A 60,948-nucleotide genomic window follows, 5' to 3' on the forward strand; every position below is an offset into this window, starting at 1 on the left:
AAATACATAGACCGCCGCCTGAAGTTCTCACATTTTTTTTTCATTTAGATACCTTAACTGTAGATATTACCTATTAGACGCCTAATGTATATTCAAAATGTGTCAATTCAGCACCTTAATACTTACTCGCGCCAGCTGTTTACACTAAGTCAATGCAACATGCCATAGTTAAACAACTTAATAAAGTAAAGATATACATTAACTAGTTAATTTACCCGCGCGAGTCATGAGAAATCTCTTCAAATATTGAAAAATCAATAGTAATATTTTAGCCTTCAAATACAGATAGATTAAATCTCAAATTTTAATCCATTTTATTATGAACACTTATTGTTATATTTTTCTCTTAAACTCATCAACTAAAGGTTTAATCTTCTAGAGATGCTTAATTTTTGTATAATCTTATATGGTTGAAATTATATATATATTTTCATAAATTAACTTTAAGGAAAGAAAGAAGTTTAAGAAAATGTTGTATGCGTGTACATGTGTAATAATTTTACATGATTTTTTCATTTTTTTCCAATTCAGAATTATTGCAACGGATTGATACCCTATTATAATTGATCTCTCTTCATAAATTCTCTTCCATCACAAACGTATCTCTCTCCCTTCAAGATATGAGTCATACCAAGGCAACTGCCTTACTGCACCACCTCACCCGACATTAACAAATTACTGATACAGCCAAGTTAACAGCAGGAGAAAATTTCATCCAATTCTATCTCTTTTATGCCTCTGTCTTTGTCTCCCTCTAAATAGTTGCTCCAAAAAGATCTTCAATTGAGAATATTTTATCTAGTAACTGCAGTAGATCAATAGCATTTGTTTTTAACCCTTTATAAATATGATACAAATTTGAGGAACAACTATAGAAATAAAGTAAAATTTAATTAGTATAGAAACACTCAAATTAACACCCTTGCATTTGTTATAATCATCATTTCGTTATTGTATGCTGACAAAAGAACTCTACTTAACGCTCTCATTTAGTCTACATGAATGATTATATATGGAGTTAAAAAAGTGACATTGAGATATCACATTCTTCAAAGTTCATTCAAACCTCGTATTCGATTTTTAAATTATTTGCAGGGGCGGATGTAGCCCTAAAGTATGGGTTCAGAGGAATCCAATGATTTTAGTTCATATATCCTGCATTTGTATCAAGGAATTCACACAATATCTACAAATAGTCGATTGTGAATCTAATTATTATTTTACTTTAATTTGAGATCATTCTAGGAACACATAAACCGTAAAACCTAAATCCGTTTCTGATTAGTTGCTTGCCCTACTGCTCCAAGTTTCAACTCAAAGGTTGCTGTATGAATTGGGGAAGGAAAGATCAAATTAGTAAAATCACTCAAAATCACGATTTTACAACTTTGTTGATCTTCAGGGGTAGAGATTTCCATAATTTAAATTATAAATATATTACGTAATTTAGAACGCCATTAATTATATGATCATCTTCACTAATATGGCTACCCATATTTAAAGGAAAAAACAGTATAATTAATTCAATCATATGATTATATGTAAAGCTTACCCATATTTCTGAAAAACTTAAAGGATGCAATGATCTTGTTCTCTCTTTGATGCATACGTCCACAATATTACCAGATTTCTTGTACAGAACAAATACCCTCTCCGTCTCTCTTTCGGCAATTGAAGAATCTTTAGATGGTTTTTTTTGTTTAAAAATTGGCTTCGCCATTGTCAGAATGGAGGGAGAAGGTGTGCCTTTTCAATCAAATGTTTGGTTTTGGTTAGTTAGTAAATACTAATTAATGTGGTTAATGATTAAAATAAATGCAGTTTAAACGGAAGTTTTATTTTTGTGAAAAGACGTGACTATAAATGAAGTAAAGCCGATAGTTTTTTTTTTTCTTAAATGAGGTGACTTTTAGATTATTTTTTTCCAGTCTATAACATAAATTTAAAATTAGAGAAAATTTCAAAAAAATTAGGAAAAAGATAATTACAAATGTAGGCCTTTGAGACATGCCACGTAAGCGGGCCTATGTCCCAGCTTTATTTTTATATATATATATATATATATATATATATATATATATATAGAGAGAGAGAGAGAGAGAGAGAGAGAGAGAGAGAGGGGTTAATCATGATTAGTGTTTAAATAAAGATTGGTAATTTCATGTAGAAATTCATTAAGGTTGGAAATCAATCAAAAGTACAAATCACGTAAGGGATCTGCTACATTCAATATATTAGATTAGTTTGTCCTCATTATTGACCAAGTCTTTTTCCACAAATTTGTCTCAATTAATGATAATTAAAAAAAAGTATGTAGAATTGTTTTTTATCGTCTTTTCCGTTTATAATTAATCAACATTTTTTTTTTTTTTACTTCTTTGGACATTACATGAAAACGACTTTCTTGTCTAGTTAACCATTATAATACTGGAATAGATTTAATGTTGTGTTTACTGAAATTGAATACAGTCATGTTAAATTCGTGAGTGTTAACAAAGGAAAACCAGTTTAGGGACTTAGAGTTAAATAAAACTTATTACTTTAAAAGTTAGAATATGAGAGGTTTTTATGATAATACTTAGAATAATTTCATAGGCTGCCTGTCAGGTTTGACTTCATTACACTAACTTCCTTGTGGCCAACGATATTACACTTATCTCACTATTGACTTTTTGTAATAATTATCTTAACTCATTTTTCATTAATATAAATAAAACATAAAATTTTGATAAATGGCAAAATACGAGAAACATTTATAAGGTAATTAAAAATAAGTATAGCCGGTTAACCAAGGAAATTTAGTCAATTGATGTTATGTTAAGAAAGGAAAATCAGTTTAAGTTAATATTACAATAATAATTGAGTTTATAGTCAAATATGAGTTCATGTGAACCCGGAAGACCCTCTAGATCCGCCTCTCTGCCTACAAAAAGGTCTCAGCATTTAGAGTTCCAAAGAAAAAGAAGCACTATGTAAAAAAGGATTATACATATCTGAAAATAAGAGTAGTTATAGGATTATCATTTCTACAAATAGATAGTAAATCAACAATGTTTTAATTAACCAACATAAAATCAACCTTTATCTTGTTAAACAAGTACATATGAAATATATAAAAATCTAAAATGACAAATATTAATACTTCAAATCTAACGCCAAGAAGGAAGCTTCCATTCTTGATACTCATAAGGGAAAAAGTTTGGTGGATATTTGACGTTTGCCAAAATCACACACTAATTTTGTAGAACAATCGACCATATCATATAGCAGATCAGAAACTTACCACTTGCTTTTATATTCTTATATATAAACAACAAATATGTGTGGCTCAGCAGGGTGAAATACCATATTCGGGTCGACATGAAAAGGTCCAGGATGTACGAGTCTTGAGGTAAGTGTTAACAGCTTTAAGGACATCTAGTTAAGTGTACTTCCCATCCCATAATGTTGTCATGTCGCGTATATTGCTCTTCATGTGCCAAACGTTGAACAAACTGGAGTCTAAAAGACTCCAATTTTGAGTAATAGAGGATTCCTCTGTATACACCTAGAGCCTATTTGGATGGGTTTATAACTTTTGGCTTATAAGTCATAAGTTCGGAATCCTAACGTATGGATTTTAGCTATTTTTGTAATTTGGCTTTAAAATAAGTACTTAAAAGTACTTTTCAATCTTATTCAAACACTATAAAAGTGGTTAAAAACACCTAAAATAAGTCAATCCAAATAGGCTCGTAGAGATCTCATTTCTCTATGATCAAACACATCGGATTGGGTAAATCCAAAGACCGAATACACTATCGTACACGTTGATTCGATGCCAATCGTCAAGCCAGTAGAACATCCCATGGATAACACCTGATGATGATTTCCACTTAGAAGGGTGGTTAAAATAGGGGTAATGATTGATACGATTGAAAGGTTTTTCGAGGTCAAAGGTGAATTTAGTCCATGATTTAGTCTCAGAAGAGAAACTTTCGATTGTTAAAGTTGATTTTGCTGGAACCTCATGACGGCCCTGAGTATAACACTAAACAATCATTATATCCATTTCAAATATAGAATTCAAATACATCAGGCTAATTTATTTTTCCTGAAACCTGTCCACAAACAGATCATAGGAAAGGCTGTTGCTAGAGAATCATTTGAGAGATAGGAGCTTTATTTGGAAGGCCCCAACCATATGAAATTTCTCAAACATTATGTCGGAGCAGGAAAACGTTATTGAGCATTCTTCGAGACAATTCAGAAGATGAACGGATTATAATGAGAAATGTTGTATGTATATGAATCTAGGCATTACTATTTAAGTTTTTTTTTTTTTTTTTTTTTTTTTTTTGTCAATGCTTGGCCTTTTTTCATAATTAAAATGATGAAAAAAGTGTTTATTAAAGGAAATAATTAGGTATTCAATAGTCATCTCTTTTCCCTAAAAATTAACCGTTGATTCTTTTAATCCTCTTGATTCCAGTCTCTTCCTCCTTTTGGCGTATGTCCTCATTTCGTATAACGTCTTCTTCTTTCCTTCTTCTTCCTCCCCTCACCATAGGTACTCGCCAAGTAAATATCTTCTTTCTCGCTTTTGAGGTTTGTTTGGTTAGTATTTCATGTTTCTTTATATCCATTACTCTTAATTTTTGCCGGAATTTATGTTTGTCGTGTAGCACTTATGATAGTTTGGTCTGTCATTTCTCTTTTAACTGTAATAATTTCTTAAGGAAAATTTAGTTGAAGAAATCTAATGCTCTGGACTTACGACTCTATGTTCTCATTTTTAATCGAGTGCCTATGATACAACATTAAGGACCGAAGTTATTCCTCAAGCACCCCAGTACATATCCTACAATAAGCCTTGCTTCTCATTCAACAAATAACTTATTATTATCCACTACTAATGCGTCTAGGCCCGTGCTAAGCCCGGGCCCAAATTTAACTTTAATTTGTTATATAAAAAAACTTATTATAAAAAAATTCCTTTGCCCTTAATAAAATAATTTGTAATCATACAAATATTTTAGACATCAAAATTTAAAACTCTTAATTTTTTCTAAACTTTATCCATAGTCAAACAGTGTTATACATAAATTGAGACGAAGTGAATATTAAATGATTGGTGTACATGTACCCATTAGCCAAATTGGCAAGATCACTTGCACAAAATGGCCGTAAACGTCACTCCCGACTCAATATATCAATAGTTCATTATATTTGTAGTAAACTTCATTTAGACATCCGAATTATAACTTGTTCCAATTGAGCACATCACCTTTTAAAGTGATCCTATTAGACACGTTCGATTCAAATTTTTAAAAAACTTTTGCGAGTGCTAGCATCTGTTATGTAATTAACTACATAAAATTTGACATCTCCTTTATTAAACACAACATTTTGATTTGCTGAGGCTAATGTGTATACTTAAAGGAGGAGACATATTAACATTTGAAAACGCGCACAAAAATATTTTTCAAAATTTGACGTTATCACATATTCAGATGTTCAATTGGAATAACTCTTAGTTCAAATGTTTAAATGAAATTTAGCAACAACTTTAAAAGGCTATCGATGTATTAAATTAAAAAAATAGTAAAGTAAGGTAACACCATTAAAATAAAATGAGAAGTTACGTATGTGATTTTTCTAATGGCTTTCAAGCCATTTTTTTTAGGCATTGGGTTTTTAAGGGAAAAAAAAGGCTATTGGGACCCACTTCTTTGCTTGGAGGTGGTATGCTTTAAAAGACTTCACCGTGAAAGAAGAAAGAGAACAAACAAATTGGTTATTGGGACCCACTGCCATATGTCTAGAAAAGACAACTTCAGCAGCCATGTGTAGCCACTTCATTGCATCAAAAATCCAACAAAATTACTATTCTACCCCTGTGAGGATGACTAAAAACCCAAGATCTGCGTTTATATATAATAGTAATATTTATCCTATTTCCTGAATTTTTGTGGATTTTTTGCTTGATTTTCTCCTAATTTTTATGTTTAATTGACTTTTAGTTTGCAATTGTCACTGATCATCTCCTTAATTAGATAAAACTTAAATAAGCTTTGATAAAATATAACTTACTATACATTACGCAGAAGTTTGCAAAGGGCAAATTAATCAACTATATGTTATTTATAAGTATTTCTTTCTCATAAAAACGAGGAATAGTATATGAATCCATTATTAGCTCGATGATTATTTTATGAATTTACTAAAGCTTATAAATTTACTAGTATATTATAAAGCTAGCATAGATAAGGTGATGTGACACCTCTCTATAGCCTCCATTGCTATTTATCTTTTATCTCATTTTTTTGGCATTTTCCCCTCTATTTCTCTATATAATCTACTACTTAATTAATTAGATTAACAAAAACAAAAACTTAGTTAATTAAATATTCCTTTGGCAAAAATCCGGCCACGTACAAAGCAATCCTCTAATTCAGCCCACGACAACATATTTATTACTACATTATTTTACCCAATACCAAATTACCACAGAAATAATTTTCAGGATTTAGCTTTGTGAGATGTAGATACGGAGACTGATAATGGTGAAGAAAAAAAAGATTTCAATGTGATGATTTATAGATATAATGATTAGAATTTGTAACTGATGTGGAGTTGAAGTGGCAAAATAATAGTAGCAATAAGGATTTTAATGTGCCAATAAACTTATTTTATGATTTCCGTTACATTACTGAGCCTTATGTTTTCCTCCTAATTAACAAACCTTTATTGCGATACTTTTTTTCTGCTTATACTACCTTCTTCATTTCCCTCTTTCTCCTCCCCTTGCCACAGGCAAAAATCATTCCTTTTGGTCTTCAATATTTTTTATATTTTGCTTGATTTTCTGTTCCATTCTTTTTTTTTTTTTTAATACTTGTGCCTATGGCTTTATAATCTTTTTTTGTATATAACATTCACATCCTTCATTAAATTTCTGGAGTTCTACTTCTTCTTCATCATCTTCAATTTCAGGTACATAATAGAGCAAAACATTCAGGTGGTTTTATAATCTTTTTATAGCAAATAATTCACATCCTTCATTAACTTTATGGAGTTCTACTTCTTCTGCATCATCTTCAATTTCAGGTACATAATAGAGCAAAACATTCGGTAGTTTATTTTCCCATTTTTATCTATTTTGGTTGCTATACTAACATTTTTCATATACGGTATTATATTTTCCTTTTTATGCTTTGTAATTTCCTCAAAAAAATAATTGTGTGTCTTTTCTATCCCGATAAACGCACTTCAATTGGGTTTATTTTTCCCCCTTTTTATGTGTTCTCGAAGGCCACTTCGTGGCATTATTGCAGTCGATGTCCCACGAACTCCAGCCTAATTTTATTAATTAGTTGCTTATATATATATGATAATGTGTACCAAAAAATTTCGGTGTGTGTGTGTGTGTATGACCAGTGAATAAATAAACATTGAAGCATGCCATTAGAACAAGCAAAAACTTGAGAAAAAATTGCATTTTCTTCTTGGCTACACAATTAGTTGTCAATTACAATTTCTTTGTGTGCCGTTTCTATCCCAGGCAAATCCTCTTCAATTAGTTTTTTCTTTTTCACTTGAGCATTGCCCTAAATGATTCAAGTGGATGATTGTATTTCACAATCATGGCATGTTGGAGTTGTGCATCCTAAAAGATTCATGGAAATTCATGACAGATGGATAGAAGTAACTATACATTGAAGAGTCATGAAGAATCATCATTCTACAAACATCAAACTATCAATATTGAAGTAGTCGTGATGGAAACAATAATACTTATTTAGTGAAGATTTTGGTTTTCTTAATTATGTTTTTTCTGATAGTTATATAAAAGGCTGAAGTGAAGACAACTTAAGAAGGAAAAGGAGAAGTAATCAAAATTATATTGTTGGATAATTTATGAGAGAAATCCCTAATGCAATAATGGCTATTGTTTGAATATTGCATACAAGTTGAATTTATGAACATCTGTTGTGAGTAGAAGAAAATGTATTGTTTTTACCCCATTATTATTCATATAAGAATTATTGATATATCTTTAGCTTGTATATCAATACTTCAAGCTTTAATTCTCATGGTCGAAATGTGGTGGTAAGAATTATGGACCACCATAGTAGTATATTTATTTAAGTCCTTTTTTTTCCAGAAAAGTTGGTCATTAATTAGTGTTGCCCAAAAAAGAAACATAAATTTGATCATATTTTACTTAAGTAAAAATTATCGTATTGTCTCTACTATTTTGTTATGTCTTAAAAGAAATTGTGGTGAAAATAAATGAGTAGCTTGTGAGAATGGAAAACTACCTTAGAAAAGTATGTTTTTCCTTAATTCTAAAAAAAAATTAAAAGCATTGCATGTTAATGAAATACTTAAGAATCTAATTAATAAAAACACTAAGAAATTCAGTAGAGAGTCAAAAAAATATGATGGACTAGAGGTGGCGTGGTATGTTACTTAGAATAACAAATTTATTTATGTTTTACTAAAATTTTATTCCGCACTTTGATCGAGTGCCGATTTATTTATCTAGAGTAACAGGGATAAAGTTCAATTTCTCACAAGAATGACTTTTCACACCTAAGTTTCTGCCTAAGGTTCACTCACTGTGCGGTAGTCAAGTCCCATGCTTGACTCAACCTTCAACAACACTTAAACTTTTACGGACTTAAAATATATTATCTCAATAAAGTAAAGAACATAATTTCACTTACTTTATTTTAAAGATTTCCCCAAAGTATAAGTACTAATTGTTATTATTTATTATCTATGAAATGAAATTACCTAAGAATACCAAAAGCCTAAATTATGATAACATTTATTTCTATTTACAGCCACTAACAAATACTACCATAATTTTCAATAACTAATATATTATTTATGAACAACACTAAATTAGGAAGGGACATTACCAAAAAAAAAAAAAAAAAAATCATTCAATTAAAAGAATTGTTACGGAAAAAAAAAGTTAAAAGAATTGTTCATTACCCTTTTTTTTTGTTTTTGTTTTTTGTGTATTTTTATCCTTAGACATTTGATTTATAATTTTAGTTTGTATTTTCTCTCGATTTGCCGGGACCAAAACATAGGTATCGGTATATGATTTATAATTTATTTTTATTTTTTATTATAAATTTTTAGAAGTAAATTTATAAAAAGAAACGTCTCATCGCGCGAAGCGTGGGTCTGTTAACTAGTTTTATTATAATGTGCTCATTTAACAAACTAGACGGCATTATACGTAACATTCAAGATAAAATTAATAAAATAGTGCCACCATATCTAATGTCAAAGGCAATATTATAAAAGAATTGGAAAACTTCAGTGTTTTTTCTGTTGAACTAAACTTGAAATGAAATCTAAGAATAAATGTTGACTTGAAACTTAATTAACTAGCTAAAACTTTATCCTATGATACTTTTCTTATAGTTAATGTCATTATTTTATTCTATGATACCTAAAGCTTTATTTATTCTATGATACGTTTTTTTTTTGGGTAAGTTACTCTGATACTTTTCTTGAAGTGACATTATTTCATGTTAGTAATATAGGCAGGCTTGCTATCACACAAAAGAAAATCTATATATAGTACTAAGGTCTTTTTAGCTTCAACATTGTTTTCTTCTTTGCCTTCATACACTTTTGGATTTTCCATCTCTCATCCTTCAAAATAGTCAAGCAGAGAATAACCTAAGAAGAAACTCAAGTGCACTCCAATTAGTCCAGTTTTGAATTTACGGATAGCCAAACCAAAGAGGTAATTAGCTTTAAATGTTTTACACAACATCCCACATTAATTATAGAAACAGTTTGTGTTGTTGTTCTTTTTTTCCAGTAATTTTAAGGGAATAAAAATAAAATATAAGGATGTTAAATATTGTTGCATTTGTTTTAATTTATGTGGCACTGTTCGGATTTCGAGAGTCAAACCGTTTAAAACTTAAAATATGACCATGAATTTGGACATGGAATCTTTCAATTTTTTCAAAATATTATTATATTTGAAAACTACGTAAAAAGTACTATAAGTCAATAAGTGACAGTTCAAATATTTAAAGGACATATTAAAAAGTCACGAAAAAAATAGTTTATTTGACTCTCGAAATCCGAATGATGCCACATAAATTTGAATGGAGGGAGTATCACCCTATAGGCTATAACATACTTAAGGCAGTTTTTATTACTCCCACTTGTTTCCATTTTCTTAAAGAGTAGTATCTCCTTTTCTAGCAAAAAAAAATGTTTATGTTGGGGAAGATATAAAATGAAGTATTTGATTGTTACTGCAAATCTTTTCAAAGAAATTGAGACAGAGAGAGTACTTTAATTTGTAAAATGATGTCATGTTTGATTTGGTTTAAGTTTTATATATTGATGATGTAAACAAAATTATACATAACTTTTAAGATAAACAATAAGGGCTTGTTTGGTTTAAATGTAATAGCATTGGTCCAGCTGTTAAGGTATTGTCTGCTTTGAGTTTGGGCACGCAAGAATTTGTTTCTTGGGTTTTAACCCAAATGGCATCTCAATAGTTGATTCTGAACTTATTCGTACAAGATCCCTAACTTTCTTATCTCATTCTGATGTGGATTAGCCTAAGGTGTAATGTGTACTCCTGAGGCTTGCTCTGCATTATAGTTGTCACATACCCCTCCCCCCCCCCCCCCCTCCCCCCTCGGGGACTTATGGTCCATGCCGAGGTTTTCCCCACCATGTACTAATTAGGGAGAGTCCTGACTGTCCTGGTCCAACTGTTAAGGTATGTGCGCTTTGGCCCCAGGCCCAGATGGATTTGTCTCTTGGGTTTTAACTCAAAAGATGCATCAATAGTTGATTCTGAACTTACTTTTATAAGCTCTAACTTTCTTCTCCCATTCTGAAATGGGATTCGCCTAATAAGGTGTACAATGTGCATCCATTCTTCAGAGACTTGCCCTCTGCCATGGGTTCATATTAAAATCAGAATATCTCAAGATTATAATACTGAGATTAAAATCAAGATTAAAACTTGGATACCTTGTCTCAACTTCTATATTAGATAAGTTATTCAAATTAAAGTCCTATTTAATACAGATTTTTGCTAATATCTCCAATCAAACATAGGGTAAATTTAATCCTAAAATATAAATCGAGATAATCCGCCTAATTCCTTGAACCAAACAATCACTAATTGATAAACTACACAGATTGTGTAAACAAATATTTTATTGCCAGTGCATATAACTTAAATTCTGTTTCTATATAATTTTGATAATCAGGCTATAGCAGGTGTCAAGATCAAATTTAAGCTAGTTTAGAACTCTACCAACTCGGAAGGAGAAAAAACCTAAGTAAGTCACATTAAGTACGTATATATGCATGCATGCTTAATTTGCTACCTAGTGTACATTATGTATATATATATATATATATGTTGCGTGTTATGTGTTGTTACTTGTTAGTACATCGAGTGACTTTAGTAAAGGCGAAAAAAGGTAAAGGATAAAATGTAGGAAAAATGACATTTTTCGTCCCTGTATTATTGGCTAATAACACTTTTGATCCATGTGATATTTGACTCTATACATTTAACCTTTAATTTATTGAACTAAGAGATTTTAGTCTAATTACTCACGGAGGTTGACTGTGTAAACAAACCGTCTATTATCCTGAAGGGCATGCAATTCTGCCATTAAAATATTACTTTTAGCTTAGCATGCCATTAAACACTTCCGCCGTATGATTCAATTACAGATACATCCTTTATATTCTAACCCATTAAATATTGTCTTTGGTTGAAATTATAGATCAAGAGAGTTTTGTAAGAAGGATGACACATTCTACTGAGATTACCCCAATAGATGATAATCAGACTCCACAAATTCGTCAAATTACATTATATATATGCACACACACCCAAAAGAGATACATTTATATATGTAGAAATAATTTAGCTTAAATCTTTCGCTTTTACCCTTAGGGGTCATTTGGTTTAAGGTATAAGCTGGGTTATCTCAGTACTAATTTCTATACCATGTTTGGTATAAGGTATAAATTAGTGCTGGGATAAATTTATAACTTGTACCAAACATGGTATAAAAATTAGTGCTGGAATAACCCAGCTTATACCTTCTTAACCCACTTATACTGGGATTATTTTATACCATCTTTTAGATGGTATAAAATAATCCCAATAGATGGGATAAATTAGTCCCGGAATTATAATCCCGGGACTAATGAGTCCTTAAACCAAACAACCCCTTAATGAAATGATTTGCAGCCACACAGATATCTATGGCTTGTTTTAGACCACAAGTTTCAAAAATCTTCTTTCTTTCTTAAACTTTGGGCTTAGTCAAATTAAGACACTTAAATTGGGACAGTGGAAGTACTTCTTTTTCGTTTTTTAATCTTTTTTTTTTTTTTTGAGAAAAGATTATATGCTTATTTTGTTGCAAAAAGAGAAGTAGGCCAGTGAAATTGAAGATTGACTATAGAAGAAATAAAGTACAAAATTAAAGAAAAAGGTACCTTTTTTGAATATGTATATCATTTGAAGTTGCCATTTTAAAACTCAGAGCCCATAAATCATCTCATTAAGTATAAAATGAGAAATTTAAAGTTAAATTGTGAGTACTAAATGTGGAAAGATATCATTCTTTTTAAGACCGACTAAAAAGAAAAGAGTGTCACATAAATTAGGATAGAAGAAGTATTATTATTTTTTTTTGGAAAATTATCTGTCTTTAGATTTTATTTTGTTTTATCTGATCATTGTTTGGTAACAATTTATGTGAGAAAAAAGAAAGTGGCCAGGAAAACCTGAAAAAGAGAAAAAACTATTAACTCTTTCCACTAATTACAGATAGAAGAACGGAGGAGAGTGGATCATTTAATCGAGACAGAGCAAATAAATGGTGAAGATCGATCAAGGTCACAAACCAATATGAAATCTACAAATCAAATCTTTGATGAAATGTTTGAGCATTTGGACAATTTGTCTATCAAATCGTGTACCATATTCAAAGTAAATGTAGGGCTACGTGAATCAAATCCAGATGCTTATACACCAAAGATGGTCTCTATTGGTCCTTACCATGAAGAAAATCATCAACTTCGTCCAATGGAAAAGTACAAATTATTGTTCCTACGACGGTTTCTCCAACGAAAAAGGGGGCTTGACGTGGAAAGTTGCATGAGTGAATTGGGGAAAAGGAAGGAGGAAGCACTAAAGTGTTATGACAATATAGTAGACCTCTATAATGACACTACTCGCACTGATCAATTTTTGCGAATGTTGTTGCTTGATGGTTGTTTTGTGGTTGAGTTTATTCGAGAAAGAGCTAAAAAAGTTACTACAGGGGTTCCAGAAGGAGAACACTATATTATCAATGTTGATTGCATGGTTAATCAAATACTTCGAGACTTGCTGTTACTAGAAAACCAACTTCCTTTCTTTGTCCTCACCATGCTTGATGACTTGACAAAGCAAGTTAATGAATTTCCATTGAGACAACTGGTGCGGTTTGCCTTTGTTGATACTTTGCCAAAAGTAACCCCTGCATCCATAACAGAATTACACCAGGCAGAAAATTTCAAACATTTACTTCATATAGTACACACGTTATGTCACCCTTTAGAAAAGAAAAGTACTAGCAGGCTAACTGGGAAAAGTTCTAGTAAAAGCAGATGGTTCAATTGTTCGCCAGCAAATAGGTCGAAAGAAAAGTCAAAAGCTAAGGAAGCTCGAGATAGCTTCATAACGTGGCATAAGGTCATGCCAAATGCAACAGAGCTTTCCGAAGCTGGAGTTAGCTTCGAAAAAGTCGGACATATTTATAGAGCGATGGACGAAGACAGTGCTGAGGATAGCACAAGTTTATTTGATATAAAGTTCGAGGATGGAGTGATGAAAATCCCTAGTTTTCATGTCAATGATTTTACGGAAACCCTCCTGCGAAATCTCATTGCTTATGAGCAACAAACGTCTGATGTACGTTCAAGATATTTCACTGATTTTGCAATTTTCATGGATTATCTTATTGACACGGACAAAGATGTGAGTTTGCTTCGCCTGAATGAAATCATTAGGAGCAGGATAGGAGAGGACAAAGAAGTGGCTAGCCTCTTCAACAAACTTGCAAAAGGGGTCGTCAATCTTGACGAAGTCTTTTATTACGAAGAAGAAACCAAAAAAGCAAATCAATATTGTCAAAAACCATGGAATAGAATGAAGGCAAGTTTGCTGCGCAATTATTTTGATAGTCCTTGGACAGGAGCTTCAACTGTGGCAGCCATCATACTCCTCATACTCACAGCTATGCAGACCGTTCTAGCTTTCACAGGTTGTGTTAAGAAGTAGTCATTCTAATATATACTGGTTGTTTGAATGTCTCCAACCTATTGTTTCCTCACAACTCCATGCATGCAGTTTTCAGGTGTATTAATGAGCTTACTCTGTCAAAGCTTTTGCATTATTAATTGATTAAAGGTGTGACAATTATAATGAGAGTTTTTCTTTCCTCCAATCGTGGCTTCGTGGAAGAAAGCAAGTCCTCATTTATCAACCTCTTCTTTGTCTATATATATATATATATATATATATAACACTATTATTACGCGGCAATCCAAAGCTAATTGGTAGTATGAATCATGACCATCTATTTTCAGTCCATTTTTACCCGTTAGTTCCATTATTCAATAGTACTCACTACTATAGAAAATTGTGATTTAGTGAGGGACAATCCCTCGCTAATTTAAAATTAGCGTGCAACGAACAAGAGCCTCACTAATTTTGTCGCTAATATGATGACTCAAAAATGACTCATTTCCAGCCTCACTCTTGGACAAAGAAGGATTGCTAGAATGATTTATGAGTATGCATCTGTTCAGTTCAAATCTTAGGATTTACTTATTGGATGCATTTAACGTGAGATAATGCACAAATTTTCTGGACAAGTAGTCAGGGTTCAATTATTGAAATACATGCCAATTAATTCCCAAACAAAACTTAATGGTACAGTCTACCATTAATTCCCAGCTACATTTGAGGAACTAAATTGCCTAAATAATATGCAGCTCCATTTCAATGCACGTCAAATCATGCTCAAGAAAAGAAAAAGAAAATGGTGAAGTGGAATTGAATGATCAAATGTAAAAGCTTCATGACATGACAGAGGAAGTTGAACAAATGTACCATTCATAAGATGGCGAAGTTGACCTTTCTTCCTTCTTTACCAAAGAAATCAAATATTTACTTCAATTTGTACCCGTGTTTTGTCAGTACCCTTCTTTTTCCGGTTTCCCACTCAGTGTCCGGTATCTGCATTTTGCCCGACTAAACTCTGGTTCACGCCAGAAGTCCCACGATGGGGGTAAAAGCTCTCCCTAACAAAGGCGACTCCATACCCAGGGCTAGAATCCTAGACCGCTATTTAAGGATGAAGGAGTACTTAGCACTCCCCCACAATCCGTGTTGGTTTGTTGTCACACTTTAGAGATGAAAACTAACCTCACTGGGAATACTAGCATGAAAGCAGAATATTCCACGAAAAGCTTATGCTGGAATCCTTTGAAAATAGATTGGTTGAAAGAAATTAAATGCCAAGAAACGGGGATCTGCTAACGTGATGTAAGATCGTTCCAACTGCAACAGAGCTTTCCGAAGCTGGAAAATTAACTTTGCAAAAGTAGGAGAAATATATAAACCGTCGCACATGAAAGACTACCTTTGGGATAGAACGAGTTTATTTGATAAAGTTCGAAAATTAAATGGACTGATGAAAGTTCCATGTTTTGAGGTTGTTGATGGTATAGAGACCTTCCTGAAAAATCTCATAATACAGGAGCAACAATCACCTGAAATACATCCAAGATATTTCACGGATTATCTTATTGAATCAGATAAAGATGTAAATTTGCTTCGCCAGAAAGGAATCATCAATAACAGGATAGGTGTGGACAAAGAAGTGGCTAGTCTCTTTAACAAAATTGAGAAAGGGATCGCGGTTTCAAATGACTTCTATTATAAAGAAGAATGCAGAAAAGCAGTTCAACATCCTAAAAATCATGGAATAGAATGAAGGCAAATTTGAGGCACAGTTACTTTAATATTTCAACTGTAACAGCCATCATTCTCCTCATACTCACACTTACACAGACAAATTATCTTTCATAAGCACTCTTAAGAAGTCACCTTAATTTTATGACATTGTTGATTAGTTTTGTTAATCCTTCTACTCTGGATTCGTCACTACTGCTCTATTCATGTGATTTGTGCATGTGTTTGATGGGCTTAATATTGTATTCAAGTTCCATTAATGGATTTAGCATTTCTAGGCAGATTCATATTACATATTTACAAACGAAGGGATTTGTAAATATGTTAAAAATCTTAAAGATACAAATTAAAATCTTGATGGCCAGTTTGTAAGTTGATGTTTCGTCACGCCCCAACGAGGGGAAACGTGCGGGTAGCTACCACTTTCCACCTTGGTAGGCGAATCCGCCCCTTATTCACAACCAAATAATAAATAATATAAATCCAATCACCCATAATTACATAATAAGTCTAACAAAAATAGATCATATGATACTAAAAATGGGAAGAGTTTAAGAGTAAATTTGAATTATCAAAATGCCTATCTAAAGTTAAAAGAATATTTTACCCTTCGTTTAACACTATTCTTTACTTTCCAATATTTGATTGAAAATGTGTAATTTATGTCCACGTAAATGACATAGTTATAGTACAATGAATCATTATTAATTCCTGTAAAGACTCTGAATTGCTATCCAATTCTTTCTTATCAAAAAACAGATAATTTGAAGAGTTAGTGATCTGAGAGGTTTCTAGAAGACCAAGAGCCAATTAGAATTCCTAAATTTTGTGTTATATAAGATCATTAGCTTATCTTATTTGTTCAAGTGACTCTAGGAATTTGCTTGGACTAAAGTTTCTTCTTCGATTACTAATCTCCTCCACCCCATGCTTTAGCTCTCCATATAGTTTCATATTACATTCCACCGAACCCCATTTTTTCTTTTTAAAATCAAATTTTATCCAATTAATGTATTAGTTATTTTATGCTCTTCTTGACAATAATTAATTACTATATACTATTCATTTAATAGCTAAATTTTCTTGCAGTGTAGCCTGAAGCATAATTCATTGGAGGAAGATGAATTTTGCGATGATAAATTATCAAATCAAGTACGGTAATATTGTATTATATATGATCATTGAACTAGGTATTACTTGAGTTATGTTTGCTAACTAATTGGGAATTTTGCAATGATATATGGGCATTTTCTTGAGTCATGTTTGCTAACTAATTCATATTTGTTTCTCATAATATTTGCAGTTATACACTCGATCTTCACTTCTCAAGCACATCAACAGGTAAAGAATAGATATGATGTTTACAACTCTTTTTGTTGACTATTTGACAAAAATATAAAGTAGTTTGAGAAGTATTAAAGATATAGACTTTAGATAAATACACGATTGTTAGTCCTTTGGGAAAGTGTTCGGATACTTTTTAGGATATTTACGACCAACATTCTTTAACAAGATATTTTACAGATCTCACCCGTTGATATCAAGTCTTGTGTTCGTGAATAGAGATTGAGTTTTGTTATATTTCGTAATGCGAATATATTTAAATAGTTCAATTAATATTCTTCTATCCTTCATAATCTTGAATCAAATAAAGGATATGTTTACATACAATTGTGATTTATATCTATTACGATTAAATTTTATGATGGCACTAATTGTCTTTTTTACTATCTCTGTCACAAATAATCACTATCTATATCCTTTTAAAGTTTGTACTAATTGATATGTAATTCTATAAAGATGATGGCGCTGAAGCTAATGGTAAAGACCCTCGGGATATTATCAGTTTGCAATTCATTTGCATGGTCTATTGAAAATATAATTAAGCAAAGAAAAATATATTTTCTCTAACAATTTTAGATTTTAGATGAGACGGTCACACACTTTTACATGGTATTTGTTGATAGAGGTCGTGGATTCGGGTCTTACCACCACCATTATCAAATCGAATCAGAGCCGCACGCGAAAAGGCGTGTTGATAATATAATCAAATAAATTAACGTGTGTCATCTCTAACAACTAAAAATTTTAGATGGATCGCATACTTCTACATCGTCCTAGTCGCCGTGGTTCTGGTATGATTAGTCCCTTTTCATCGATCTCCTACCTTCAACACTTATATGTCACGATTCAATTATCGGGAACTGTTACTGGCCTTGATACTTAATTATAACTGATAGCATAACAAACAGCAATATGTGGGCAAACTATTTTCGTTTGTTATACGAAATCATTCTGTTTTCTTGTTTTAATATGTATGTTTTCTTAAAAGGAAACAAACCTTTCAAAATACAGAATCAACAACTTATGGATAGAAACTCTGTAAAATTATTTTAACTTTTAAATTCATGTTAGTTAGTCCAACCGACACTTAGACATTTTCATTAATCTTTAGCACTCAAAATTTTCTTCAAAACACACTTTGATTTGCTAATATTATTAGATCTCATATATATTTTTTCAAAAAATAATTTCCATTTACAAAGTAAAGACCGTAGAATATTTTCTAGTAAAATTTTCACGAAAAAACTAACATTATCGCAGAAAATATTTTGCATGCAGAAGACTTATATCATGCCAAACATAATGTCACGACCCAACTCCGTAGGCCGCGACTAGTGTCCATGCTGGACACCCAAACGTACCCAATAACCCAAACTAGCATATCAGCAGAATATTTTTAAATGAAAAAAAAACAATTGGCGTTAGTAATTATCATAAATGAACCGACATAGTACATGGAAGCCGATAAGGCTGTCACAGATCATATCATCCAAAACATATACAGAACCCACACAAGTATGTCTACAGACCTCTACAGAACATAACAGAATCATAAGACGGGACAGGGCCCCGTCGTACCCCTGAATAATGTACATATATACGATAGCAGAAGAATGTACCAAAATATGGGCTCCGGATAAAGGAGCGCTCCAAAATAGCAGAATAAAGTCCTAAGCGGGCGGATCAGCAAACCTGTCGTTTGTACCTGCGCGGCATGAAAACGCAGCCCCCGAAGGAAGGGGGTCAGTACGAAATATGTACTGAGTATGTAAAGCACGGAACGTAGTAAACAAAGTCATAATCGAAGCAGAAGATACAGAAAATGAACTGAATATCCAGATTAGCAAAATGCTGATCATATAGCATAAATAATATTCGCTGGAAACATATGTCGTACCTGGTCCCATTATGGAACAAGATCATAACCGAAACAGAGCTTACAGAGAAGTGAGTGTAACATCCGAAGTATCAAATGCATATTTTCGAAACATGAGGAGTGTGTACAGAAACATATACCATATCATATCCGACCCCTTCCAAGGGACTCGGCAAACAGAACGTGGCCACCCCCCCGACGCTGGTGCCACCACACATAAGGAGCAGAATAGGGGATAACCCCGTAACATAACATATCATATCAGATGGCCATATCATATCATATCATATCATATCAGAGTGTGTACATGGCACAGCATACTCCACAACCCATGTACATGTATACCTGCCCCCTCACATCGAGGCACGGCGAACAATGCAGAGGAATACGCTTGACAACATATCCTGGCCCGGGCTCAGTGTGGGAAACATTGGGGCATCCACGAATGGAGTAGTGAGAAACTAATGCAAAATAAAATATAGCACATTTACGGAGACTCAGTAGCATAATTCAGATGACAAACCATATGACAGAAGCGGAGCAGTAATCATAGTGTATGCATTTCGGATATCCCAATAGCATATGTCAAAATAAGCTTTTTGTAATCATTTTCATGTTTCAAAATGCATTATGGGGCTTATCAAAATAATTCAAACGAATGTCATATATTTCCAGAGACTCAATAAGACCTATCGGATGACAAATCGAAATAATGAAATCGGACAGAATCATAGTGAGTGTATTTCGGATGTCATAATGGATTACAGAAGCATAATCTTTCTAAGTTCGTTTCCAAGTTCCGAAACAGTTTTACAAGACTTAATGGAATATTTAAAACACGTTTTATTTAGTAATTACAAGCGTAGTTAAAAACATTTCTTTAAAAAAAAAACGCTCGAAGACAAGTTATAACCACTAAAAGGGTAAAATCGGAAATAGTGGGCCCACCTCGGGACAAACGAAGCGGTGGGCTCAAATTACGTATTTTAAGCTTATAAAGTCACCTACGGAGATTCTGGGGACATTCCATAATTTTCTAAACAATTTGCGGAAGTTTGCACAATTCTTTCAATAAAGCATACTTATAGGGTTCAATTCCATTGAATGAAAAAGGGGTATTTTCAAATGCGGATTCCGATGAGCAGAATACTTTCCGAGGCTCGAATCCGATCCTAGTACACCTAGGACATGCCAAAAGAATAATCGGGATAGCTTTACATACCTTGTATGCTCTTTACGCCTTTCCAAATTCAATTCCCGTTTCGCCCAAAATCTGCAATTGGTCACATTTACCAATTCTCAATTTCCAATCTTTAAGTATTCAATCTTTATTCATAATTGCCTACAGAAATTTGGGCAGCATCTCCCCTATACATATAGCATCCCCGAGAATTTAACTCGGCCAAAACAATCAACAACAACCCAACAACAACATAAACAACAACAACAATCACTGTAAACACAATATAACTTAACTAGCTATCTTCCCAACATAATGTCATAACCTTCATTTCAACTTCAATTTCCAAACTAACCTCAATGGTTTCACATTCATCATCTAGATCATCACAATATAATTTGGAAATATTTCATATCATTTCTACGAAATATTCACAAGATATACAAAATATACAAACTTTCCACCAAAACATAATTCACCCAAAACTTCAAATCTTCAACCTACATATTCATAACATATTTCCATCTTCCAATTTCATCAACCATAATCATAATTTATACCTTAACAATTCCATTTTCATAATTACATAAATCTACCATAAAATCACAAAACTTCCCATAACAACTTAACAACCAACCTTTCATGCTAATATGGACTTACATCCCTCCAAATCCACCAACCAACATAGCCATTCACATTTAAAACTTCATTTCCATATTTACATAAAATTACATTAAAATCACATAAGTTCCTTTAATCATTTTCCAATAATTTTTCATGCCATCTTAAACCATTTTTCCTCCACATTATACAAGTGAACTACATTTATTTTCATCCAAAATTCTCTTCAAATCTCATTCCATAATTCACAATGCCAACGGACGAATTTATATCGCTATTTTCCCGTTCTAATCCGTTAAAACTTTAAATAAACTTGTTAGCAATGAAAAGGAACCTTATTCATACCTTAAGAATTCAGCCACCACGTTATCACCCTCCTCCTTGGTTGATTTTTAGCTCAAATTGAAGACAACGCAGCGTACAACACTTTTCCCTTCATGGGCTTCGGGATTCGGGGCTCGGATTTTGGTCAAAATTAGTTTTTCTTCTCTCCAAAGCTCCTCTCTCTCTCTTTCCAGAATTTTCTGGTTGTTACAGGTCTTAAAATGAGGAGGAAGGCCGAAATTTTCACTTATAAAAACTTGGGTAATGGGCCTAACCCGGTTGGGCTCGGATTGGGCCTAGCCCACTAACCTTTCTGCATTAAAACGTCCATATCTCCTTGTCCCGACGTCACCTGGGAACCCACGACCTATGGTTGGAAAGATAATTCAATTATCTACAACTTCTATTTCTTGGTATTTGTCCAAATTCCAAACTTATAATACCGTTTTTGCCCCCCAAAGTCAGGTCACCCGAAAACGTTTTCTTAAAAATATTCGTTTGGAGGACTTCCACTTTGATTTGGCCCAAGGGTCCTTCTTGAGTTGTGTTTAACTTCACATATGTGATTCATATAATTTGTCACATGTCCCAAAAAAAATCTTGACGTGTGGGCCCCACCTCAACTTACAATTAATCCGACGTTCAAAAATACGGGATGTAACATCCTCCCCCCCTTTAGAACATTCGTCCTCGAATGTTCAACTAGCCTTATGGGGTATTATAATACGTCGGAGAGGTCTCTTTCTTTCCTTCAAAATTTCCCAAACGTTACTATTACTGTCCCCCTTTTACGTACTCGCCCCTTTTTTTTTTTCTATTTCCGAACATCGTTGTGCTGGAACGTCCCGGCCTTAGCTGGCGACGGAACTAGTGTCAGTTTACTTATAATATCTGTACCATGTCTTTCGCTTTGTCTCTCAAATTCTGTTCGGTTAATGTCTTTCGTACCTCGCGACACTGGCTGCTGAGGTCCACCTGTTGGTCGGTACAATCATGAATGGGGTGTCATGTGTACAAATACACATTTACTACCATTTTTCTTACAAAACAATTCTCAAACGCTTATTCAAACTTACTCTCATTCCCAAGCTGCATTGCGCTATCTTCTTCCTCACCAGCTTATCTTGTCTTAGTCTACCCGACTTCTTGAGTGTTTCTAATCACTCCGCATATCCTAATTTCCTTTAAGTTACCTAAAATTTCCCATTCGTCCCTTATTCCTATACTTGTGAAAATTTTAGTTTACTTCCCAGGGGGTCACCCATCCCAGAATTGCTCTGGCCCTAGCACGCTTAACCTTACAACTTTAATGCATTTAGGCACGTTAAGGCCGTTATAATTACACCAATTGCCCTGCACGTCCTTTGTCACGTAATTTAAGACAAGTCGGGGTCTTGACAGCTTTTCAAAACGTTCTCGTAGCGGGTCCCACCCCGACCTAGCGAGAATTCTTTTACTTTTCTGACTATATAGTTACCGTGTTGCCCCCTGTACGTCTTCAATATTTACCTCCATGTATATATATATATATATATTATATATTTGAGTCGTGAGCGAACCACTCAATTCCCGACTGCTTGTCATACACTTTGTATTCTTTCAATTAGAGGAAACTTGATCGTTGGACATTTTTGCCCTTCCACATATTTTTGCCCTTCACATGGGCTGTGCTAAAGCAAAATGGGGTTGGAACATATTTCTGGTTCATTTAAATAAATTGCGAACTTGCTACTCGTATATGCTTTCTCGAGATAAAATTTTCCAAACAAGGATAATGCTTCTTACAAATGACATGGAGGGTATCTCTTAAACTTTTAATCCAACATAATAGATTTACCCTATCGGTATCGACCTTCAAGACATGTTAAGAATTTATGTCTCATTTTCCTCTTCATATTCCTAGAAAAGTTTGGGCAGAGGTTCCTCTGTATTTCTTACTATCCCAAAACCTGTACACAGGAAATACCAACCATGCCTCACAGGGCCAACACATATACGTATATACATATCATATCATATCGCATCATAGCTACACGGGGCTAACAATTTCAAATAAGAGTACAAAGATGCCGAGGCTTACCTCACATGCCCAACTCAAATGGCACCTGCTACACTTTCCTGTTTATTTTTCTTTTTAATCTTCAGCTTGTGTTTCAATCGTACTTCAAATACCTTACCCAGCATACGTCTTTCATACCATTACTTACCTGTGTACTGTGCAGCTTCCAATATCATCAGTCGCTGTCTTACGTCGATACCGTCCTCCAGCTGAAATCAAGGGTTAATAAAAAAAGGAATTCATTTCCTACAGCTGGCTCTATCGCACGATCTAAGATTCAAAGAAAGGTAACACCCTAAATGCCCTGTAGCCTCCTGTTTATAGATGTGGTGCACAACACACCGATAAACAAGACTCTACTAGACACGGTCTGTAGACATTCCGAGGACGAACTGCTCTGATACCACTTTTGTCACGACCCAACTCCGTAGGCCGCGACTAGTGTCCATGCTGGACACCCAAACGTACCCAATAACCCAAACTAGCATATCAGCAGAATATTTTTAAATGAAAAAAAAACAATTGGCGTTAGTAATTATCATAAATGAACCGACATAGTACATGGAAGCCGATAAGGCTGTCACAGATCATATCATCCAAAACATATACAGAACCCACACAAGTATGTCTACAGACCTCTACAGAACATAACAGAATCATAAGACGGGACAGGGCCCCGTCGTACCCCTGAATAATGTACATATATACGATAGCAGAAGAATGTACCAAAATATGGGCTCCGGATAAAGGAGCGCTCCAAAATAGCAGAATAAAGTCCTAAGCGGGCGGATCAGCAAACCTGTCGTTTGTACCTGCGCGGCATGAAAACGCAGCCCCCGAAGGAAGGGGGTCAGTACGAAATATGTACTGAGTATGTAAAGCACGGAACGTAGTAAACAAAGTCATAATCGAAGCAGAAGATACAGAAAATGAACTGAATATCCAGATTAGCAAAATGCTGATCATATAGCATAAATAATATTCGCTGGAAACATATGTCGTACCTGGTCCCATTATGGAACAAGATCATAACCGAAACAGAGCTTACAGAGAAGTGAGTGTAACATCCGAAGTATCAAATGCATATTTTCGAAACATGAGGAGTGTGTACAGAAACATATACCATATCATATCCGACCCCTTCCAAGGGACTCGGCAAACAGAACGTGGCCACCCCCCCGACGCTGGTGCCACCACACATAAGGAGCAGAATAGGGGATAACCCCGTAACATAACATATCATATCAGATGGCCATATCATATCATATCATATCATATCAGAGTGTGTACATGGCACAGCATACTCCACAACCCATGTACATGTATACCTGCCCCCTCACATCGAGGCACGGCGAACAATGCAGAGGAATACGCTTGACAACATATCCTGGCCCGGGCTCAGTGTGGGAAACATTGGGGCATCCACGAATGGAGTAGTGAGAAACTAATGCAAAATAAAATATAGCACATTTACGGAGACTCAGTAGCATAATTCAGATGACAAACCATATGACAGAAGCGGAGCAGTAATCATAGTGTATGCATTTCGGATATCCCAATAGCATATGTCAAAATAAGCTTTTTGTAATCATTTTCATGTTTCAAAATGCATTATGGGGCTTATCAAAATAATTCAAACGAATGTCATATATTTCCAGAGACTCAATAAGACCTATCGGATGACAAATCGAAATAATGAAATCGGACAGAATCATAGTGAGTGTATTTCGGATGTCATAATGGATTACAGAAGCATAATCTTTCTAAGTTCGTTTCCAAGTTCCGAAACAGTTTTACAAGACTTAATGGAATATTTAAAACACGTTTTATTTAGTAATTACAAGCGTAGTTAAAAACATTTCTTTAAAAAAAAACGCTCGAAGACAAGTTATAACCACTAAAAGGGTAAAATCGGAAATAGTGGGCCCACCTCGGGACAAACGAAGCGGTGGGCTCAAATTACGTATTTTAAGCTTATAAAGTCACCTACGGAGATTCTGGGGACATTCCATAATTTTCTAAACAATTTGCGGAAGTTTGCACAATTCTTTCAATAAAGCATACTTATAGGGTTCAATTCCATTGAATGAAAAAGGGGTATTTTCAAATGCGGATTCCGATGAGCAGAATACTTTCCGAGGCTCGAATCCGATCCTAGTACACCTAGGACATGCCAAAAGAATAATCGGGATAGCTTTACATACCTTGTATGCTCTTTACGCCTTTCCAAATTCAATTCCCGTTTCGCCCAAAATCTGCAATTGGTCACATTTACCAATTCTCAATTTCCAATCTTTAAGTATTCAATCTTTATTCATAATTGCCTACAGAAATTTGGGCAGCATCTCCCCTATACATATAGCATCCCCGAGAATTTAACTCGGCCAAAACAATCAACAACAACCCAACAACAACATAAACAACAACAACAATCACTGTAAACACAATATAACTTAACTAGCTATCTTCCCAACATAATGTCATAACCTTCATTTCAACTTCAATTTCCAAACTAACCTCAATGGTTTCACATTCATCATCTAGATCATCACAATATAATTTGGAAATATTTCATATCATTTCTACGAAATATTCACAAGATATACAAAATATACAAACTTTCCACCAAAACATAATTCACCCAAAACTTCAAATCTTCAACCTACATATTCATAACATATTTCCATCTTCCAATTTCATCAACCATAATCATAATTTATACCTTAACAATTCCATTTTCATAATTACATAAATCTACCATAAAATCACAAAACTTCCCATAACAACTTAACAACCAACCTTTCATGCTAATATGGACTTACATCCCTCCAAATCCACCAACCAACATAGCCATTCACATTTAAAACTTCATTTCCATATTTACATAAAATTACATTAAAATCACATAAGTTCCTTTAATCATTTTCCAATAATTTTTCATGCCATCTTAAACCATTTTTCCTCCACATTATACAAGTGAACTACATTTATTTTCATCCAAAATTCTCTTCAAATCTCATTCCATAATTCACAATGCCAACGGACGAATTTATATCGCTATTTTCCCGTTCTAATCCGTTAAAACTTTAAATAAACTTGTTAGCAATGAAAAGGAACCTTATTCATACCTTAAGAATTCAGCCACCACGTTATCACCCTCCTCCTTGGTTGATTTTTAGCTCAAATTGAAGACAACGCAGCGTACAACACTTTTCCCTTCATGGGCTTCGGGATTCGGGGCTCGGATTTTGGTCAAAATTAGTTTTTCTTCTCTCCAAAGCTCCTCTCTCTCTCTTTCCAGAATTTTCTGGTTGTTACAGGTCTTAAAATGAGGAGGAAGGCCGAAATTTTCACTTATAAAAACTTGGGTAATGGGCCTAACCCGGTTGGGCTCGGATTGGGCCTAGCCCACTAACCTTTCTGCATTAAAACGTCCATATCTCCTTGTCCCGACGTCACCTGGGAACCCACGACCTATGGTTGGAAAGATAATTCAATTATCTACAACTTCTATTTCTTGGTATTTGTCCAAATTCCAAACTTATAATACCGTTTTTGCCCCCCAAAGTCAGGTCACCCGAAAACGTTTTCTTAAAAATATTCGTTTGGAGGACTTCCACTTTGATTTGGCCCAAGGGTCCTTCTTGAGTTGTGTTTAACTTCACATATGTGATTCATATAATTTGTCACATGTCCCAAAAAAAATCTTGACGTGTGGGCCCCACCTCAACTTACAATTAATCCGACGTTCAAAAATACGGGATGTAACACATAATTCCCAAATTAAAGAAGGAAAAAATATGAAGTTGGATTGTAGTAAGGGATACGCCATTGATCGTGAATTTGGTTGCAGAGTCGTCAAGATATTGTGGTAACATATATACTGTTTGGCAAGGACAAGTTAGCAGTGTTCACATATAAGCTTTAAATTTATGTGATTAAAGCTTAGGAAAAAAATGTGACATGAGGATATGGCTTCTGAAAATTGTACTACATGAGTTTGTATATATAAGGTTATAATATTATTTTTATGTATATATATATATTGAAGATCCAACCACCATGGAAGCAGATCGAGATAAAGAAGAAAGAAAACGAGATGGAGAAGACGGAGAAATGGTTATTCGGACAAGAAAGAGATTTGGTCAACTGAAACCAAGTTAATGTAATGAATCTAAGTTAATAAAAACCTTGTCCATAAGCCACGTGCAGAAACCACAGCCACAGATCATATATTATCAAATGTAATCTCAACCATTTGATTGAAACCAGCTGGATACAAAATGAAGCTGGTGGGAAATTTCCTTCACGTGCTAGTCATGTGAAGGAATATAAGTTTGTTATTTTGGTTAGCTAAGTGTACAAATAATAGATAGACAAGTGTATAGGAACAATTTATTTTTCATTTTAATTTACAAGTAGGATACATGTATATATACAAGTTGACAGATTCAGAAATAGTAAAGAAACAATTTCCCAAATCTGTGTCTTCTTTTATGGTATCAGAGCAGATTTGAAAGCTCGATCCAGACCTTCATCAAAATCATCTTCCTCAATTCATCAAAATCATCTTCTTCAATCTCCCAGTAAATCCAAATGGGTGATACAACACCAATTGCACAGTCAAGCAATGTGGACAAGGCAATCACCTATGACCACAGCCACCCATATCACCTTAATAACTCTGATTCACCTTGTATGGCACTAGTAAACACTGTGTTTGATGGTAGAGGATACTCAGGTTGGAGAAGATCTGTCCTACTAGCATTATCAGCCAAAAGGAAACTTGGTTTCATCAATGGAGCTTGTAAAGCTCCAGATCTGAAATCTGCAGAATACGAACAATGGAGCTGTGTAAATGATATGGTCATTTGTTGGATTTCAAATGCACTATCAAAAGAGATTGCAGATAGTGTAATGAGCTACAAAACAGCGAAAGAACTTTATGACAGCCTAGAACAGAGGTTTGGCAAATCAAATGGGGCTAAACTCTATCATCTACAAAAAGAATTATCAACTCTGGTTCAAGGAAATACTGACATTGCTAGGTATTTTACCAAACTAAAAAGATTGTGGGATGAATTAGATGCACTCAATGTTGTTATTTCTTGTTCATGTGCATGTGTGTGTGAAGGGAAGGCAAACCTGATGAAATCCTTAGAGGACCAGAGGTTGATACAATTTTTGATGGGATTAAATGACATACATACACAAGCAAGAGGAAACATTCTTATGATGAACCCTTTACCCAGTATAGATCTTGCATACTCTTTACTTTTGCAAGATGAAAATCAGAGAGAAATGTATACCAATGCTAATCATACTACTGAACCTGCCTCTTTTATGGTGACTTCACAAGGGAGGGGTTATCAGAGGAATGGAAATCAAGTTTTTAAAACACCAAATCAAACACATCATAAACTTGGAAACAACACACAGAGGAACAACAAAGGCTTTCCAAAATACAAGCCTAGAAAGGCAAAATACAACCCAAATGTGAGCTGCACATATTGTGGGAAAACAGGTCATGTAGAGGATGATTGTTACAGACTTCATGGTTTTCCTGAGGACTTTGAGTTTACAAAAGCCAAATCCTATCAAGGGAAAGCAAATGGAGCAGTTGCTGAGGAAGAATTTGAGTTTGCTAACAACACCAAGGTGGAAGCATGCAACAATAATCAGAACAACCATACTTCATACAGCAATCAACATAACCATGTTCCATACATGAGCAAGGATCAATATGCAGAATTGGTGCAACAAGTTATTAAGGAAGTAAAGATGGGACAAGCAGGAAGTTCAAACAGTCCAAATGGTGGTTTCAATGCAGGAGAAATTGCTGGTACAATTCTAAAGTATTCAGGCACTTGTTTATCAGTTTTTAACACTTGCACCTGGATCATTGATTCAGGTGCCTCAGAGCACATGTGTTTTGATTCTAAATCTTTTGTGTCTTTGTCTCCTCTTCATGTTCCTATCAGCATCACTTTGCCTAATTCTTTCAGGATCATTGTGACGCATGCAGGAAGTGTCTCTATTCTACCTAAAATAACTCTGAAAAATGTCCTTCATGTTCCAGATTTCAAATATAACTTAATATCAGTTCATAAGTTATGCATTCAGTTTAAGTGTGATGTGTTATTTACTCTTAGTGGATGCATATTACAGGACCCTTTAATGAGGAACACTCAAGCTTTTGGTGAAGCAAGAGAAGGACTCTACTTGTTGTAGCATAGTTCTAAGTCTGAGACCACTTTCAAGGAAAATGTAGTTTCATGTCAAGAAGGAAGAAATTCCATTTCTGAGTCACAAACAGTTTCTTTTCCAGTTTCAGCAAATGTAATTCCTAGTATAGGTCTATGGCATGTAAGATTGGGACATGTTCCTTATTCAGTATGAAAAAGTTTTCTTTCATTCATTTTCCTTCAAATTTTCAACATGTTTGTGATGTCTGTCCTAAAACTAGGCAGACTAGGTTGCCTTTTCCTTTAAGTCAAATTCAATCCAAAAGAAACTTTGATCTAATTCATATTGACACATGGGGTCCATATAAAACTTGCACTTATAATAGATATAAGTATTTTCTTACCATAGTGGATGATTTCAGTAGAGGGACTTGGACTTTTCTGCTAAGTTCTAAATGCAATGCTTTTCCTGTTCTAAAGGATTTTTTTATCATGATTGAGAGGTAGTTCAATAATAAAGTGAAGGTTATCAGGTCTGATAATGCTCTAGAATTGGGAAAAAGGACACAAGAGGCTCTCTTTCTAAAGTCTCAAGGAATAATACATCAAACATCATGTGTAGGAACACCACAACAGAATGGTGTAGTGGAAACAAAGCATAGACATCTCCTAGAGATTGCTAGAGGTCTGATGTTTCAATCTCACTTGCCCAATTCATTTTGGGGGGAATGTATATTGACAGCAACACACCTCATTAACAGGTTTCCTTCCAGGGTACTAAAAGGAAAAACTCCTTACGAGATTCTCTTTGGCAACAAACCAAGATATGACAATTTGAGGTGTTTTGGGTGTTTGTGCTATGCTTCAACCTTGGCACAACACAGGACAAAGTTTGAGCCTAGGGCAATGGCTTGTGTTTTCTTAGGTTATCCTCAAGGACAGAAAGGTTATAAATTAATGGATTTGAGCACAAAAAGAATTTTTATTTCCAGAGATGTTCAGTTTTTTGAGCAACAGTTTCCATTTGCCTCGTCTAAACTCTCATTCTACCATTTTCTCTGTACCACAACATACTACATCATAATCAGTTTATCATCTCCCTAATTTACCTACACATCCCACAGATACACCAACCAATTCCTCACCTATCCTACATACTGAGGAATCTTCTTCTTCTACTCAGTCTACACAACCTATGCCTACCTTAGACAACACAATAACCAATATTTCCCCACTATCACCTTCACCATTTTCTATTCCTGATATTCCTGTCCCTGATCCACCTGTATCCAACCCCATCAGAAGCAGTACATCAGGCAGAGTTGTTAAAAGGTCTGGATACCTGAATGATTATATCTGCAATCATGTCATTCTAACTGACCTTACTAGTGCTTGTTTTGTTCATCCTAACCCTCCTACATCCTTCTCTTTTGGTTCCCTATCCCTACAAAACCAACATGTATTTCTTTCAATCTCATCTATAACTGAACCTAACTCTTTTGCTCAAGCCTCTCAACATCCAGGATGGACCAAAGCTATGCAGGAAGAGTTGCATGCTCTTGAGATCAATCATACCTGGATGTTGTTCCATTACCCCCAGGAAAGAAGCCTCTACCTAGCAAATGGGTTTATAAAGTCAAGCATAAATTAGATGGCACAATAGAAAGACTAAAGGCAAGATTGGTGGTAAGGGGGGATATTCAACAGGAAGGAGTGGACTACACAGAGACATTCTCACCAGTGGTCAAGATGACCACAATTAGATGTCTTTTAACTGTTGCTATCAAGAAAGGATGGGCAGTACATCAACTTGATGTGAGTAATGCTTTTCTACATGGGGACCTGCAGGAAGAAGTCTACATGCAGTTTCCTGCAGGTATGGATTGTCCTGATCCTAAACTGGTCTGTTTATTGAGGAAATCATTGTATGAATTGAAGCAGGCATCCAGACAATGGTATGCTAAGTTGGCTGGTGCTTTAACTTTCAAAGGGTATACTAGTTCTCTCAATGACTACTCATTGTTTTTCAAACAGAATGGCACTCTAATTTCCATCATAGCTGTCTATGTGGATGACATTCTAATTACAGGAAATGATCTTGATGAGATTCAACTCATCACTGAATTTTTACACACAAAATTCAGAGTCAAGCATTTGGGTGATATTCACTATTTTCTAGGCATGGAAATACTGCGGGAAAAACAGGGTTTTATCATAAACCAAAGGAAATTCACCTTAGATCTTTTACAGGAATTTGATTGCTCAGGTGCTAAGGTTTCTTCCCCCCTTGATCCTTATTCTAAACTCAATGCACACGATGGTCCATTATTGCCTAACCCCACATTCTATAGACACTTGGTGGGAAAGCTGAACTATTTAACTCATACTAGGCCTGATCTATGTTTTGCAGTCCTAATTCTTAGTCAATACATGCAACAACCACGGGAATCACATCTTTTAGCAGCCATTCGAGTTTTGAAATACCTTAGGAATGATCCAGACCAAGGAATTCTTCTTTCCTCTGATTCATCCTTTGATTTGCTTGCATTCTGCGATGCTGATTGGGCATCTTGCAGTGATACTCGTCGATCAGTCAGTGGTTTCTTCATCACACTAGGAGGAGCACCTATTTCCTGGAAATCCAAGAAACAACCATCAGTCTCACTATCATCTGCAGAAGCAGAGTATCGTTCAATGCGAAGGGTAACAGCAGAGATTACCTGGCTAGTTAGGGTTCTTGAAGATCTTTCAGTTCCCCCTATCTTGCCGGTCACTGTGCACTCCGATAGCCAAGCGGCTATTCACATCGCGAAAAACCCCGTCTTCCATGAAAGAACGAAGCATGTGGAGTTAGATTGTCACTTTGTGCGACAGCAGTTTGTATCCGGTCTAATCACCTTATCTTTCGTTCCTTCAAAGCAACAAATCGCAGATTTGTTCACCAAACCCTTATCTGGGGTTTCCCATCGATTTCTACTGAACGAATTGGGGGTTGTTTCCCTACCCTCCAATTTGAGGGGAGATATTGAAGATCTAACCACCATGGAAGCAGATCGAGATAAAGAAGAAAGAAAACGAGATGGAGAAATGGTTATTCGGACAAGAAAGAGATTTGGTCAACTGAAACTAAGTTAATGTAATGAATCTAAGTTAATAAAAACCTTGTCCATAAGCCACGTGCAGAAACCACAGCCACAGATCATATATTATCAAATGTAATCTCAACCATTTGATTGAAACCAATTGGATACAAAATGAAGTTGCTGGGAAATTTCCTTCACGTGCTAGTCATGTGAAGGAATATAAGTTTGTTATTTTGGTTAGCTAAGTGTACAAATAATAGATAGACAAGTGTATAGGAACAATTTATTTTTCATTTTAATTTACAAGTAGGATACATGTATATATACAAGTTGACAGATTCAGAAATAGTAAAGAAAAAATTTCCCAAATCTGTCTTCTTTTAATATAATAGATGTTGAATGCTCTTGACTTCTTCGTGTATATACTTTTTAATATTTTTGAACTCTTAGTAAAAATTCTGACTCCGCAACTGACACTCGTATTGTTGGAAAAAGAAAAATATTCTCAAATCACCATAAACTATAAAATAGTGACAACAAATTTTATCATCTGTTATGCACATGCATTTCACAAGTTTCACAACGCATGTTTCTCTTTTCAGGTAGTATAATATAAGCCTTGTGCCTATGGTTTTAGTCAATGATAATATTTTCAAAGTTTAAAGTTCTTCCTTAATTTATGAACTTATTCCTCAAAAGCTACAATAGCTTAGCTGCAGTGGAAGTCTTCTTCAAAGAAACAATTATGCTCTTCGCCATCTTTTCCTCAATTACTTTTGATTTTATTATGATAATAAATTACTAAAGAATTTTGATTGTCTTAAAAAACATATACTCCCTTTGTTTCAATTTACGTGAAACTTTTATTATTTGGGGAGTCTACGAGGTAGTTCTTTGACCTTTTTTTTGTTTGTTTGTTTTTTTTTTTACATGTTTTCGAAATTATTTGATTATAAATTGTCAATGACTTATAGTACTTTTTATGCAGTTTCTAAATATATAAATTTTGTTGTTACAAACTTAAAAAATATATATTAAAAGTAACGGTCAAAATTATAAAGTTTGATCCTCATACTCCGAAAAGGTTCACAAAAATTGAAACCGACGGATCATTCCTCTTGTATATAATCTGTCACCCTCTGATTCTTTAGGATAAGCAAGAGGAACAAATAACGAAAGGAGAGTCAGCCAAATTAAAGAGGTAACTTTTTTCATTTCTCATTCTATAATTTACATTCTTAATTTGCTACCTCAAGTTAAGGCTATCAAGTGGGTCGGGCCGGGCCATTTAAACGTGAGCCACAAGAGGCTAGGTCGGGGCCGGGAAGGGCCGTAAGTTAAAGGGCCGGACTTAGAGAGGGAAAAGGGTGTCCGGCCCAGCCCTACCCGGATAGGGGCTACATCCCGAGTTAATCAGGCCGGGCCGGGTTATAGTTAGTGAGCCGGGATTTTTTTTATTTTTTTTAAGTTCTAATACAGAAAGACATTTACATTTACTACTAATAATAAAATTAATATTTACAACTAATGATAAAATTGCTAAATTAAAAAAAGTTTAGTTGTTGTCAAATTCGAAAAGCTAGCCGTTATAAATTTAAAAAACTAGTCGTTGTTAATTTTATTTGAACCCCTAGATTTATGAATAACTGCACTTTTCTCATATTTTCAAACTATAAATACACCTCCATTCTTCTTCATTTTCACACAATTCTTCCACAATTCTCTCTTTATCTAAATTTGCCATTCAATTAGTGTACATTACTTTACCTCCACCTTCTCCTCGAGTTCGAAAATCAACTTCAAGTGCGGTGTGGATGCATTTTGAGCGAATAAATGAGGAACATGTTAAATGTCAACATTGTGGTGGCATATATCTCCACAAGTCCGGAGCGTCGGGTATTAGCCTATTAGGGGGGTGGGGGTGGAGGGGGGTACCGGTGTGTTGCGTAAACACTTGTGAAAAGGCACGAAATTGAACTTTGAAGTTTATCTCTTCTTTAAATTTGTCCATCGATGTTAGCCGTTTAATTTGTATGTTTTGAACTTTTGATTTGCAATAGTTCGCCGTTCAAGTTTGTAGGTATTGAATTTGTAATGTTATCAATTTAAGTTTTAAGTTTTATTTTAAATTATTTATGTAGATGTTGACATGTCTATTTGACTGGACACGAAATTTAAGAAAGAAGAGAAGACTTTTAAACTTGTGGTGTTCAAGTTCAGCCCCTTACACCTCTTAGTGGGTCAGGGTCGGGATGGTGGTGGGCCGGGTTTACCGGGCCGGGCCGGCCCACTTGACAGGCTTACCTCATATCGAACTATCGTGAACGTGATCACACCATCAATGGCCTTGCAACCAAACCCAATCTCCACGTGTTTAATACACGTCCGTGGTTTTCGGAGAGCTAAGTATTGCCTTGTGGCCGGATTATAACGTAGTAATGTCGATGATTTATTTCTTGCTCTCCACAAAGAAGTCCATGCCATAATGCCATAAGATATAGGCGGCAATCATGTCGAAAATTTATGGAAAATGCATCTCCACAAAAACTTCAAAACAAGACAGTAATACTGGTAGTAAGCAAATATCAAACAGACAATTAGTTAACTAATTTAAGTAAATCCGTCATTATTTTTTCATCAACATTTATTTTAAAGCTTCTATCTTAGAAGTTTTCTTCATTTTTATACTCTGTAATCCGTGATTCTAAAACAATCCCGCTGAAAATTTCTGTACGGTGTTTCTGTTTAAAGAAATTATCAATTAAAATCCTACTATAATAATTCGGATAGCTATAAATTTATATCACCAAATCATCTATCTTACAAGGAGAAAAGCTATTCAAATAACATGTCCTAACCTTTATATGTGGCATTGTCTCGGCAATTTCTTCATCGGATAACTATTTGCTTTTGTTTGGCACGTTTATAGCAATGTTGATGAAGAAGCATGTCACATGAACAACAACAGTTCCATCCGTTTCATGTAAAAAAAGTTGCCGTGCATTTAAAGAGTAAAAACTCAAGTATTGAAATTTATAACATAAGTAAAAGATGTATCGTTCCAAATTTTCAATTGTTGAAAAATACTGTTACATATCCAACGATTTTACAGTTCATTTTGCCAGGAAAACCAGTTTATGTACTTCAAATATGAAAGGTTCAATATGCTATTAACGCGGAATACATAAGAGGCTGGCGGCCTTTTGAACTAGTACAATATTTTCACTTAGACACGTTAATTAAAAGTATGACCTATATATTGAACATTTTATGTTAGTAGAACATGTGCTGGCCATGGTGCTAAGGTAGAGAATAAGTAGGCCAGAACTGGTTTTTTGGCCAAAACGTTGAATTTTCCCGACTTCACGCCTTATGTTCGGGTGACAGACAAATAATATGACATGTCAGTAATTTGTGTTCAATAGACACATTTTTGCCAACATAAGGTGTCCAATAGGTCGCACTCTCAGTTAAAGTGTCTAAGTGAAAAGTGTGGACACATTTAGGTGGTTGTTTATGTGTTTTTCCCTACAAGCAACATAATTAAACATTATAAAGAGCAACCTACACTCAGGTCTCTATCTCTCTCTCTCTTTTTCTTTAAACAAACCGTGGGTAACGGAAGGGGAAATGAGGGAGGGGATTACAAGGTGGAGAATCGAACCCTCACCAACAAGGTCAAAATTCGGATAGTCAATCAACTGAACTACTAAGATTACCTTACAAACAGATCTTTGCCTTTAGTGTTCAAAAAAGAAAAGGCACGATGACATTAAGAAAAGGCACAATGACATTAATAAATTAATTAATTAGTAGATAAGGCAACAATATAATGTTCTTAACCAACATAAAATCAACTCATGCTTATCTTGTTAAAACAAATACATATGAGAAAAACACAAGAACTCCTTGACAGTACCACCAATCCTTCAAATACAGGATGCCTAAAGAAGAAGTGGCCATTCTTGCCACTCATAAGGAAATATATTGGTGTATGTTTTGTGATAGCCAAAACTACACACTAACTTTGCAGAAGAATTGTCCATGTCGTAACACATCAGAAACTTACCATATCTTTTATATTAAGAACAATATTGAGAATTTGTGGATTAGAAGGGTGAAATACCATATCACATTCAAAATAATAATTTACCCCACCTTTTATCCCACCGCGATGAAGAAGTCCCAAGGTCTCCTGACAAGTGTTGAAAGCTTTAAAAACTATTAATTTAGTGTACTTCCTGCTCCATCGCGATGTCTCGTCCTGTATTGCTCTTCAGGTGCCAAACAATAAGCCCCCGACTCATAGTTGCATAACCGAGAATTCCCCCTGAGACACCTAGAGATCTCATATAGAAATAGTTGAGCGTATCAGGTAAGTCTAGAGACCAGAAACACATATTCAGACTATCGTATAGGTTGATTCGACGTTGAAAGTCAAGCCGATAGAATACTCCGTTAATAGCGCCTCCTGATTTTGGCCACTCTGAAGGGTGGTAAATGGAGGGATGAAAATCAAGAGGAATTTCAAGTGCGGGGGTTATTTCAGTCCATGCATTAGTTTGAGAAGAGAAACTTTCAATTGTTACCGTTGATTCTGCAGACACCTTATAACGGACTATCGTGAACGAGATAACATCCTTATTAATTGGATCATCCAACTTGCAATTATACCCAATCGCCACATACTTAGCACATGTTTTTATATTTATCCCAACCACGACATGCTTAGTAAATGTTAGTACTTCTGGGAGGGCAAAGTATTGCCTTGTGGCCGGATTATAAACATAGTAATGTCGTTGACATATTTCTTGCTCACAGCAAAGGAGAAATCCCATAGGTGATGCAATAATGTATAGGCAACAACCGCGTAGAAAATTTACAGATTCATCGATTTTTTATTTTTTTTAGAAAGAGGAAGGTAGGTTACGAGTTAAAAAGTTTATGTAAACATAGTACTGCATACAGTAAATACTCCATATATGCTCCATTTAAATAGTTATCGACAGGAATGAGGATTTGAAAATTTATCATGTCACAACTAGTAGTTATGACTTAATTATGATTAAACTTGAGACATTAGAAGTCCAATATTATTGTCATGTGAAATTAGAGTTCAAATTATATGTCGTGCGATGTAAGAAACCGTCATAATAGAAGTTATCTAGACAAATGATGGTAGCCTGACCAATTCAAACTAGTTAAATTTCACGTGTTCGAACTGTGAAATTAATCCCTATTGTTTGTTATAGGCTAGCCTGATTGTGTTACCTCCCTTTTGAGTACAGCCTTTCCAGGATCATGTGTGGATCTAGATGCTACGTAAAACGGGCTACCCTTTTCAATTATTGTTATCGGGTGTGAGTAGAAGCACATACTCTAAAAAATTTCTCACACACGATATTTACATCAAAACAGTAAATACAAGACACGCCTCTTGTATACACATATTTATCATTGGACTATGATTAAGTAAAATATATTTCTACTTTAATTTTAATTGCTAAGGTTAAATTACTTCGTTTCATATAAATATCAAATACAAATAAGTATTTACTATTTCTAGAATAATGTGTTTATCCAAACTAGCTATACAGAAAAGCGTGGGAATTAAACTGACTAATCCTTCCTCTACCACTGAACATTGGGTTGATTTATCATTTAGAATTTGTCACTATTTTGAAAAATTGTACAAATATAGCCTTTGAGAAATTATTCTTCTAGACAACGTTGGATTCAGATCAAATGTTTGTTCATATCTTGGGCAACATACCTTACAAAGAATAACTTATAAAATTTTAAATTGTGGTCTCTAACGTTTTCTCATAAGATTTTCAACTTGCTAAAAGAGTTCTTTAGATTGTATCTAAAAGGTACCATAAGTTACAATAAAAATAAAAAAAGAGGTTATTTACTAAACTTTGCAGCCATAAATACCAACAGCCTTCCTCTTCAGTGCATCTGTGCTGATTGACCTCCATCTTCTTAATCTGCCTCCTCAAAAGATACCGTACTTCCTGACAATACCGGTCTTCTTGGTCCTCTTAGTCATTTTGAAAAGTTACGAAAGCACGAGGGTTGAAGATGACGACGTAGCAGCAGCAACAAACAAACTCTTAGGGGTCGTTTGGTAGATAGTCGAAATACTCCAGGGATTATAATCCCGGGACTAATTTATCCCATCTATTGGGACTATTTTATACCATCTAAAAAAATGGTATAAAATAATCCCAGTATAAGTGGGATAAGAAGGTATAAGTTGGGTTATCCCAGTACTAAGAGCCCGTTTGGATTGGCTTACAGCTTAAAGCTGTTTGCAGCTTATAAGCTGAAAAAAATAAGTTGGGGTAGTCCAACTTATTTTTTTTGGCTTATAAGTTGTTTTCAGCTTATAAGCTGCTTTAGATAAACTAAGTCAAATGGGTTCAATTATTTTTTTGAGCTTATTTTAAGCATAAAATGACTTTAAGCTGGCCAGCCAAACACTCAAAAAAGCTGAAAACAGCTTATAAGCCAACTTATAAGCCAATCCAAACGGGCTCTAATTTTTGTATTATATTTGATACAATTTATACGTTGTATCAAATATAGTACAAAAATTAGTACTGGGATAACTCAGCTTATATCTTCAACCAAACGACCCCTTAGGTTATTTACTAAACAACTATCCCAGAAAGGGACAACCTTCAACCAAACGACCCCTTAGGTTATTTACTAAACAACTATCCCAGAAAGGGACAACCAGCAGAAATGCCAATAATAAAGTTTTATAAGCGGACAAACAAGACTAGGCAAGAAACCAAGGAAGATTTGACAGGAAACTGTTCCAGCTTCTTGACTTCTACAAATAGACTAGACAACATTGTTCTTAACCAACATAAAATTTAACTGTTTATCTTGTTAAACGAGTACATTTGAGAACTATCTAAAAGCTCAGCCACTAAACTAAAACTCCTAATTCACCTCTGATATGATTACATAAAAAGTTTAAAGAGAACGTGGCCATTCTTGCCACTCATAAGAGAAGAAATTGAATGTTTTGTGGTTGCCAAAATCACACACTAACTCTACATAAGAATTGTCCATGTCGTACGAGATAAACAACCTGCCATCTATATTCAAATAAATAATGTGCAATTCAACAGGGTGAAATGCATACTTGCGATATAAGTAGATCTCAGATGTAGAAGTCCCAATGATCAAATAGAAGCTGTTAATGGATCAAATATGTGTTCTTAACCAACATGAAATCAACTCATGTTATCTTGTTAAACAAGTACATATGAGAAAATGTAAGAGCTCATTGACATACCAATAATAATTCAAAAACAGCAAGATGCCTAAAGAAGAAGTGGCCATTCTTGCCACTCATAAGGAAATATATTGGTGTATGTTTTGCGATTGCCAAAGTTACATACTAACTTTGCAGAAGAATTGTCCATGTCGTAGCACATCAGAAACTTACCATATTCTTTTATATTAAGAACAATAAGAATTTGTGGTTCATAAGGGTGAAATACCATATCACGATCAAAATTATAATTTATTCTATGTCCTAGCCCACAGCGATGAAGAAGTCCTAAGGTCTCCGGACAAGTGTTAAAGGCTTCAAAAACACATAAATTAGTGTACTTCATGTCCCATAGCGCTGTCCTGTCCCGTATATTGCTCTTCAGCTGCCAAACCGTGAGTCCACAACACATACTTGCAAAACAGAGAATTCCCCCTGATACACCTAGAGATCTCATATGTAAATAGTCGAGCCTATCAGGTAAGTCCAGAGACCAAAAACACATATTCACAGAATCGTATAGGTTGATTCGAGGTTCAAAGTCAAGCCAATAGAATACTCCTTCGATAGCGCCTCCTGATTTTGGCCACTTTGAAGGGTGGTAAAAGGAGGGCTGAAAATCAAGAGGATTTTCAAGTGCAAGGGTTATTTCAGTCCATGCATTAGTTTGAGAAGAGAAACTTTCAATTGTTACCGTTGATTCAGCAGGCACCTTATAACGAACTATCGTGAACGAGATAACATCCTTACTAATTGGGTCATCCAACTTGCAATTAAACCCAATCGCAACATACTTAGCACATGTTTGTACTTTTATCCCAACCTCGACATGGTTAGTGCATGTTTTTACTTCTGGGAGGGCAAAGTATTGCCTTGTGACAGGATTATAAACATAGTAATGTCGTTGATATATTTCTTGCTCACAGCAAAGGAGAAATCCCATTGATGATGCAATAATGTATAGGCGACAACCATGTAGAAAATTTACAGACTCGTCGAAATTTTCTTTAACCATCTCCGGTGAAGTGAAGAGAAAATGAATTTGGGCGTGTGTACGTATAGCTTGGTAAAAGAATCCAATTGTACGAGTACACAATCTCGGAGAACGGCAGTCAGATACATGTAGTGCCCAACTCCTAGACACACATTTAAACCTCGCAAGGGATTTCGAAGGCAACCGACGCAATATATCAATTACCGTCTTTACAGACAGCTCCATGACAATCTGCAAATCAAAACGGAATTTCAACAACTTGAGAAGGAACTGAGGTCATTGGCTAGCTAGATGATTTCTTTTTATCTATTAAAGTTTAGGTGAGCTGAGTTACCTTGTCAAGCTTGTTATTTAGTTTCCTCAATTTCTTCATAATCTGCAAAAGATCAATTTATGTAACATACTAATTAAGAAATATATAAGTTCATGCATTCAGTGATGGATCTACCATTGAAGTTCGACATATTGTAGCTTTATTTGGCCCACGGTATCTATGTTAAGAAATCCGCTTAATAGTGTAAATAATCTATCCCTGACCAGTATATGTCCCGACTTAGAATTCAGAATTCATAAATTTGAAATTTAGAATCCATAGGCAGAGGCGGAGCCAGGATTCTACGCTTGTGGGTTCGGGGTTCTAATTCTTTAAAGTTACTGGGTTTGTAATTAATTATTTGTCAATATTTGACAAAAAATTTAATACAAATATATGATTCGGACAAAAGATACTAGGTTCGGCCGAACCCACACCCAAAGGGCTGGCTCCGCCCCTGTCCATAGGCACTAGAATAGTCGTGGAAGTTGATCCAAGTTAAGGAAAAAATAGAGAATAATGTCAATGCATCTCTACTTAGTTCTTTTTTTCCTGGAAATCTTGAGAATTGGATGGATTTCATACTAATTAATTAAAAACATCAATGCATCTCTTACGTAACTTCAAAAGCATGAAAGTAGTACTAGTAGAAAGTAAAAATTAAACAAACAATGAGTAAACTAATATATGGAGGGTAAAAGGCAAAAAATATGCTAACCTCGGTAATTTATAGATTGAGAACAGAGATGAGAGCTTGATAATCATATAGTGTTGTGCTTGTGGTCGGTGAAAAGTATATAGGGACACTCAAGTTAGGGTTTTATTAAACTATTAATACTCCTTTTTATAGTAACTAAATCCGTTACAATTTTTTCATCAAAAATTACTTTTAAAACAACCTTCTATTTTAATTTTATAAGGTATTTTTCATTTTATTTATAGACTACAATCTTTGATTTTCTCAATAATTACCTGAATAGATTTTCAATTTTTTACTAGCAAAATGTCTGATTGAATTTTGAAGAGTCAAATTAAATTGCAGTCAATATTTTAGATTCTTTATGCTATTTAAATATTATGAACTGGTATAATTAAGGTACCTTCAAGTACTGAGTACTGAGTACATATGATGGTTGTAAAATATATATTTACACCAAATACTCCTTATCATAATAAGTGTTTAATTGGGGTGGCAAATGGGAGGGGTTTGATTGAAAATGATTTGAACAAAAACGGGTTGAGTTTCAAATCGCCCATATTTCATGTGGGTAAAATATGGCTTGGTTGATAAATGGGTGGGTTGGTTATGGGTTAGCTCATATTATACAAGCGTAATATTATTTCAAGTGTAATGTTTATAATTTTTTTCTTTTGGAGGGGGAGGGGATGTGGGTGATAAGAAATTTTTTCCATTTTGTATAATTTTTTTATAAAAGTGGATTATATGAAATTGATATTTGGGCGGGGTGGGAATACGAATTATTTTTCACTTTTCATAAAAGATAAATTGTATGAAATAGAAAATGTGGGTAGGTGTGTGTGGGGTGGGGGGTGTTAAGAGAAAATTTCTCACTTTTTATATTTTTTTGCATGGTGGGGTGGGAGGTAAGAAAGAAATTTCTCATTTTCGAAATGAGTTGTTATTGGTTCTACTGTGTTCATATATGAATATCCATATTTTACCCATATTTCCTCAAATTTTGAATGTTCGTCATCGTTTCATTTTCGGGTTTGGAACCGTTAAATTAATTACAAGACAACACTTTGCAAAATATTTATTTTTCTACATACTAATTATTTATTGTCTTTACATAATATATATTGTACCAGTTATTAAATTAGAAGCCCAAAAATAATTAAATAGAGGAGGAAGGATCAACAATTTTCAGCCAAATTAATGGCCCAAAATACAAATACAATAATCAGCCCAAAATTTTATTCCACAGCCCACTATTTTAATCCAATATCCGGTCCAGCCCAACGCTCGACCCGGTCCAGCCCAACGCTCGACCCGGTCCAACCCGTTTCTCCTTCCCCTTAACCTAATTTCTCTCCCTCTTTCTTTCCTCTCATCTTCTCCGCCTCCTCTGTCCTCTCTCCCTTTTCCCTCTCCATTTGCCCTAATTTCTCCTCCATCTCACCCGCCTCCCTTTCTCCTTCCTTCATCGTCATCTCCATTCTCCCACACCCACGTTCTCTCTCTGCACTTCCACATCTCCTTGTCCCCCCACTCCTTCGTCTCTCTCCTCACGTTCTCCCCACACCCACGCCTCTGCCATCTTCCCTGACACTCCCACCACGCATGTTCCCCGCTTCCTCTCTCTCATACGCTCCTCTTCATTCTCAACTCTATAAATAATGAAGAATTACTCAATTGAAAGGGGGGACGACCGAAGACTTTGCTATATTCAACATTCTTTCTGTATCCCTACAGCTATTCTAAATCGGAGATGTGTTAAAATTCCATTCGGTTTTCGGAATCATTTTCAGACGCCTGAATCCTTTCTAAAATATTCACATTTTTTACTATCCCTGGAAATACTCTGAAGGATTAAGTGGATTATTCCTTATGTTGTTACTTTAAAATTCGAGCGTAGATTCGAGACGTCGACACCCACTTCACTGCGCACAAAAAAGGTAAAACTTCAACACGTTCATCGCTTATCGTCTTTAATTTCTGCTCGTTTTAAGAATTTAAGTTATTCTGCCGTCTTGAGTAGTTATATATTTTCTTTGTTGTTGTATCGCTTGTTCAATGTTTGGAAGCTGTTAGGATAGGATGTTAATCGCTAAAAGATGAAATTTGAAAGATGTCTGTTGTAGTTGGGATGATTAGATGGAATTTACAGGACTTAGAACTTATTTAAAAGTCGAATATACATAGGATATACAGTGGGTTATCAAGGTAAGAAGAACGTATACATTCGATATACATCTGATATACACACCATGGTGTGTATATCTTAGGTATATTATGTATATAATTAAAGCATATCGGCATTATTCCTCTTTGCTCTATTTGTTCTAAATAACGTATTCGGTCATGAATGTAATTTATTTGGTTTGAGATAGGACGAAATGATTATACGACATGTCGATATTGGTTGTTGATTTTATTTTGTCTACAAAGTCGTGGCTGTTTTGTTTAAGCTGATAAGATTAATGTGGAATGGTTAGTTTGAGACTTAGGTTAGCTTACTACGTCATTACTGCATGGTTTAAGTCGAATTCGATTAATGCTAGATGATAGTCGCCTGTCTGTTTAGTTGTGGTTTCCCCAGCTTGCATTATCATGATTGTGTTTGTTAAAAGATAGAATCTGGTTGATGTTAAGAGATAATGATGTGCTTTTATCTGTTCAAATGAGTTGGTGTGATTTTTTTTTCTTTTTTTTTTCAGATTATATGGTTTGGCCTTCAAAGGCATAAGTGTTTGGTGTTAATTTAAAACTTGATTGTCGTAGTTATTTGGGTTAACTGTCTGGACACATGCTAACTGTCACATGACTCATTTCAAAGTTCTGTGTGTGAAAAGGACTTATTTAAATGCTACTCTACTCTCAACATGTTTAATCAGTGTGTTTAAAAAAAACATGTAAACCTTCCATGTTTAAACCAGCCTGCTTGTTTAGTTGATTTACCCCTCTATCTATGCTTATCACACTCTGCGATGTGTTAATTTACTTTACTTGATTGGTCTATGCTACCATTGCTTAATTTTATCCTCTGGTTGCAATGAATTCGTGACCAATGTATGGTTACTAAGGTCACTACCTATCATTCTTATAGTTATTATGCATAATATGTGAGCCTGGCAGTCTGAATTTTGCATAATAAAGCTATTTGTTTTAGTTTGTGTTGACTGAGGCTTGACTGTTTAGTGTGAACCTACCTGGGAGTTTGTTTGCTGCCAAGACTTAAGTATTGATAGGATGCCCTTGTCTTGAACTTATCATAGCCGCAATTTCTGAGTTTGCTTCTTGTTTGTCACTTGTTTTTTTTTAGCTCCACTGTGGCCTGCTAAGTGTCTAAGTCCAAGCATGATATTCATGTCCTATTTCTATAGATAATACTACTTGCTTGCTTGCTGTTAATCCTGAGCTTATTTGCTTCTTGAACTTGCCTACACTCTATGCAAAGGTTAAATAACTGTCATACATGTCTCCCAAACCGCATGGAATCTGGTCTTATCACCTCCAAACTGTCTACTTTTGAGTAATGAAAATCTGTATGAGTTTGTGCCTCTTCTTGTTGTCTGTTTTGCCTAGCATGGCTCTGTATAAACATATACTATCTGGTTCTCTCTCTGTCTGGTTTAAACTGATTTTGAGTTCTTTGAAACCCACCTTATTTGTTTACTTATAATAGATGTTATTATAGCATGGTGATATTTGCTTATTTGTTGTGATCTTTAGGAACTTTGTTAGGTACTTATTGGAGTATGGGACTCTGGATTAATATAGTTGCAAAAACACGTCTTCTAAATGTGTGCTATACTAGTTGCTTCTATGGCTATTTGTCTGAATCCAATATAAGTCTTACCTTGTCCATTCTCTTATGATTCTGTATGTTAAGTGCTTTTATTCACTGTATAGTAGCAGTGTTTGATAGAAGTGTGCAAATGGAGAAAGATGTACACAATAGATAAATGCAATAGGGTCTCATTGGTATAAGTTTAAACCTTCCCTGGTGTTAACCTTCTATACATCCTTATGAATATGTATACATGAGATATACTTAAATATACACAGAACACACACAATCTACTGATCTTTTTTTTTTAGTTTATGTTCTACATGTTTAACTTTATTCATTGATTAGATACTAATTCTTTTTCTTTCGTTATTATGCATGACTATCGCACACGAGTCCAAGCGACCCGTCATCTCCCGCATTCGGTGTTGGGCTAAAAACCTAACGCAATTTCTCTTTCAAGTCAGCCAACCTACAGCCAAACAAGGAAATAAAATTTGGGCCAAAGCCCAATAAATGTGAACAGCAACAGTAGCGGACAGCAGTATTCTTTAATGGGCTGAGCCCATTTGCATCATTCCTATTCCTCTATTTTTTTTATGTGCATTTAACGTGTATTGTATTATTAACATTTTGTTTGCTAATTTAGATGAACTTTAAGTAACATTAAGGGTTTTAGTTTAGTAATGGGTAGTCAATTTCACAAATTACATTCACTTCTATTTTTAAAACTATTCAATAGTATATATAACATTTAATTGGAATAATTGATTTTTTTCAAATTGGCACGACCACATCGAGCTAAAAGAATCAAGATTTACTCTTTTATCTTAGAACATTTGAAATACACATTTGTTAAAACATTAATCTTGCAATAACTTTACAAATACATTTTAATTTACTAGTTGGAGTAATTTAATATTCAGAACACGTATGAGTAATTTATTTATAATCAAACTCCTTTTTTGTTAAATCACTATTTTTCTACAAGTTTTTTACTTTAAATAACATTCTATTTCTATCTATAACTTTAGCAATACTTACAAGATATTTTCTTAAATATTATAAAATATTACATCTACACTTAGCCTGATTAATTCACCTAAGTCCGGTCGGTTAACCATTGTTAATGGGTCTTAAAGGATGCCTAATACCTTCCCTTTAGACTAATTGAACCCTTACCTAAAATCTTAAGTTTCGCAGACCTTAAACAGAGTTAACTTTAAAAAATAACTTTAAATAAACCTTAGGTGTCCTAATTCACCATAAATAATTAGGTGGCGACTCCTTAACACAAACAAAGAACAGGAATCTCCAATATGTTGTACTTCTAATTTAACCCGGTTAAAATGGGGTATAACAGACTTAATTATGAGCAAACTTGACCTCAAAAGACATTAGAAATCCAATACTATTGTCATGTGAAATTAGAATTCAAATTATATGGTGTGTGATGTAAGAAATCGCCATAATAAAAGTTATCTATACAAAAATAGTAGTTGGAGTAGGTGCATAACATGGATGCTTCGTAAAACGGGCTACTCTTTTCAATTATTGTTGTCGTGTGAGTAGGAGCACATATTGTAAAAACATTCTCACACGATATTTACATCAAAACAATAAATACAAGACATGCATCTTGTATACACATATTTATTACTGAACTATGGTTAAGTAAAATGTATTTCTACTTTAATTTTAACTGCTAATATAAGTTTAAATTATTAATATAACCATCAAATACCAATAAATATTTGCTCATAAAATATTACGGATAATCTATATAGCATAAGTTATGCTAAAATAATGTGTTTATCCAAACTAGCTATACAAAAGGCGTGGGAATTCAACTGACTAATCTTTACCACTGAACATTGGGTTCATTTATCATTTAGAATTTGTCGCTAATTTGAAAAATTAAGTAAATATAGCCTTTGAAAATATTGAGCAAAATATCTTACAAATAATAATTTATAAAATTTTGGACTGTGATCTAATTTTTTTCATAAAATTTTAAATTTGCTAAAAGAGGCCTTTAGACCCCGTAATCTATAAGGTTATATAAGCTACACTAGAAATAAAAAGAATGTCATTTAACATAAAGGAACAACCAGAGAAAATGTCAATAACAAATTTGCAGAACTGCACATATTAGACTAGGCAGGAAACTATTCCAGCTTTGACTAGTTAAAATAGACTAGACACCAGTGTACTTAACCAACATAAAATTCTAACTATTTATCTTGTTAAACAAGTACATTTGAGAAATCTATAAAAGCTCAGCCACAATGAACTAAAACTCCTCATTCCGCCTCGGTTACACAAAAGGTTTAAAGAGAATGTGGCCATTCTTGCCACTCATAAGGGAAGAAATTGAATGTTGTGCTTCTGCGAAAATCACATACTAGCTCTGTAGAAGAATTGTCCATGTCATAGGAGATAAATTTACCAGATATATTCAAATAAATAATGTGCGACTCAATAGGGTGAAAATCCATATTTGCGATATAAATAGATCTCGGATGTACAAGTCCCAAGGTCTCCGGACAAGTGTTAACAACTTCAATAACATCTAATTCGATGTACTTTCTGACCCATAAAGTTGTCTTGTCCCGTATATTGCTACTCATGTGCCAAATGTTGATATGACCAGTATTTAAATCAGTCACTGCATAACATAGAATTTCCCCCGACACACGTAGATGTCTATCATAAGCATTCCCATACGTATCGGGTGACTCCAGTGACCAGAAACACATATCCACAGTATCGTATGCAGTGATTTGATGTCCACCGTGGAACCAATAGAATACTCCATCAATAGCACCAGCTGATGTCAGCCACTTTGAAATGTTATACTGTAAGGGGCGAAAACGGATATGATTATCAAGTGTAAGTATGATCTTAGTCCATACATTAGTTTCAGTAGAGAAACTTTCGATTGTTACAGTTGATTGTAACCCCTGTCTCCGTCCAGGTACCATATAACGAACAATTGTGAACGAAATCGCATCAACTGGGTCATACACCTTGCAATTAAACCCGATCGCCACATCTTTAACGCACATTTGTGTTTCAGGGAGAGCTAGGTATTGCCTTGTGGCCGGATTGTAAACATAGTAATGTCGGTGATTTATTTCTTGCTTACAGCAAAGAAGATATCCCTTAGATGATGCAATTATATATAAGCTATCAGGTAGAAAATTGACAGATTCGTCGAAGTTTTCTATGGCGGTCTCTTTGGGAGAGAGGAAAAAATGAATTGGGGCTTGTTTATGTATAGCTTGGTAAAAGAATCCAATCGTACGAGTACACAATCTTCGAGAACAACAATCAAATATGTGGCCCGCCCAATTTGTAGACACACATTTAAATCTCAGAAGGGATTTTGTAGGCAGTCGATGCAATATTTCCATTATAATGTCCGCTGGCAGCTCCATGACAATCTGCAAATTGAAACGAAACTTCACCAATTAGCCAAATGTAATATAATGTGAAGAGAAGGAACAGAGGATATATAATGCAAATCTACAGTAACTTATTATAGGTGTCATTGAGAGGCGGATGAAGCCTATAATCTATGGGTTTAACTGAACTTTATATTTTTTTTATCTCAACCATGTGTGTGCACCCGCGTACTTAAAACACACTAAAATATTCAACAAATATCAATTTTTGAACTCATAAGTTTGAAAGTACAATAAGTTTACAGCAACGTCAATCCTCATTAATCAAGACCTTAAATTACTTGTATAGGAACATGTTTAAGTTGAAAATTGGATGGACTTTATTCTAATCCAAATTACACTCAGGCATCTTTAATCAAACAAACGAGTAAACAAATATAACTATATAAGTATGGACGAAAAGGCAATAAATATACTAACCTGTCAATAGGCTTTGTAGACTGAAAGCAGAAAAGAGAGCTCACCGCTTCTATTGATATTGATACGGTGTTGTGCTTGAGTATGTGTAAATATATAGGTCTTTTTTTTCTTTTTCTTTTTTTTTAACCTGGTATTCTGTACCTGCATTAGAGTCTAGGGCCCAAACCCATGAACCAAGTTCAAAATGAATTAAAAAGTATTTACTACTCCAACACAACCTTTGTCGGTCAAGTTAGGGTTTTTCTTTTCTTTTTCATAATACATACATTCCATATTATTTTTTTAAAATCACTATTAGTTGTAATATCTTTTGTTTCTTTTTTCTCCTTTTTCTTTTAATAAACTCTGTAATATTGATGCAGTAAAAGATCTAGTAAATATTATTACCAAAACTTACCATGTAACAACTAGTAGTAGTTATGAGCAAACTTGACAGCGAAGAAATATCGTCATACTAGAGTTTAATGCAACGAGGATGTGTAAAAGAAAACATTGTCTCGATCTAAATTAGGTTATTTTATCTAGCAAATACAAAGTATAAGTGACCTACACTATACAACCACATTAACCTCCTATAACTAATTCAACCACATTAATAATGTAAAAATTATTTCAGCGTTAGTGTTTTTAACTTAATTACTAAAATTAATACTTTGAGAATTGAGGAATGAGAACTTTTCTTCTGTTTTTACATAATTGAGAAAAGTATCAATTTTGCCTTTGAACTAGTTTGAAATGGAATAATTTAGCCTTTTATTTTGTTTTTTTCCCATAAAAATGCTATGTGGTCCCGCGCATTTTTAGCTTAGTAGCTCCAAATGTTGTCCCCTCTATCGATTGTTCTTAGCTTAGATAGAAAAGTAATTTGCCCTTGAACTATGTAAGATGCCAAGTAGAGAGGTAATATTGAAGAATTCAAATTTCACTATATATATATAAATGATTATCAATAATTAAAAACAATAGTATTTTCTCCGCCTCAATTTAAGTGTCTTAGTTTGACTTGATACGGAATTTAGGAAATAAAGGGAGGCTTTTGAACTTTGTGATCCTAAATTAAGTTGTGTATAATGTACTAAAATGTCATTTAAATCTTTTGGTTTTAAACTTGACATATAAGAAGTTTGAATTGTCAACTTACTAAATAAAAAGTGACACTCTTTTTGAGACATACCAAAAAAAAAAAAAAGTGAGACTTAAACTGGGACGGATAAAATAGTAGACTTTTTCTGGTCTTTCAGTTTGCCCAGATAAACAGTGTTATTAGATACTTCGTTATGCTTTTCATTGGGAGCTAATAGACTCCGGATTCTAGAAAAGTTAGTCTACTTGATGGGTTTTGAATAAATTATTTATTTATATTAAGTAGATTTTTAACATTAATAAAGGGTTTTGACCAATGCTAATAAGTTATGCTGAAGCGGAACTATAGCTTTTCCCCGACCGAAGTGCACAAATACCCGATTTTCAGACCACCATTTGCCTAAAGTTAAGACATTTTTCATAAGTTTCGATCATTTTTGTCTGAACTTCAGCCATATGTAATTTCAGACACTGCATGTCTTAAGTTATTCCGACGTGCAAAAAAAACTATAAAGTGATTACAACTTAAATAGTAGTGCTCAGTCCCTTTAATTTGTTGTTCGCTGCATCCAGTTGTATGCATATATGTACTGACATTTGTATATATTCAAATTAGAGAAAAAGCACAATGCCAGTAACAATTTGCATATCCAGTTTATATAATGTTCTTAACAAAAGACATGTACGGACATGTGCAAAGGAGATGTACGGATGCCCCTGTACGGATGCCCCAGTACGGAGGTGTGAGAGGTTGGCTATAGAAGGTTTTAGAAGAGGCAGAGGTAGGCCGAAGAAATACTGGGGAGAGGTGATTCGACACGACATGGCGCTTGTCCAGCTTACCGAGGACATGAATTTAGATAGGAGATTATGAAGCGCACGAATTAGGGCAGAAGGTTACTAAGTAGTTGAGTGTTGTCTTGTTTATCATTTCATACTAATAGTTGTAGTATTATCCTTGTAGGTCCTTGTCTTTTGATTCCTGATACTATTTGTTGTTGCTTGTACTTTGATTCTCAAATTGTTTTAATTTCTATAGTAGTTCACTATGCCTTTTATATTGCTTTAAATTGATTGTTCTTGTCATTAGTACTACTTGAGTGCTTCTTTTACTATGTTATTTATCATATTATCTTGCTGCTATTACTACTTATTATTATTGTTTATTATTAATGATGTTTTTTCATCTCTCTTTGAGCCGGAAGTCTATCGGAAACAGCCTCTCTACCCGTCAAAAGGTTGAGGTAAGGTCTGCGTACACGCTACCCTCCCCAGACCCCACCTGGTGGGATTATACTGGGCATGTTGTTGTTGTTGTCGTTGTTGTCATTGTTGTTGCTGTATAATGTTCTTAATAACCTAAAATCAACTACTCATATAATCTTTAAACAATTACATATGAGAAATATAAAAGCTCACTGACATGAGTAGCACTAAGAGCGCATTTTGATTGACTTATAAGTGGTCGAACCAGCTTATAAGCTGTTTTTTTGGTTTTTTAGGTGTTTGACCAGCTTATAAGCTAAAAAAGTGCTTAGAATAAGCCAAAAAAAAAAATAAGTTAGGATAGCCCAGCTTATTTTTTTTTATTTATAAGCTGTTTTTTTGTCAAACCAGTTTATAAGCCATTTTTTTAAGCTAAACCAAACGGGCTCTAATTCTTAAGAAGGCGAGGCCATTCTTGCCACTCATAAGGAAATAAATTGTTGCCTGCCAAAAAGTGGTTGGCAAGACCACACACTAACTGTGCAGAACAATTGTCTATGTTCTGGCACATCACAAACTTACCACATTCTCCTTTACTAAAAACTCTATAAACAATGTGTGGCTCAACAGGGTGAAATAGAAAATTCGGGCTGACATAAAGAGATCCATTTGGAGGTAGAAGTACCGTGGCCTCGAGGCAAGTGTTAATAGCTTTAGAGATATTTAATTCAGCGTATTTTCAATCCCATTGCGATGTCCTATCACGTATATTGCTCTTCAGGTTCAAAATAGCAAGTCCATGACTCAAATTTGTGTAACAGAGAATTCCCCCTGATACACCTAGGGATCTCTTTTGAAAATAATCGGTCCAATCAGGTATGTCTAGAGACCAGAAACACATATTCACACTATCGTATACGTTGATTAGAGCTTGAGTGTCAAGCCAATGGAATACTCTGTCAATATCGCCTACTGATGCTAGCCACTTGTTTAAGGAAAAGACGTGGTGAAATTGGAGAGGAAGTTCAATTGCAAGGGTGATTTATGTCCATTCATTAGTTTGAGAAGAGTAATTTTCAATTGTTACTATTGATTCTGTTGGAATCTCATAACGAACGATCGAGAACGAAATTATATCCTTTTGGGTCCACATTGCAATTAAACCCTATCGCCACATATTTAACACGCGTTTTTGTTTCCGGGAGGGCAAAATGTTGCCCTGTGGCCGGATTATAAACATAGTAATGTTGTTAATATTTGCCTTGCTTACAACAAAGAAGAAATCCCATTGATGATGCAATAATATATAGGCGGCAGTCACATAGGAAAGTTACAGACTCGTCGAAATTTTCTTTGACCATCTCTAATGAAGTAAAGAGAAAACGGATTTGGGTGCGTTCAGGGATAGCTTGGTAAACAAATCCAATTGCACGATTACAAGATCTCCGAGAAGGACAATCAGATACGTATCTTGCCCAACTCGTAGACACACATTTAAATCTCATAAGGGATTTCGAAGGCAAAAGATTTAATATTTCAATTTCAGTGTCTGCCGGCAACGCCATAACAATCTGCAGATTAAAATAAAACTTCAACAATAGAACGAAACTTTAAAGCCAAACTTTAATAAGAGATCTGGAAGAAATTGAATGTTTTGCTTCTGCCAAAATCACACACTAACTCTGCAGAAGAATTGTCCATAGGAGATTAATTTACTATCTATGTTCAAATAAATAATGTGTAGTCCAACAGGGTGAAAACCCATATTCTCGATATAAGTAGATCTCGGATTTAGTAGTCCCAATGTCTCAAAAATGTCGTCGTCTTTATCCTAGAGATCAAAAATATCCTCTCCGCTAACAGCTTCTCTAACTTAAGATGGAAAAGTACATTTTGCCTTTGAACTATTTAAGATGCCTAGCAATGGAGTAAAAATGGTCACCCATATTTTGGGAATGGCCTAGTAAAGTCACTTTTGTTTTTTTTAAGACTAGAGTATCACTCAACTATTTTTATTTTTCTCAAAATATACTAAACACCATAAAACTCTTATTCTCTTCTAGTTGGCATGTCATATCACATTAAAATTTTATTTTTTAAATAACAAATATATTTAACTCATGATAACTCATTTAAACCAATCTAACCCATGTCTTATACTCGATTTAAACCCGGTTAAAAATTATCTAAAGAATCAATTTTATACCCGATAAAACCATGGGAAGGCACGTAGGTTCATATCCGATTTTAATCCGTTATTTTTGGCAATCGGGAGATTTTGGATAGCAAGCAAAGATTTCCTCAAATTCTTTGAAAATTATGACAAACTTCAACAACCAAACTAGTTAGAACAAATAATTTCCACATTTATGTTGCTCATATCCTCCAAGAATCCATGCAAAATAGCTCCACATAAGGCTCAAAAGCATCTTAATGGGTGTTCTAAACATTGAGCTGGCTATGCAAAATCTGACTTTAACCACCTTTTGTTGCATAAGAAACTTGAATAACTTTTTTTGCACTTATTAAGCACCAAAGCAGAAGCCTAGGATTAAACTGAGGCCATACTGGGTAGCCTTGATAGAAGACTTATGTAAGCAGATTTTGGACGCGGCAAACTAGCTATATATGTATATATATATATATATATACTAGACGGTCTATGCCCGTGCGCACTTTAGATTATAGTGCATCTATGTGTGTAGTTATGTTTGAATACTGTTTTTATGCATATATATATATATATATATATATATATATATATATACTAGACGGTCTATGCCCTTGCTGCGCACGGGCCCAACACTTTAGATTATAGTGCATCTATGTGTGTAGTTGTGTTTGAATACTGTTTTTATGCATGTATATATATATATATATATATATAATATGTTCAAAACACGATTAATATAACATTATAGTTTGTGTTCCGTATGTAAAACTTTATTATATTAGTGTTTGTTAGGAATACAAAATCGGCAAATTTATTAATATTTTTTAAAAGAGAAGACTTGTTTAAAAGGAAACTATTTTCCTCTCTTTGAGATAAAACAATATCAATATTTAAGCATCAGTTGATACTTTCAATTTTAATTCGATTAATTTAAAGGTGTAAAATACTTATTATTTTTTATCAAATTTTGGTTTGGATAATTCTAATTCAAATTATTAAATTAATTTTACATGTTTAAAATGAAACAAAGTAAAAATTGATTTTCTATTTAAACGAAGAAATACTATTCTTTAATTTTTGGTAAATAGTATCGGTTTAACTCATTTTACTTGTCATGTTGTCTTTTGCATGGTTTTTTAAGAAAACGTCGATTAGAATTATAATTTGACTAATTTACCTTATTCATTATTTGATCTCCATTTGATATATTTTATTTTACGACATTAATCTCTTTTCACGTCTATTAGAGTAAGAATAAAAATAAAAAAGTAATTAAATTCTATCTTATATTAAAATATAAATATTTTAAGTATATTTATTTTAGTAAACATAACCAATAAATGACATGGCGGAATAACAAATACAATAGTTTAATATCTAGATTAGATCTTAGGCTAATATAAAAAAAATTGTATGGTTTGACTACTTAACCTTTTGAAGAAAAGCAATTTCATTTGCTCCCACTAATAGATTGATACGCATGTGGCAATGAATCCATCATTATTGACTTAATGAGATACTTTGGAAATTACATGAATATTGTTTGATTTTTTAATATGGGGTGCACTTTTTTTTTTGGACATTATTAGTTTGCACTATTTTTATGCATATATATATATATATATATACTATGTTCAAAACGCAATTAATATAACATAGTAGTTTGTGCTCCGCATCTAAAATTTTATTATATTAATGTTTGCTACGAATACAAAGTCTGAACTTTTTTTTTTTGACATTATTTGTTTTTTTAATATGGGATTCACTTCTTTTTTTATATTGCTTGATTTTGTTAATATGGGGTACACTTTTTTTTTCCGTGAGTTTGGAGATGGTGGGTTCCACTTTTTTTTCTTCTTTTTATTTTTTTATTTTTTATATTACTTGGTGTTGTTTAGTATGGGGCCGACCCTTTATGGGGTGCATTTTTTTTTGACATTATTAGTTTGCACTATTTTAATGTTCAAAACACGATTAATATAACATTGTAGTTTATGCTCCGTATCTAAAACTTTATTATATTAGTATTTGCTACGAATACAAAGTCTGCATTTTTTTTGACATTATTTATTTTTTTAATATGGGGTTCACTTTTTTTTTTTTTGATATTGCTTGATTTTATTAATATAAGGTCAACTTTATTTTTTTTCCCGTGAGTTTGGAGATGGTGGGTTCCACTTCTTTTTCTTCTTTTTTTTTTAAGGGACAACGGACGACGAAGCATGGGTCTAAATCCATGCTTCTATATCATTATTTATTTTTTAATATGGGGTTCACTTTTTTTTTTCCGTGAGTTTGGAGATGGTGGGTTCCACATCTTTTTTTTTTTTTTAAGGGACAACGGACGACGAAGCATGGGTCATGCTTCTATGAAAAGGGTCAAATATACCCCTGTACTGTTAGAAAATGGTTAAATATACTCCTCGTTATACTTTGGGTCCAAATATACCCTTTCCGTTATACTTTGAGTTCAAATATAGCCCTTTGTTATACTTTGGGTCTAAATATACCCCTCTTCCGTTAAAATTGTCTATGGTGGATATGAAATATGACGTCGCACTGACAACTCGGTGAGGTGGACACCACATGACATGTCACCTCACCACCCCAACCAATTCACCCCTCTCTTCTCCGTCTTCTTCTACCACAACCATCTCCTCCCCCTCTACAACCTTTTCTCCATAGGCAAAGATGACCCTGCTTCTTTTCTCCATGATTTCTTTACTCTGAAACCACTACTGGTGAACCTCTTTCTTCCATTGGCGATTTGGATATTTTGTTTCTGTTGTAAACCTTGATGAAGCTTCTGGAATCTATTTTTTAGGATAGGAATAGAAAAGGAATCTTTTAGGTTGCATCGAACCCTTGAGTTAAAAAATTGATGTGGAACTGGAACACTCTTGCAAATGTCGTCTTTAATTGATTCAATATTCATTTTCAACATGGTGGTGTGGTGGCGCCAATGGTGGCAAAGGTTGTGGAGGGGAAGAGATGGTAGTGGTGGAAGAAGGAGAAGAGAGGGGTGAATGGGTTGGGGTGGTGAGGTGGCATGCCATGTGGTGTGTGTCCACCTCGCCCAGTTGTCAGTGTCACGCCATATTTCATATTCATCATGGACAATTTTAACGGAAGAGGGGTATATTTAGACTCAAAGTATAATATAGGGGTATATTTGAACTCAAAGTATAACAGAAAGAGTATTTGGTTCCAAAGTATAACGAGAGGTATTTATCCTTTTCCGTAATTATAATACATGAGACAGCTAGTTTTGGTTGTTGAATTAGTTTGCCATCATTTTTAGAGAAGTTGCAGAAATCTCTGATTGTTGTCCAAAATTTTCCGTCACCATAAAAATAACGGGTATAAAACCTCTGTGCCTTCCCATGATCTCGTCAAGTATAAAATTGCTTCTTTAGATACTTTTTAACCGGATTTAAATCGGCTATAAGACATGGGGTAGATTGGGTTAAATGAGTTATTATGAGATAAACTATATTTATTATTAAGAAAATAAGATTTTAATGTGACGGGGATAGTATATTTTATGGTGTTTAGTATATTCTAAGAAAAATAGGGATAGTTGAGTGATACTAGTCCTAAAAGAAACAAAAATGACTTTACGTTCATTCAGGAAATTTACTCAACAATGAAGTAATATTAAAGAATTCAAATTTCACTATATATATATAAATGATGAGCAATAATTAAAAACCAACACAAGTAGAGTACTGAATGAATAAAGTGTTAAAAGAATTACAATAATAGTGAAAGATTCAATAATACTAATAGTATGTCTAAATGGGCCTATTGTTCAATATTGGGCCGGATCCATTCAAATTAACAAGGCAGCCCATATAGCAAACCCAAGCCCAAGCCCGCTTAGAACCATTGGCGCTTCAAATATTGAAATTGCAGATGAAGCGTCATCAGCAGTTGGACCTTGTGAACTCTCCGGCGACAAACTCGCCGTCGCCGGAGAATTCGCCGGAGTTGCTGAACTTGAAGAAATGCTTGGAGAAGTTGCCGGAGTTTCTGAACTTGAAGAAATACTTGGAGAAGTTGCCGGAGTATTCACCGGAGTTTCTATCGCCGGAGAAGATACACTGGTTGATGGACTGAGTGCTGGAGATATTGCCGGAGAAACGGTAATCGCCGGAGGGTTAGCCGGAGGGTTCGCCGGAGATATCGCCGGAGAAGAAACCGGTGGTTGAGATTTCGCGATCGGCGATTTATTAGGAGAAGAAACCGGCGCTTGAGAAGGTGCATTTTGCGCGTTACCAGAATTTAACACCAAAAATACTAAAAAAGCAATAGTAACAAATAAATTAGACATTTTGTAGTGCTAGAAAATAAGAAAGAGCGAGGATATTCCGGTGAACAGAAATTAAAAGGAAATGAAAAAATAAATTGTGAAGTTTTTGTGATGATTAATAATTGTCCAGTGAATATTGAAGAGAATGTTTTGGGAGTCATATATAGGAAGTGAAAGTAAACGTTGCGTTTATAAAAAATTTAAAAGTGGAAGTTACCGTTGCTAGTCGTGTCTCCCAATGCTACGGCGGTACGGCATGTTTGCAGTAATATATCCGTTATTCAAAAGTATTTTACTAACTAGTTCTGTAAAAAAATTGTGGTTGATTAAATCATACTACTAATTTATCATGATAGTTATAAATTAAGGTAAGAGTGTGAATTAATTAACTACATACAATTTAGTGATATAAGTGGATCTCAAGACATGTGTTATACATTTATCGTATAAACATCACGGTAAATTTTTACCGACTCTATATTGTGTTGGTTTCATTTGTCAATGAGTTGCTTCATACATTTTTTAACCATTTAGTATCCTGAATTTACTTGCTCGATTAATTTAGAGTTGCGTCAGGTAAGACGTTTTGCTCTTTTTTTGAGGGATTTTTTCATTTCAAGCTCGAACAACAAAACTTTTGATTAAAGATGGAACAATTCTATTATTCCACCATAATCCTTAGCGGTACTTTATTTTGTTTTAATCTGTCTACAAATACATGAATTCTAGTTTTTTTGTCTCACGTAAAACACAAGGATTAGACTCGCACTTACAACAACTGAATCGTAAGGTAAAATTGGTCGATTCTATCCCTGTGAGCTAAATATAAAAGGTGACCTGATCAAGTAACCTTATGGTCAAAACTAGCCAATCTAGAATAGTTAAGTTGCCATATCAGTGTAGTTAAACTAAATTTAGGGGCTCGTCTTTTGAATTTTTTTTGGAATAAGTTGAAGTGTGTTGACATACTTTTTTCTAACAAATAAGTTAGCAATGACAATGTTAATGTAGATACTTTCATTCAACTAGTTTTTTATCTTTTGCTGTCGCTAGTTGTGCTTTCGGTACTTACAGATTTCTGTGGCTTGGAGATGTGCACATAAATCTCTTGTTGTTATATTTAATCACCGAGTTGGCATAAAAATTCAATTGAGTGACAAGGCTGCAAAAATCGCTTTTATTTGAAATTGTATACATCCATCATCAACTACACTTATGTCTTAAATTAATTGGGGTAATCCTCTATATTTTCACCAAAAAAGACGCACGTATTATGTTATGATATAGTATATTTATATTTACACCGAGCACCACTCGTTCTATTACTCCTTCTGCGTACAGTCATATTTCTTATACTCATAATCGTAAGAAAACCATTTTCATTTGAAACATATTTTACCTTTATATACATAAGCCCTTCGGCTATCAAAATAATACATATATACAATGGGAAATCGTGAGACCATACTACCCACACATGCGTGTCTACGAGCCTCTACTAGAGTACTAGACATATGGACGGGACAGGACCCCGTCGTGCCCAAAACATATATACACAAAAGAATAAATCAGTGGCACCTCCGGAACAATGGAGTGCTTTCAAAGTCTGCTAATAGCTCCTACGAGTCTTGATCACCTCTTTGTCTACCTGTGGGCATGAACACAGCGTCCAAAGAAAAAGGACGTCAGTACGAGCATTGTACTGAGTATGTAAGGCATGAATAAAACGAACGTAATAAAGAAATCATGAAATATAAGATGAAGATATAACCTGCTTAGCCTTTAAGAGTAATTGCGTTTTAAACATATCACATATATCAACATATCACATACATCATCATCGTTAACCCGCGTCCGGGTAACCATCGTACGCCGCCCACTAGTGGTGTCATGTCTGGCCCTCTAGGCACGGTGGAATCATAAGCAGCCCGCCTTAGCGGTGACATGTCCGGCCATTTAGGCGCGGTGGAACCATATGCAGCCCGCCTTAGCGGTGACATATCCGGCCATTTAGGCGCGGTGGAATCGTGTCATCATGTACTCATCATAGACTTCTCATTTTCATACGTCTCATAGGCATATTGTGACCTTATCATAAGCTTATGATAACCTTATCGTAAACATAGCATGAAGCATACATTAGAACTCAAGATAATCTATAACTATATCGGGGTGACGTAAGGTCGAGAACCCCCGATTACATTATGGAGTAATCACATTCATCATATCTCACCTTAAAGGAACTAACATTGTAAGGCTAGTGTACACAATGAACGACATCAATGGATCATTAACCTCATAGACATCCTATCTCGCTTACGATTCTCTAGACTTAAACTCATTATCATCATTCATTATCATACTCGTGTCGTATCTCTCTTTTCTTTATCTTATACATATATAGCTCCTTATAGTCATAGACTCATAATTTCCGTTATACAGGAAGACCATGGAAAAATAAGAAGATTCATGCCATAGAAGGAAAGGACTGGCCTTACATACCTTT

The 60,948-nt window shown here is 34.4% G+C and overlaps 4 protein-coding genes and 3 long non-coding RNA genes across 7 annotated transcripts; 2 read left to right on the forward strand and 5 right to left on the reverse strand.

Annotated features, from left to right (window-relative positions):
• Nucleotides 1–460: 460 nt before the first annotated feature.
• On the reverse strand, nt 461–1,754 carry LOC132619125 (uncharacterized). The gene is made up of 2 exons (XR_009574522.1): nt 1,553–1,754; nt 461–805 (listed from the first exon to the last, which is right to left on the reverse strand). It is a non-coding gene; the product is annotated as an uncharacterized LOC132619125 (long non-coding RNA).
• Nucleotides 1,755–10,261: 8,507 nt separating this feature from the next.
• On the forward strand, nt 10,262–14,507 carry LOC132617482 (UPF0481 protein At3g47200-like). Its single transcript, XM_060332487.1, has 2 exons — nt 10,262–10,315; nt 12,845–14,507. The coding sequence occupies exons 1-2, from the start codon at nt 10,262–10,264 to the stop codon at nt 14,339–14,341; spliced, it is 1,551 nt and encodes a 516-aa protein (XP_060188470.1). The 3' UTR covers nt 14,342–14,507.
• A 4,291-nt stretch (nt 14,508–18,798) lies between these two features.
• Nucleotides 18,799–21,774, reverse strand: LOC132618018 (uncharacterized). The gene is made up of 3 exons (XR_009573918.1): nt 21,406–21,774; nt 20,482–20,532; nt 18,799–19,088 (listed from the first exon to the last, which is right to left on the reverse strand). It is a non-coding gene; the product is annotated as an uncharacterized LOC132618018 (long non-coding RNA).
• Nucleotides 21,775–23,965: 2,191 nt separating this feature from the next.
• LOC132618015 (uncharacterized) lies at nt 23,966–26,940 on the reverse strand. Its single transcript, XR_009573916.1, has 3 exons — nt 26,572–26,940; nt 25,648–25,698; nt 23,966–24,255 (listed from the first exon to the last, which is right to left on the reverse strand). It is a non-coding gene; the product is annotated as an uncharacterized LOC132618015 (long non-coding RNA).
• Nucleotides 26,941–28,039: 1,099 nt separating this feature from the next.
• On the forward strand, nt 28,040–29,674 carry LOC132617485 (uncharacterized). The gene has a single exon (XM_060332490.1). The coding sequence runs from the start codon at nt 28,040–28,042 to the stop codon at nt 29,672–29,674; it is 1,635 nt and encodes a 544-aa protein (XP_060188473.1).
• A 10,344-nt stretch (nt 29,675–40,018) lies between these two features.
• Nucleotides 40,019–42,113, reverse strand: LOC132619055 (F-box protein At5g49610-like). Its single transcript, XM_060334032.1, has 2 exons — nt 42,028–42,113; nt 40,019–41,227 (listed from the first exon to the last, which is right to left on the reverse strand). The coding sequence occupies exon 2, from the start codon at nt 41,219–41,221 to the stop codon at nt 40,052–40,054; it is 1,170 nt and encodes a 389-aa protein (XP_060190015.1). The 5' UTR covers nt 41,222–41,227; nt 42,028–42,113; the 3' UTR covers nt 40,019–40,051.
• A 15,849-nt stretch (nt 42,114–57,962) lies between these two features.
• LOC132617489 (lysine-rich arabinogalactan protein 18-like) lies at nt 57,963–58,463 on the reverse strand. Its single transcript, XM_060332494.1, has one exon. It carries the CDS (start codon nt 58,461–58,463, stop codon nt 57,963–57,965), a length of 501 nt encoding a protein of 166 aa, XP_060188477.1.
• Between the last annotated feature and the right edge of the window lie 2,485 nt (nt 58,464–60,948).

This window comes from Lycium barbarum, chromosome 11, assembly GCF_019175385.1.
Source record: "Lycium barbarum isolate Lr01 chromosome 11, ASM1917538v2, whole genome shotgun sequence".
Lineage (NCBI taxonomy): Eukaryota > Viridiplantae > Streptophyta > Magnoliopsida > Solanales > Solanaceae > Lycium > Lycium barbarum.

Coding starts and splice junctions, on each gene's coding strand:
- LOC132617482 (XM_060332487.1), top strand. CDS start 10,262: ATGAAGTATTTGATTGTTACTGCAAATCTTTTCAAAGAAATTGAGACA. Junction 10,316..12,844: donor AAGAAATTGAGACAGAGAGA/GTACTTTAATTT, acceptor CACTAATTACAG/ATAGAAGAACGGAGGAGAGT.
- LOC132617485 (XM_060332490.1), top strand. CDS start 28,040: ATGGGTGATACAACACCAATTGCACAGTCAAGCAATGTGGACAAGGCA.
- LOC132619055 (XM_060334032.1), bottom strand. CDS start 41,221: ATGGAGCTGTCTGTAAAGACGGTAATTGATATATTGCGTCGGTTGCCT.
- LOC132617489 (XM_060332494.1), bottom strand. CDS start 58,463: ATGTCTAATTTATTTGTTACTATTGCTTTTTTAGTATTTTTGGTGTTA.